Source organism: Giraffa tippelskirchi, chromosome 7, assembly GCF_054371585.1.
Source record: "Giraffa tippelskirchi isolate mGirTip1 chromosome 7, T2T-mGirTip1v1.2.pri, whole genome shotgun sequence".
NCBI lineage: Eukaryota > Metazoa > Chordata > Mammalia > Artiodactyla > Giraffidae > Giraffa > Giraffa tippelskirchi.
The window spans coordinates 126,883,972-126,956,060 of record NC_137281.1 but is presented as its reverse complement, the minus strand read 5'-3'; the positions used below and the strand labels follow the sequence as shown (position 1 = coordinate 126,956,060).

The 72,089-nt window shown below is 40.2% G+C and overlaps 1 long non-coding RNA gene across 1 annotated transcript; it reads right to left on the bottom strand.

The window, feature by feature from the left end:
• Positions 1-35,902: 35,902 nt before the first annotated feature.
• Positions 35,903-52,213, bottom strand: LOC145514255 (uncharacterized). The gene is made up of 5 exons (XR_014059991.1): positions 52,040-52,213; positions 44,425-44,596; positions 42,047-42,086; positions 40,352-40,488; positions 35,903-36,270 (listed from the first exon to the last, which is right to left on the bottom strand). It is a non-coding gene; the product is annotated as an uncharacterized LOC145514255 (long non-coding RNA).
• Between the last annotated feature and the right edge of the window lie 19,876 nt (positions 52,214-72,089).

Below are 72,089 nucleotides of genomic sequence, written 5' to 3'. Positions count from 1 at the left end.
TCAGATGCCTTTAAAATATCTCCAATTTCATACCCTCATAGCTGGACTCATTCCTTTCTCAACTTTCTCAGGTTTCCATGGTTTCACATTCTCTCCACTACCAGGATAGAAGCCTTGTCTATTCTATGCTCTCTGTCCTCACTCCCTCATCAATCCTGTTGCTTCCTTGCCACTTAAAATTTGCTGAATGTACCTCTTCCCCTCTAGTCTCTTTGTCCTCACATAACGCAGGCTAACACCAATCCTGAATGATAAAGGAACCCATGAGCTCTCCTATTTACACTCCATCTGGGAAGAGCCTGTGTCAGTCAGGGTCTGGTAAAGAGACAGAAGTAACATAAAAAATAAATAAATAAATAACTAGATAGTAAAGAAAAGGGCAACAACTTTATGGTATCACAGAGGTAACAATTACAAGCAGCAGTGACCACTCCTAAGGCTGTGAGAACAAACAGAAGAGGCTGTCATTATTAAAACTTTGCAAGAGGGTCTGCACAGATCTAAAGAACTCAGACCTCTGAGGAGGGGTGCTGTTCAGCTGGGGCTGGCATCTCTGAGCTGAAACGGGGCCCTGTGGGGTTGGAATACCAGACCTCTGATCAGAGGGTACTCTATAGCTGCAGCTCGTATTGTAGGCAGTGGGTGTGGAAAGCAGGTTCTGCAAATGTTGGAAAAACTTCTCTATGGATTCAATGGATGTTCCTGGAACCAACTACTACTACCAAGTTTTGTAAAGAAACAAGGCTGGAGTGATGCTCCCAGGGAAAGAAACCAAACAGGAAGCTAAGAGGAAGGAGCAAGTCTCTCATTCTCCATCAGCACCCGCAAATGCCAGAGCCTCACAGAGGCAGCTGGCAAAGCCGAGTCATGCATGAAGTCCCTGTCCTGAGATCACTGAAGGAAAATAAAAGGGTAGGCTTGAAACTGAAAGACAAGAAATGGCACATGATGATGTAACGAATGAAGGTCATTTCATTTCATCACGACTCTCATCATCTTAATTTCTTCTGTCTCAGGTCCAAGTGCCAAACCCTAGAACTAAATATATCTTCTGTTCCTTCTTCATATTTCCAACCTTGTACTCAACAGATATTCTGCTTGAATCATTCTGTCTCTTAACTCTATCTGATCCATCAACTCTCAACTTTTCACCAGTGCCATTTTCAACTGCTTAAATTATCTTGCCAACTAGTTTACAGTCAAGTTCCCCCAGCAGTCAAAACTCTGTAGCCATTTTCACATCCATTCATGAAGTTCAAGCCTGGGCTCACTGGGGGATTTCCTCTGCCATACTGAGGGAAATCCATCTCTTCCCTTAGAAAGAAGATCCTTTAAAGGAGGGCTTTCCAGGTTTGCACAGTGGCAAAGAATCAGCCTGCCAATGCAGGAGACAAAGATTCAATCCCTGGGTCGGAAAGATCCCCTGGAGTTGGAAATGGCAGCCCACTCCAGTATTCTTGCCTGAAAAATTCCATGGACACAGGAGCCTGGCAGGCTACAGTCCATGGGGCTGCAAAGCATACACTTACCTCGCCTATAGAGGAAGAGCGGTACACACTGGAGTGAGTTGTAGAAACACAGTGAATGAGGGATCCATCAATATATAGAACTGAATACAGTCCTACTGCGAGCCCCATGGAGAGATGTCCATCAAGTCAGAGGGATGGCCCGAGCTTTGCTCTATCACAGCCATGGATGGATTAGACCAAGAAAACAAACCAGGACTCCAATTTTGCTCAAATTCCAAAAACCCCCCTACTTGAAATTTCCATTTATTTTCCCCTTACTATCCAGGAAAGTAAGCCCTAAATTTCCTTAAAGGTTAGCTTTCAGACTTACTTCTTGCTTTACCAAGAAAGCAAGCCTCTCAATTTTTGGTAGTGTAAATAAGGAAGGATTAAAGTGTGGGATTAAATTTGAATAAAATAGTTTAAATGCACACTAGTCCTCACCTAGAGCAAATCTTATACCCAGAGATAGCAACAGTCTCTCCTTAGTCTGGCCACATTTTTTTAAATTGGTAAAACTTTACACTATTTTAAGGAAAAGATAGTGGCATAACAATGTTTATGTTATGATAGCATTTATATTTACATTGGAGAAGGAAATGTCAATCCACTCCAGTATTCTTGCCTGGGAAATCCCATGGACAGAGAAGCCTGGCAGGCCACAGTCCATGGGGTCGCAAAGAGTTGGACACCACTTAGCGACTGAACATGCACGCATATTTACACACACACACACACACAAAGTAATGCATTTTACAAAGGATCTGGAAGGATATACATCAAACTCTTGAAGGGGTTTTTCTAGGGAGGGGAGTTGGAAGGAAAGATAGTATAGGAGGACTTGCATTTTTCATTCTATATCTTTCTATACTGTATGCATTTTTTATAATGCCAAAGTACATATTTATAATTTTAAAACATTTTAACGACAGACCCCAAGTTACAAGTAATCCAATTGTGTAGGTCAGAATAGACATCGGAAACAGTCTAGTGGAAACACCGGAAGCTTGATAAGCTCTTTTCAGAAGTATGCTGCATTTAGCTGCCTGTTTACAAAAAAAAAAATGAAAAATTAAATTCAGTAGATCAGTTTGTACAAGCAGCCAACTGCTCTTTATCTACTGACATATATCAAAGTGTATTATTACTGAGTAGATTTCAAAAGAGACCTGACATCCCTAGAACGTTATTTTTGAGCTTTTCTGCGGCTAAAAATTGTGGGAGTCTATACAAGGCAATCTGCAGTGTACACTTTGGCACACGCCTGAACGTTTGAACAGAGCAAAGATCAATGCGAAGCCCGTTATCCGTGGGTTTGGCAAAGTGTTTAAACCTGTTTGGGTTTAAGTATTCAGAATGATGAAATGTTAGCCCGTCTGAGACTACTTCAGCCTTTTTTCAGGTGCGATCTCGACAGCTGTGTAAAGGATTTATGTAAGTTTGGATGAATTCAAACACAGGTGTAAAAGATAAAAGGCAAGTGGAACAAATGCTCTATCTATGATCATTTTTCCATGTTTGGCCGTCTTATTTGTGCCTGTTGATTCCAGTACCCTTTCATGCAACATCTATCTTATGAGTCATCAAAAAACACCACCTTATTTTAATTTATTGCTAATAAAGAATGAAATTTTGAACAAAATTATGCCCAGTTCTTCTCTCTAAACTCAACTCTCTTATTCCCTTGTGTTTCTTCCATCTTTGCTCCACAGCCTTCAAATAGATTACTTTGCCTCCCTCAATCTCTCTGACCTATAGATGGACTTAGCAGATCTTAAAGGGTGTCTCAAAATAATACTGCAAAATATTTCACTTAATCATTGAGCTATGTTATTGAAAGGCTTAATATTTTGTGTCCCCCGTAGAAGTTAAGGTCTGGGGAGTAGTACAAAGTCTTAAATTCTTTGTTCCTTGTCATATCAAACTTTAGCATTTACTGACTGATGTCAGGTCTGACATAATCCAATACTTAAAATCAGATTTTTAAAATTCTATACTCCATGGGAAAAAAAAAATTGTTTTAAAGAAATCTGTCTCAGTTTGCATCACCATGATATGCTAAAATGAATTCAGGGGACTTCCCTGGTGGTCCGACGGTTTAGAATCCACCTTCCAAGTCAGGGGACCCAAGTTGGATCCCTGGTTGGGGAACTAAGATCCCCACATGCCACAGGGCAACTAAGCCCATGCGCTACAACTACTGGGTCCCTGAGCCACAACTAGAGAGAAGCCCGTGCACCACAACAAGAGCCTGTGCTCTGCATGGAAAGATCTCACATACTGCACGAAGGTCCTGCATGCCACAACTAAGACCTGACACAGCCACATAAATCAATACATTTTTTTTAATGAATTCAGAATGAGTGTTCCATTCTTGCCCAGATTTTGTCTAAAATGAGGGGAATCTCGCCCAACACAACCAAGATCTCACCATAGCAGTAGATAAGAGTGGCCCAACAAAAGTGATAGCCATGCCTGATAGGGAAACGGGACAGGAAGGAGCAGGGTCAGAGCTGAAGAATAACACTGATAGATCTGCTGTTGCTGCCCTGATTTGTTTATAAGCTCATGTGCTAACAACAATTTTAAAGTCCTTTAGAAATTCTTGCAAGTACTCCAGGGTCCTGCATGAAGCAAACAAACACCAGCAAAACAGAGAAGAGAAACAGGTTATATATGTACCCATTTTTGGATGCTCAAAGCATTAGACAGGGTGCAGTCCAGAGCAATCCAGGATGCAGGATCCTGGATTCTGCTTCAATTACTAGCTATGTAATTCCAGAAAGAGCTCAACCCCTGCACCTTTTTTACCTCATGTGAAGTCAGAATAATAAATTCTATCCAATTTACTTCTGAAACAGTTATGAGGCTCAAATGGAACAAGAAACATAAAACCGTTTTTGCAAAATGTTGAGCACCAGAGAAGGTCATACTTTTAGTATCATTTTATTAGTTATAGACAAAAAATAAAGCATAATTTTATTTGCTCATAAAACTGTATTTAGTTTTATTATTGAGGAAAATTCTTAATACTTTAATAATTAAGGAAGTGTTTGGGCTATTACAGCATAAATCATTCTTCTAAATTTGTTTACTGCATTTAACAGTCTAATTTTTGTTGCAAGTGCAATTCTTAGCTGCAAAACTTGGACATTTCACATCTACTCATTTCTGGCAATAAGTGAAAGCAGGGAAAATTCAAATGTAATGAAAACACAAACATTATAGTAGTAATTTTTATTTACTTTTCTAATATTTTGAAAACTCTACTGCAGATTTTTTTTAAATCGTATTTTCTAAAAGAAAAGCTAAAAGTACTCATTGTATCTAACTTTTGCACCCAGATATCTGCCTAGTTATCTCAAAGTTTTGAGCTACTAATGTGCAAGCTTTTCAGATTTGTTGTTATCTTTTTTATCATCTTTGTGGATTTCCAGCAATTTACAATTATTGATACCTGGGTCTATATTATTCCTAAACATAAAACTGAAAAGGACCTTACCAACACCTTTCTTTTAAAACTTCTTTATTTCATATTGGTATATAGATTAACAAACAATGTGATAGTTTCACAACTATCACACACATACATGTATCCATTCTCCCCTAAACTCCTCTACCATCGAGGCTGCCACATAACATTAAGCAGAGTTCCATGTCCTTGTTGGTTATCCAGTTTAAATATAGCAGTGCCAACACCTTTTGTTTTTTTTTTAAGGGAAGGAAATGGGTAAAAAAAGTGAGGGTATAACTAACTCAACAAAGTACTGAAAAAAACCAGGATCAACCAGGTCTCCTTACTTGGTCCTTGTACTTTCCAGAACACCAACAAGCTATTCTAATTTGATTGTTCCAAACAAAATCCGCTCTCCTTTATGTGCAGTAAATGACAGAGACCACAGATTAGAGAAGACACAATGGGTACCACACTGAAAGGAGATGCTGGGTTGCCAACTGCATCCTATGCCTCTTGAAGTCTCCTTCATTACATCAGTCATTTTCTAACCCCAAGTCTTTTACTTAGCTCCCACTACGGGCCTGACCAGCTTAAAGCCACCTCCTGGAGAGGGCTGGCTAGCCATCCAAATCACCACCAATGCTCAGTCGCCATCACCTCATCTTCATTTCCTGTGTTGACAATTGTTTTTCTATATATGCCTGTCTTCCACCAAAACACAAGTTCCATAGAAGCAGGGTTCCTGTCTACGTTGCTCGTCAACCATTTTCCAACACATAAAATACACTTGACAGGGACTTCTCTGGTGGTCCCATGGCTAAGACTTCACACTCCCAATGCAGGGGAACCTCATGCCACAGGTAAGACTCAGTGCAGCCAAATAAATTAATTAATTAAAATGATTTTTTAAATACACTTGATAAATACTTGTTGAATGAATGAATGAATGAATATGCTTCTTACTTTGTAACTGTATCATAACTTGCATTTCTGCCTTATGATTTTTGTTCCAGCAGATTTTCAGCAGCATGAATTCACCTAAAATAAGATTCTTCCTATTTGCTTTCCTATTGCCTGGGTTGGGAATATTAATAAAATATTTCATTTGGCTTTCTTATGTATTTATAAGAGAAAATACACTTCTGCTCATGGGGAAAGAAATATTATCTTTGCCCTCTAATTGGACAAGTGTGCTAATTGAACCAATATTTCCAATTTTAGGAAAACAAAAATTTGTCTAGTACTCAAGGAGGGATTTTTTTTTCCCTTCCTTCCCAGCCTTAATGTATCCAGACCCTCTGTTGTCCTTTGCTCAGAAGTCCTTTCTCAAAATGTTCCTCTTTAAAAGCTTTCAAGGACATACCAGTGCTCTTTAGTGTAAAGGCTATTTTTAAAAGAGTGGGGGGTGGGGAGGAGGGAATTAAACAAAACAAAATGAAAAGATGGAAACTTCTTGCCTGTTTGACTTGTCCACTTGGTGCTGTTAAAACACAATGGCTTTGTCTAACCCACTTATCTCTGGACAGACACTCTAAATGGCCCCCACTCTTCACAAGGAATCAAGGGTTTCCTGCAACAATACCCTCACCTACTTAACCAGCATCTTTGAAAACCTGTACAGAGCAGAGACCACTGAAACAAATCAGCTAAATGTTGCTCGTTGAATAAATTAACATATAGTGCTAGGATGCTGATTCCTGCCTTTGCCTGATAGTAAAACCTGAGCCAACTAAGGCAAGACAGAGAGCATGAAGTTACACCCGCACCTTTTCTTTTGAAGCGACCCCAAGCCTTCAAGCCTGCATTTCATTTGGGAAAATCTTTTGCTAAAACCGCTTCCCATATGCAACCCATCTGGAAGGCTATAATCTAGTCTTGCCTGCAGCAAACCGACAATAATGATGCTTGCCTTTCATCACAGATCCCCAAGCACTAGACAAACATTAATTAATGCCCCCAACACACCTGTGAGGTAGGAAAGTATTATTATCCCTGGCTCACAGATGAGGAAATCCAGACACCAAGAGGTTAAATGGCTTGCCTGAGGCCACAGAGCGAGCTAAGAACAGCGGCAAAACTTTCCACTAACCCTCCTCCCTCCTGACAAAACTTTGAGATCAGCCCCCTCCGCAGAACTACTTCTAGCAGAGGTAGGCTATAGCCAACCATATTTATCTTATTCAAAGTAAGTTTAGACCCCATTCCAGATCATAAATGTATTCTGTGCCCAAGAATCTGAAAGTGCCCTTTCTAAAGTATCCTCTAATCATTGCATCTGACAGGAAACAATCGACTTGCTGGCCAAAGTGCAGATAACATCTATTGAGCGCCTACTGCGTGCCAGGCAGGCTTCCCAGGTGGCTCAGTGGTAGAGAATCTGCCTGCCAATGCAGGAGACATGAATTCGATCCCTTGGTGGGGACAATCCCCTAGAGAAGGGAATGGCACCCCACTCCAATATTCTTGCCTGGAAAATCTCATGGACAGAAGAGCCAGGTGGGCTACAGTCCACGGGGTCGCAAAGAGTCAGACACAACTGAATGACTGAGCACACACAACACAACACACGGGCCGGGCACTGTGATTTCAGTGTTGGCTCCCCTCTCCTTTCTAGAGAACTCAAATGTGGCTCCAAGCAAATAATAATTGCAACTTTGGGGTCAAGTGGAAATTAGAAACTAAGGTTGACTTCTCTCACATCGAGAGTTTGGCAAGAGGGATATGAAAATCACCAAGAGAAGCCCCAAAGTGAATGACATGATTATTATACACCAGGACAGCCCTCTTGCAGCCCATCCTATCTTTTCAATTAGCCTAGAGAATGTCTACCATGTACAATCCTAGTTCTATAAATAACAAAAAATGACTATTTGTCACTAATTACCTTTTTTTTCTATGTTCCAGGCTTTATATATCACTTTTAGCTTTTGCCATCACTTTCAAAGAATTTGTTAGTATTCGTCTCTCATTTTACGAGTAAGGAAATAAGGCTCAGCGTGTTAGATAACTTACTAGCAAGTGCTAGAAGAAGCATTCAAAACCAGGTCTGGCCACCAAGTCCATTCTCTCAACTGTAATGTTTTACTACTTCTTTGTGTGCATGCGTACTAAGTCGCTTCAGTAGTATTCAACTCTTTGTGACTCAAAGGACTGTAGCCCACCAGGCTTCTCTGTCCATGGGATTCTCCAGGCAAGACTACTGGAGTGGGTAGCCATTTCCTCCTCAGGGGATCTCCTTGACCAAGGGATCAAACCCACCTCTCACATCTCCTGTATTAGCAGGCGGTTCTTTACCACTAGCGCCACCTGGTAAAGCCCTTACTACTTCTTTACTGAGGATTTAGGAGGATTCTCTTCATTGATCATCTCTTCTTTTACTCTTTCTTTATTCACTTACATCTTGTATGAAGGCTTTCAAGTAGCAGCCAGTCAAGTATCCACAGCATGAGAATGAACCTAAATGCCAGACTTTCCTGTCAAAAATCTCTGCTTCCCACTGACCCAGGGGTAGATGGCTAATACCACACGTTCAGCTTTCAGACTTTTGCTAACGAAACCCTGGGAAGTCTATCTTTTGATTCTGCTACACAAAAGATTTCTGTTTGAAGCAGAGCTTCTCGTTCAAAGAGCACTGAAACCATTTTCATACTCTGGACCTCCTATCTGGTTTAAGTCCCTGATAGCAACCTTAAGCTTCTGTGTAATAACTGCTTCATTTCTCCACCCATTCATGTTATCAGTTTAGGCTACAAGTATCCAATTAACCAACTAAAACTTTCAAACAATAAAAAGAAGTTACTGGTTAATTAAGTGAAAGGCCAGCTGTAATGTGGGCTTCAGATATGGTGTGATCAGGACTCTGCTCACAGACTTATTCTCCTCTTGTTAGATTGTAGATTCCTCACTCTTCAGATTCTTTCATTCATTCTACATTAGACTGACCTTCAACCATCTCTGACACTTTATGCTGATTCTTTTCCATAGTTCTCTGAGTCTCAGTTAAGAGTCCTGCCTCAACTGTCCCCCACTTTCCAGGGCCCAGTGTGATAGGAACTCCTTTTTGGGGCAGCTTTTACTCTCATCCAACCTATCTAGCCAACTTAGCTGGATAGGATTAGATTCTTGCATGTCCTTATTCAGTTAAGCTTGATTTTCTTTACCAATCCAGGGGACAGTGAATTATTGTGTATTGTGTAACAACACATTTGACCTGGTTTTGTCTCCTTCAAAACAGCAAGCTCCCCTTTGCCATGTCAGCCTTGACTTTATTCTGTGAAATGATTTTCTAACTGAGCATTTCCAATATTTTCTACTTAATTCAAAACTTGATTTAAATTATAACACCACATAGTTCATTTTTTTTATATCTTTTGGGGTCTATGTCAGTAAATACATAGGCTTGGAACAAAAATGTGCATAAGTGGGCACTTCAATGCTTTTTAAACAAAAGCATGGTAATGTATTTATTCGCTAATTTGAAACAGTACAATAAGGATACCCATGCCATTTATTGAACACTTACTATGTTGCAGGAACCATATTAACCACATTAAATTATATCATCACACTTAAATCACGTAATGACCCTATGAAGCAAGAGCTATTATTATCCACATTTTATAGATGAATAAACCAAGAACTTAAGCGATTGTCAAAGATCACACAGCTAGTAAGTGGTGCAGTCAAGATTTGAGCCTAAGTCTGCATGGTATCAAAACTCTGAAAACACATAACAGAAATTTTCTAGGCAAGTGGTACCTTGCCAGGAGTCACAAAGGTAAGCTTCCCAGAGCTATACAGTCAATCTCGGATTGGATGGGAAAGGATATACATTAAAAGGAAAAAAAGTCAATGCAGAACTTCATTTTTTTCACCTTTAGGAAATAATCAGAGCTGCTCAAACACTTCCCTATTACCCATCAAGTATTAATCTCTAGAAGCCAAGCAGAGAATCAGGAAGACCCTTCATAAACCAGAAATTCCACTTGCTTAGAAAATTACAGCATCCAGTGTAACACACACACATATAATAGATGTATCTCAACAAGAATCTTGGGCATTTTTTGAATTCTAGCATTTTTTTCTAAATCTGAAAGCAGCCTTTAAAGGCAGGTTCCTTGATACACATATAAAAAGCCAAGATACCTGGCCTCTCCTCACCAGCGGTTGACAATCCCCTGCTTGTTGTGCGGAGTTAGAAAAAAGCAGAGTCCGCCTTGCTAATAACAGCCCCAGCACTGAGGGCTGTCTATAGAACACATGACACCGAAGCCACCAGCAAAGGGTGTTTGTTTTTGCCATTTACAGTTGTACAATCGAATGCAAGGCGAGCAAAGGACTCCAAAATCCACAGCCATGCTCACACTGCGCCACCTGTAGGCAGAACCCGGTAATCTCCGCGAACACCTGAGATACAGGAAAAAGACCTCTTACTCACCAGAAAGGAGGGGAATAAGCCTGGAATTGAGTGGGGCCACTGAGACAAGAGCACAAGGTCAAGGGTCACCCTTGTAGGGGGTGGAGGAGGAGCGAATCTACCGCACACCACCCATGGCGTTTGAGCGCTGCTTCCAAAAGAAACATATCTGTATTTCAAACTTCCATTATCTTAAAAGCCTAAAATTCTAATGTGGTACATATATTTGGGCATATTCTTATCATGGGGGAGGGGTGTTTTAACCCTCCTTCAATTCTCACTCTATCTGAGAAGTAGCTTTAATTATCTATAACTGGCTTCACCGACCCATTGACCACTTTCAGCATTAGGTTTCTTGACTTTAAATGTAGCTCAAATCCAGAAACTGTGTGAATTCATTATTTGAATATGTGTCAAACTCTGAGTCAGAGCTGCCCTATTCAACTCAGTAGCCACAAGCCACGTGTAGCTGCTTAAGTATAATTAAAAACAAAATTGAAAATTCAACTTTTCAGTCACAAAAGCCCAATTTCAAGTGCTCAATAGCCATCTGTGACTAGTGGCTTCCACAGAGGTAATCCAGATACAGAATATTCCATCATCACAGAAAGTGATGTTGAGCAGTGCTGGTCTCTAGTCTAGATCACCAGGCTAAGAGATTCCCCAGCTAAGAGATTAAGGTTGTGTATTACAGATATTAACTGCAAAATATGCTTCCTACTTGTCTGAGTTACTTTGAATTCTACTTTCATTGTATTCACAATTATCCATGAGCTGGTCCTTTAGTTCAAGTATAACTCTCTACAAGCTGCATGTTCCAGAATTAAGTTCAGCTGTGTGTGACAAAAGCATAAATTAACAGTAACTTAAACACACAAGGGCTTCCCAGACGGTAAAGAATCTGCCTGCAATGCGGGAGACCTGGATTCGATCAGTGGTTGGGAAGATCCTCTGGAGAAGGGAACAGCTACCAACTCCAGTATTCTAGCCTGGAAAATTCCATGGACAGAGGAGCCTGATGGGCTACAGTCCGTGGGGTCGCAAAGAGTCAGACACGACTGAACAACTTTCACTTTCACTTCAGTAAACATATGAAGTTCTCTTATGTCCAAGTCCAGAGATCAGCAGTCCAAAGCTGGTACAGCAATTCAGTTAATTCAGTAGGGACCCCAGTTCCTTTCTACTTCACGTTGTTTGTGCCTCCACAAGAAATGGACTCAGTGGCCTGGTCTCAGTGGTGTCTAGAGCTTTATATCTGTCTTCCTGCCAACTCGAAGGAGAAAAGGGAAGAAGATGGATATTCATTGAAAAGATATTTCATTAAGTCAAAAACATTTTTGCTTGCATCCTATTGTCTAAAATGTAAATACATGGCCATGTCTGGCTATGAGTGAAGCTGAGGAATGTGGTCTTTATTTTTGTGGCCATAAAATTAAGGATATTATTACTATGGGAGGAAAAGAGAATGACTATTGGAAAGTAATCAGGAACCCTTTGCCATGCTAATAAGTGTTGAAAAATGGTAAAATGGAGACATAAAAGGAGATTCAAGAGAATCAGTTTCCCTAAGTGCAAACAATATTGGTAAAAGTTGAAAAAAAATGTAAGTATGGAATAAATAAAAATCTCTATGCTTTTGGTGATTTTCAATGATCTGTGTTTTCTTGGTGGCCACCAAGTACTATGATTTAAGGAAGATCTCTCCTCTCCTCAACTCTCTTTCACAGTGCTCATAATTCTTCATTTAACTTTCTCACATGGCTCAAAATGCCATCAACAAGAGACTAGTTACTGTTAACAAGATCTTTACAAAATGCAAACATTCTTGTGAATGCAGAATATCTACTCATTCTCAATTTATTATTAATTAGTCAAATCCAACTTCTGATTTCCAAAGAAAGAGGAATTTTAAATTGAAATTTGGTGGGAAATAAGGAGAACAAGGAAGAAGAAATTTTGCAACTTTTCAATTGGGAAGACATGAGAAGAAAATCCTTCTGAATATTTCGTAGAGTGCTGGAGAGTAGCTGAGGAGCAGAATTAGATCATTGGAAACTTAGGGGTGGGAGGTGGTCAGAATGAAAGAACTGTGGCGAAAACAGAATGAAGGGCACCAATATGGAGTGAGAGCTGGGAGGCATCAAAGATGAATTTCATTATCTTAAAATTTTGCCTCAAGTGGAGCATGAATATTACAATATTTACATGGCTTCTTAGCAAGATACACAAGGAATGATCTTTTTTCTATTTAGAAATTAAAAGGTACATAGGAGGTTATGCTGCAAAGTTCATTTAAGCTTATGTTTTATTTACATTAAACAGAAGGAAAAGAAAGTCTATTATCTATTGTCCTTTTTATCTATTATTAAACACCTCTTTCTTACTGTTTTGGAGTTGTGTTACCTCATTCGCTTTTGATTTTAATGTAGTTGTCTTACTTTTAGAAAGTCTACCTAAAAGCAATTAATAACAACAACAATAGCTTTTAATAAGAACTTAAAGGAAAGCACTATTCAAATAACTTCACCTCTATTATCTCATTTAATCTTCACAACATGTCTTAGAGATAGATATTAGTATACTCATTTGACAGAGAAGGAAACTTTCAGAACATCAGAAAAGTTAAGTGACTTGTCTGATAAAACACAGCTAATGGAGGCCGAGTGGGGGTCCAGACCTATAAAGCCAAGGTCCAGATTCTGTGCTCTTAATCCCAGCACTTAAACACTATCTCTCTACTTGGTGTTTGTCAAAAAATATCAATGATTCTCATTTAGACCAAAAGTGACACCTGAACAGGCCACATGCTATACTCCTTCCTCAAAAAGGCATGTAATTGACATGACTTCTGACTGCTTCACACGTTCATTTTAAAGATGAGCTGCCACTTCCTCCTACAACCTCCTACAACAGCGTCTTTCTCCCCCCACTCCCCTACCTCCCCACCACAACCACCATCACCACCACACCATCTCCTGACAGCAACCTAGGTGTTTTCTGTCAATGGTGTCACCTAGTGGTCATAGAAAGGAACTCGTTTATTTAAGGTCCCTTTTCTGTGCCCTTTTCTATTTTCCTCTTCCAGGACTTTTTGGCAGAACATAATCACCTCTTTTAAGTCGTCATTCACAGGCCATCCAATTCTACCTTAAATAATCATTTTCATTCCTATACATTCACCCGCTTTAACTTCCCTTCTTCTCTTCCTTTCTGTCTCTGAAGGAAGATCTCTCCCAACTCATCATTCATTTTACCAGCTGAAAAGTCAACCTAATCACCAGTGAATAGTGGGCTTTGGAGTGAAATAGAACTGGGCTTGAATTTCACATCCATCACTTATTAATGCTGAGATCTTGAGCAAATTACATAACCTCTCTGTATCTCAGATTTCAAACCTATAAAATGGAGAGGAATTACCTACTTTGAAGAGATGTTCTAGGAATAAGAGTAATTAAAAGAAACTTCAGAAAAGCACTAATACCTCTCTGCCCACGGTGGGTATTTAATGAATATCACTCATTCCTATGCCATCATCAGTAATGCATAAAATAATCATGCTATCGTATGATAAAAAAAAAAGGAAAGTTGTACTATTTGAGCTAAAGAACGAGTGTTTGTAATACCTAAATTCTTCTAGGTGACGCTCTGCACAAACTGTCTTTATAACAAAATAAGAGCTTGTAAAGCTTCTCATCTTGTACTGTTCTGACATTTCTTGCAATATTATTAGAATATAATAAGCTCAAACTAAAAATACCACTTTTTTGAGATATAATTGGCATGTAACATACCAAAATCCTGTAAATAAGTTTCCACCAAAATTTACACAAGCCTCCACCTACTTGCTGTTTTTTTTCTTTGTTAGTAATGGATTTCTTCAGTGTGATGGATAAATCAAATATTTGTGGGTCGCCTGAGTATGTAACCTTCCTTTACAAACACTATTTCTATTCAAAAATGCATGCTAAATGTTAAAGAACTATAAATCAGAAATTTCTTCAAGTTTTGGTTTTAAAATTATGAAAAAGCTTTACAGTAAATGAAAAGAGTTTATTTCATTTTTTGTTCAAATGGAGGCCAGGACTTAGTGGCTCTTCTCACAAAATAGAATGGAATCTATTTGCTGGTACACTGCAGAAAAATTTTAAAATTCTACCTGCTCTAAGAAGCACTGTCTTTAAGCATAAATTTGTCATATCAGTCACACATGTGACACCTAAAACAGATTTAGCCACAGGAACCTGTGAACTACCAGTTGGCAATATATGTAAATTACTGGCTTGTATTATTTACCAAAATGTAATGTTGCAAAGGAAATTCAATGGAGAAAGAATAAATATTTTCCACTACTGGATTAACTGGACATCTAAATGCAAGAGAGTAAAACTTGATCCCATACTTCATGCCAAACATAAAAATTAATCTAAAATGAACTATGACATAAATGTAAAAACTAAAACTATAATTCTCTGGAAGAAAATATATGAGAAAATCTTGTGACCTTGGGTTAGGTAATGATTTCTTAAACATGACAGAAAGAGCATTATACACAGAAAAAAAGCTGATAAATTGAACTTTATCAAAATTGAAAACTACTGCTCATCAAAAGAAAATGAAAAAATCATATCATTTAATTGGTAAATTTTTTTAAATTTATTTTATTCAAGTATAGTTGATTCATGATGTGTTAATTTCTTCTGTATAGCAAACTGATTCAGTTACACGTATGTGCACACTTTTTACATATTCTTTTCCATTATGATTTATCACAAGATATTGAATATAGTTGGACTTCCCTGGTGGCTGAGGGGTAAAGAACCCACCTGCCAATGCAGAAGACGAGGGTCCGACCCCTGGATGAGGAAGATCCCCTGGAGAAGGAAATAGCAACCCACTCCAGTATTCTTGCCTGGAAAATCCCTTGGACAGAAGGAATCTGACAGGCTACTGTCTATGGGGTTGCAAAAGAGCTGGGCATTACTTGGCAACTAAAAATCAACAACAACAAATTGAATACAATTCTCTGTAGTATAAGGAAGGACCTTGTTATTTATTCATCCTATACATAAATAGTTTGCATCTGCTAATCTCAGACACCCAATACTTCCCTCCCCCTACCCCTGGCAACCACAAGTCTGTTCTCTATGTCTGTAAGTCTGTTTCTGTTTCATAGATAAATTCATTTTTTAATTTTTAGATCCCACACATAAGTGATATCCTGTGGTATCTGTCTTTTTCTTACTTACTTCATTCAGTATAATCATCTCGAGGTCCATCCATATTACTGCAAACAGCATTATTTCATTCTTTCTTGTGGCTGAGTAGTATTCCATTGTATATATGTACCACATCTTCTTTATTTACTCATCTTTGATGAGCATTTAGGTTTGCCAACAAAGGTCCGTATAGTCAAAGCTATGGTTTTCCCAGTAGTCATAGATAGATGCAAGAGTTGAACCATAAAGAAGGCTGAGCACCAAAGAAATGACGCTTTTGAACTGTGATGTTGGAGAAGACTCTTGAGAGTCCCTTGGACTGCAACGAGATCAAACCAATCAATCCTAAAGGAAATGAACCCTGAATATTCATTGGAAGGACTGATGCTGAAGCTGAAACTCCAATACTTTGGCCACCTGATGCAAAGAGCCGACTCATTAGAAAAGACCCTGATGCTGGGAAAGATTGAAGACAGCAGGAGAAGGAGATGACCGAGGGTGAGATAGTTGGATGAAATTACTGACTTAATGGACATGAGTTTGAGCAAGATCCGGGAGATGGTGAAGGACAGGGAAGCTTGGCATGCTGCCGTCCATGGGCTCGCAAAGAGTGGAACACGACTGAGTGACTGAACAACAACAACTGGTAAACTGATGACCAAATTGCATTGCATCCAAAAATCGAACATCACTCAGCAATAAAAATGGCAAATCACTGGTACCCACAGCAACATACATGAGTCCTGAATGCATTGTGCTGAATGAAAGAAGCCAGACTACATGTTCCATGACATTCTGCAAAAGGGAAACTGTAGGACAGAAAAAAAGACCAGAGGTTGCCAGGATCTGAAGGTCAGGAATGAACTGATGAAAACAGAGCATGGCAGAAGTTTTAGAATTGATAGAAATGTCCCATGTCTTGATTTCTGTGGCTATTATAGGACTGTATGCTTTTTTCAAAACTCATAGCACTGTGCACTAAAAGAGGTGAACTTTACTGTCTATAAGTTATAACTCAATAAAAAATGTAATAAAATGAGAGTGTTCAGTTTCATGTTTCCTTTCAGGAGACAGATAAAATAAAAATTAAAAACCTCTCTATTTTTCAATTTATATGTACAAAATAATGTGAGTTGTCATCACCATAGGGGCTTCCCCAATGGCTCAGTGGTGAAGAATCGCCTGCGATGCAGGAGACGCAGGAGACTCAAGTTCAGTCCCTGGATCAGGAAGATCCCCTGGAGGAGGGCATGGCAACCCACATCAGTATTCTTGCTTGGAGAAATCCATGGACAGAGGAGCCTGGAAGGCTACAGTCCATGCTATTGCAAAGAGTCAGACATGACTGAGCACATACACAGTAAGCACATCATCACTATAGCTATTTTTGGTATGTTATTAAATAAGAAGCAGATCATAAAACAGTGTGGATAGTATGCTACAGGTTGTGTTGGGGGGAAATGTACAGAAAAAATTATACCAGAAATGTCATTATCATTGAGTTATGATTGAGTGGTAAGATTATGTTTACTTTTTTCTTTTTTTCTAATTCCTTTGCACACAGATGAAGTAAGAATATAAAAATCAAACATATATAACTGTCTGGTTGACAGGATTTACATTAACAAATAAAGGAAATTCATTGACTCAGAGTGTTAAATCTGTTAGGAAATCTTAAAAAATTCACTCATCAACCACATATATTGGAGAAGGAAATGGCAACCCACTCCAATGTTCTTGCCTGGAGAATCCCAGGAACGGGGGAGCCTGGTGGGCTGCCGTCTCTGGGGTCGCACAGAGTCGGACACAACTGAAGCGATTTAGCAGCAACCACACATACATTGCTTCATCTATAAATAAACAAATAAAGAACAGTAGCCCAGAGAAATTAAGAGCTCTGTCCCAGGTCTCAGACCATGTTAGGACCTCTAGACTGAAGAACTCCTGACTTCTACCTAGGGCTGCTAGCACACCAGGAAAGAGGGAAGCAGACCCAAAGTAGAATGGAAAACAACTCTAACCTTAATAGTACTCTGTACTTTTCTATGTGCCAGTTGAAAGACAAGGTTATTTTTATTAATATTGGCTTTAACTGACTTGTGTTTTTCCAACTAGAAAGAGAAAAATCTTGACGTGTCAAAAGTCACATGGTGTTTCTTTTTTGTGGGGTAGTTTTGGTAGATTTTTTATTATTATTATTATCATCTAGTAGATCACCAGGAGAAGGGAATGGCAACTCACTCAGTGTTCTTGCCTGGAGAATTCCATGGACAGAGGAGCCTGGTGGGCTACAGTCTGTGGCATCGCAAAGAATCGAACAAGACTGAGCAACTAACACTAACGCTGAAGTATCATGTTACTGCTGGTGCATTCCAGAAGTACTAGCACTAATAAATGATATTGCTGTGCTTGTAGCCACTCTCTAGCAATATTTACAGTCGACAAGTTGGCTCACATAATAAGAGAAATGCGAGTGGGGAAGAAGAGGCATTATACTACTAATCCTAAACCCTAAATGTGTCAAGAATCTTCTGGGATTTATTAAGGTCAAGAGTAGCCTTAAGGATCCATTTAAGATAATTTCAAAGATAAATGGAGCATAGATAGCCACACCTAAGAGATTTTTCTTAAGTTGGATCAGCATAATTTGGTGCTGGTCTGAAGACATTCAATGTAATTTTTAATGAAAATAATATTTTTAGGTGCAGAAGTAATATATGCCAAATGTTTTTTAAATAAGAAACTGATTCAGAAAAGTATTTAAGAGAGCAGAAAATAAAAATAACTCATAGTCCCATCACACCAAGATAACTAGTTTAATTTTGGTATACTTGCTTCCAGACTTCTTTCTGTTCACAGTAGCATTTTCTCAAATGACAAAATATCCAGCAATGGAATAGATACCTTGTTGTATATTAAGACAATGGACTACTATACAGGAGTGGAAAATGAAGGAACTACAGCTACTGACATCAGCGTAGGTGAATCTCAAATCAATGTTGAGCAAAATAAGAAAGTCTCAAAAGAACATATTCTGTATTACTTCGACTTAGTTAAAGCTCATAAATGGCAAGATTGAATAGTATATTGGTTAGGGATGTATCCATAGGTGATACAACAGGGAAGAAAAGCAAAGTAGAGGGCAGCACTTACCTCTCAGTGGAGAAAGTGGGGAATATTCTTGGCAAGAGACATATAATATGCTTCTTAAGTTATTCAGTAACATTCTATGTCTTTATCTAGAGGTTAGGTATTCTACAGTTTTTTCAAACTGTACCATACACACTTTAAACACTGTGTATATGATATCTGCTGAAATTAAAAATCAAAAGGAAAATACTATAACATAATCTTCATTTGGGGTTTATGTTTCCTGGAATGTTAGCCAGATGAAATTTTTAACATTTTCAACTTGCATCTCTTGAAAATCAAAACCCAAATAGGCAGGCTGTAAGCCTCACATTTCTGACCAACTGCATGAGTGTTTTTGCAAGTGCTAACTGCTTTGGTTATTTAAGTGACAGATTTTCTTTATCTGCCATGAGAAACTCAATTTATGAGACCAAAAGGCACAAAGCTGTATTTGACTAATAAGGTGCTCTGACTGTCTTATCTTCTCCTTTCTTAGTTTTTCGCTACAGTTGCACAATTCCCAGGAGGACAGCTTTCTGCTAGCATCTGTATACACCAGCATAAGTATCTATTGCATTTTAGTGGGAATTAACTTATTTCAGACTGTAAACCAGCTGGACCAGCTGTGCAATTCACGTATCTGTGAGCAGGCTCCTGAGTAATTCCACCAAGAAGAGACAGAAAGAGGAAAAGGGAGGAAGGGAGAGAGAGAGTATTCACACATGATAGACAAAGTGTCGGTAGATAGTAGAGAAATAGGAAGATATATACATAAACAAATGGGAGAAAAAGGGAATATTCTAACGGGATTTCTAACATATGTTCTCACTAAGACTATAACAGACTAACTAACTCAAATCAATGTAATCTTAGTTCCTGGATCCAGCCATACCTGAAGCAGACTCTATCCCAGGACCATTCAGTTACATAATTCAAAACAAAAGAGCTCCTTATTTTTCTAAGGTATTTAAGTTGAGGGATTTTTTTTTTATTTAAAAAATCCTTACTACAGCACAGTGTCACCAAAGACCACTAGATGCAGTGTGACATGATGGAAGTTTTGTGGACTACAACATACTAGCCTCAGAGGTTCGTGAGGGTCACAGAAACAGCTGCATTTTGTTGCAGATAAAACTGAAACTTCACTGGTCTTGGTCCTGAGCAATTGGTGAGAGTGTGCACCAGAAACATATTCAATGAGCAAAAGATAGCCAGTTTTAAATCATACCTCTCAGCCCCTCAATGAGAGACTTCTTTCAATATTTGCACACATAACATCTTCATGGCCAAATCAATAAAATGTGATTTTGATATGGACTTGTGTGGAGAATTTTCTGTTTCTCATGTATCCCCCTTTGAACCAGCCAGTGGCTCCACCCTGGAAATGAGAAACCCAAATAGAAAATGTAGGTCCCCCTCCTTCCCTCCATGTTTTCTGAAGAGAATGGAAAACAGCTCCACCTAAGGAATGAAAACTTAAAAGACTTTGGAAACAAGAGCTTGCTGAGATTGAGGAAGAGACAGGAGGAAGAGGGATCAAGTTTGGCCAAGGCGCTCAATTAACGTAATCCAGACGTCAATCTATAGTCTAGATAAGATTGTCTAGAAACCCCCATTCCATCATTTGTGGAAGGTTCGATGTTGTCCCCTAAACGTCTGTTAGTTCCTGAGTTCCTTACATTCTAATGGCACCAGCAGACTTCCTTCTGGTTTTGTATAGTTTCCTCATCTTCCAATTCAGATACGCAGGGATGTCGGGCACTTTTCATGACTTTCACATAAGAGCAAACAAACACGTAAGAGCAACACATAAGGGCAAAAACAGTCGCAAAAGCCATTGTGAACATGGCGATCTGTAAACACAACCCGCACATAGTTGTTCTTTCCCGTTCTTCGTGGAACTTCCCTGGTGGTCCGGTGGTAAAGACTCTGCACTTCCAGTGCAGGGGGCATAGGTTTGATTCCTGGTATGGAAACTAAAATCCCACAAGCTGTGCAGGACAGCCAAAAAATGAAAAATAAAGTACACACTCGTCTCATCACTTTAAAAAAATAAATAAAGTCCTTCCTCACTCCATTGCTGGCTCTCCCATGCCCTCACCCCTCACCCTACCTCCCCACTCAGTTCAGGTACAGACAGCCACCTAGCTCTTTTGTTGCCTTGTCTAACCCACATGTCTCAGTATTTACACTCAATGTTTTCCTACACAAAGCAACCAAGAGAAATTTTCAAGTGTTAAGATAATAAAGTTTGTCCCGATGATACACAAAGAACCAAAGAGAATGGAGTTATCCCCAATCAATGGCATGTTTGCAGGAGAGGCAGAGGCTCAAAGGATATGCAAGACCCTCTACTCCAGGGACTCAAGTCTGTGAGAGTGCAACAGGGGAGGGTTCCTTGGCAAGAAGGGCTGGAGCTGAGGACATGCTAGATACTCAGAATACCCAGCAGCAGAAAGAGCACTGGCCCCTGCTTGCTGCTGCTGCTAAGTCGCTTCAGTCGTGTCTGACTCTGTGTGACCCCATAGATGGCAGCCCACCAGGCTTCACCGTCCCTGGGATTCTCCAGGCAAGAACACTGGAGTGGGTTGCCATTTCCTTCTCCAATGCGTGAAAGTGAAAAGTGAAACGAAAGTTGCTCAGTCGTGTCCGGCTCTTAGTGATCCCATGGACTGCAGCCTACCAGACTCTTCCGTCCATGGGATTTTCCAGGCAAGAGTACTGGAGTGGGTTGCCATTGCCTTCTCCTAGAAAGAGCACTGGCCCCTGCTTAAAGACAAACAATGATTACCAAGTTTCCAAAACTTGTAGGAACTTTCTCCCTATGCAATCTGCAGTTCCAGGCTTATATTCATTAATACTAGTATTAATTAATATTATTCATTCATACTAGTATTAATTAATATTATTCATTCATATTAATTTGTATTCATTAAATCTTGTCTTAAAGCATCATATGGAGCTGATGGTGGTAGGGAAAGGGAAGACATAAGCCTAAGTTTAGGGCTTCTCAGGTGGCACTAGTGGTAAAGAACCCACCTGCAATGCAGGAGACATAAGGGATGTGAGTTCAATCCCTGGGTCAGGAAAATCCGCTGGAGGAGGGCATGGCAACCCACTCTAGTATTCTTGCCTGGAGAATCCCATGGAGAGAGGAGCCTGGCAGGCTACAGTCCATAGGGTCACAAAGAGTCAGACACAATTGATGCAACTTAACACACATGCCATCTTAAGTTTATGCTACTCTTACACATATTTTAAAAACACATTATCTCTATTATTTTTAATGGATCTCATCTTACCTTCAATTTCATGTGCTCAGGGATGGCAAAAGAAAAAGTTTTATATTTGGAAATTAAAGTTATCTCAGCCTCTTTTGGCCTCATTCAGTCTTTAATGGGTTAAATATTCATTTAATTCTAAGTTCAGTGTCTCTAGCAGGGCTGATTATTTCTTCTCAGAATGTCTTCCTTCATCCTCCTTCTCTCAAGGCTGTGTCTCTGCAGAAGTTACATAACTGTGGGGGAAGGGGAGCAGGCTTGGAGGAAGGACCTTGGGGTTGCACGTTCTCTCCATGAAGTGGAATAGATCATCCTGCACCTGGAGGTACAGTTGGCCCCACATGGTTCTCTGAGCACCAGTCTGGCACCCTTTGCTAACATCCTTAGTCCCTGTCTTAGACTCAAGTTGGAAGTCTCTGCTATTTGTGATCTCCTACTCTGCCAACAAAGGTCCGTCTAGTCAAGGCTATGGTTTTTCCAGTGGTCATGTATGGATGTGAGAGTTGGACGGTGAAGAAAGCTGAGCACCGAAGAATTGATGCTTTTGAACTATGGTGTTGGAGAAGACTCTTGAGAGTCCCTTGGACTGCAAGAAGATCCAACCAGTCCATCCTAAAGGAGATCAGTCCTGGGTGTTCATTGAAAGGACTGATGTTGAAGCTGAAACTCCAATACTATGGCCACCTGATGCGAAGAGCTGACTCATTGGAAAAGACTCTGATGCTGGGAAAGATTGAGGGCAGGAGGAGAAGGGGACGACAGAGGATGAGATGGTTGGATGGCATCACCGACTCAATGGACATGGGTTTGGGTGGACTTAGGGTGTTAGTGATGGACAGGAAGGCCTGGTGTGCTGCGGTTCATGGGGTCGCAAAGAGTCGGACATGACTGAGCGACTGAACTGAACTGAATCCTAGCTCCTCTGCTCCAAAGACATCTGTATCTCACCAAAGAGGGCGTAAAGAAGTCTGAGCACCAAAGAACTGAAGCTTTCTAACTATGGTGCTGGAGAAAATGCAAGGAGATCAAACCAGTCAATTCTAAAGGAAATCAACCCTGAATATTCACTGGAAGGACTGGTGCTGAAGCTGAAGCTCCAGTACTTTGGCCACCTGATGGGAAGAGCTGACTCACTGGAAAAGACCCTGATGCTGGGAAAGATTGAGGGCAGGAGGAGAAGGAGACGACAGGGGATGAGATGGTTGGATGGCATCATCAACTAAATGGACCTGAGTTTGAGCAAGCTCTGGGAGATGATGAAGGACAGGGAAGCCTGGTGTGCTGTAGTCCATGGGGTCGCCAAGAGTCAGACTTAGTGACTGAACAACGATCAACAGCAACAAAGTGAGAAAGAACATCAAGCTTCCTTTCACATGACCTTTCTGGCTACAGTGGCTCTGCCAACCTGAGAGTCTCAGCAAGACTGTCTTCTCACTGAATTCCAGACAGAAAGGAAGAAACCAGTTCCTTCTGATTCAGTTCAATCCTCAGCCTAGCTGGAGTTTTTCTCTTTTTGCCTCTCCTCCCTTCCCACCCTCTAACTCTGGGCTGAGGCACAGAGGAGCAAGGTGATGGTTGCAGGACAGCTTTGGGTAACTGAAGGTTTGTTCATCCATCATGTTTTTGTTGAAAACCTACCATATGCCAAATACTCTTCTAGGGTCTGTGGTATAGCAGCAAACAAAACAGGATGAATCTCTGTTCTCTTAGAACTGACATTCTAGTTGTAATGGGGAGTTAAGAAGTCTATGGTCAGTTTGGCATAAGAACCAAGAAGACAAAGTAAAGCAGAAAAGCAAATAGAGAGTAATAGAGGTATATTTTAGTCAGGGTAACTGCATAATTAAAGTGAAGACTTCCCTGCCGTTCTCCAGAGAAGAGCTAAAATGTAGAGAGAAGCACTGACTCCTCAGATGCCCCCTAGTAAGTGTGTGCACACTCACACATGAACATGTGCGTTGGCAGAGAAGTAGTACTGAGGGGCAAGAGAGTCTAGAGACTGGAGACTGAAGAAACACTTCCCAGGGACACAGTTTTGTGGAACACAAGCTTACCGTATCCCCCTTTGCCTGCCAAAGCAATAAAACTTTTCTTAAAAAAAGAAAACGCTTCCCTCTAGAGAAGAAAAGTGATGATGGGGTGGGTCCCCAATTTTGCAGCAGATATAGTTAGTACCTATTTCATGAAGAGGAAGGGGAAGAGGAAAGAGAAGAATGGCTCTGAAGTGACCAACCCACCTGTTTATAGAAAGGCACAGAAGGAGCACAGCTGGAGGAGACAGTGACAGGAGTCCTCCCACACCAGCTGCAGAGTCACTCAACAGGAGTGGTCTGGAATTGCAGGGCTCAGCATCTTTAAGCAACTCACCCCAGCAAGTGTGCCCTGGAAGAAAAATTCCTCCCAATCCTTATTGAAACCAATGCCAGGCTGGCCACCAACTGGAGCGCTTGGTCACCAGGATCAAGCAGTGCTAGGCCAACCAAGCAGAGACGTGAGTTGTTGCAAAGATTTCATCTCCCAAAAAACCACTATGGGTACCAGAGTCCAGTATCTTGAATTGCTTAAAAGTCAAAAGGCCTAGGAAATATTTAATACTAGAAGTGATCTCAGAAACCATTCAGACCAAATGTCTTATTTCAAATACAGTTTTCTGGGAATGCCAAGGAGAAAAGTAGTCTTGGGAAGATTCAGAGAAGAGAAGGCATTAGCACTCAGCCTTGAAGGATGAATAGGAGTTTGCCAGAGGAACAAAGAAGAGATAGGCAGGTGAAAATGTTATCACAATTACAGCATCAAAATGGTATCTCACTGGTTCTGCTACACCCCAGCCTACCAAACCCAGAGTCCATCAGCCTGTTCTAGAGATGTCAAGGGAAGTCTCATGTTATCCCTATTCCAATCTTTTGGTTCTGTGGTGGCCACCCTGCTGTGCTACATACACAGGACAACACACGTGAAAAAGGAAACGATGACCTTTATCAACATTGTCTGGTAACACAACAAGATTGGTCTTTTGAGACTAAACTCCAAGTGAGCAGTGAGAAGTTCAAATAAAGGAGATATCACCTGGCTTAGAGTTCAGTAAAGAGACCCCATTCCATGCCCACATATGTCAGCCCACCACAGAGGTCGTGAATACAAGTTTCTTCACTACCTCTTACCTCCTTCCAGGGAAGAGTACCATTAACACAGGTGCAATTTCCCAATGACTAAAGAAGTTTCAAGGTTGAAGTTTTTTAAAAAGAGAGAAAGCACCAAAAGTAAGTAAATACATAGACATAGAACTATAAGTCTTCAGATGTGAATTCTAGTAACAACTCCATCCTAACTAATGGTGTGACTTCAAACAACTCCCACACGGTTCCACTAGTTTGTTGCTGTTTAGTTCCTAAGTCTTTGCTCAGCCTTCTTTATGGTCCACTCTCACATTTGTACAGGACTACTGGAAAAATCATAGCTTTGACTATACGGACTTTGTTGGCAAATGATGTCTCTGTTTTTTAATATGCTGTGTAGGTTTGTCAAAGCTTTCCTTCTGAGGAGCAAGTGTGCTTTAATTTCATAGCTACAGTCACCATCCGCAGTGATTTTGGAGCCCAAGAAAATAAAATCTGTCACTACTTCCACTTTCTCCCCTTCTATTTGTCATGAAGTGATGGGACTGGATGCCATGATATTAGTTTTTTGAATGTTGAGTTTCAAGTCAGCTTTTTCACTCTCCTCTTTCACCTCCATTAAGAAGCTCTTCAGTTCCTCTTCACTTTCTGCCATTAGGGTGATATCATCTGCTTATCTGAGATTGTTGATATTTCTCCCGGCAATCTTGATTCCAGCTTGTGAGTCATCCAGCCTGGCATTTCACATGATATACTCTGCATAGAAGTTAAATAAGCAGGGTGACAATATACAGCTTTGTCATACTCCTTTCCTAATTTTGAATCAGTCCATTGTTCTGTGTTCGGTTCTAACTGTTGCTTTTTGACCTTCATACAGGATTCTCAGGAAACAGGTAAGATGGTCTGGTATTCCCACTCTTTAAGAATTTTCCACAGTTTGTTGTGATCAACATAGTCAAAGGCTTTAGTGTAGTCAGTGAAGCAGAAGTAGATGTTTTTCTGGAACTCCCTTGCTTTCTCTATGCTCCAACAAATGTTGGCAATTTGATCTGTGGCTCCTTTGCCTCTTCAAACCCCAGCTTGTACATCTGGAAATGCTCCATTCACCTACCGCTGAAGACTAGCAAGGATTTTGAGCATAACCTTGCTAGCATTCGAAATGAGCACAATTGTATGGTACTTTAAACATTCTTTGGCATTGCCCTTCTTTGGGATTAGAATGAAAACTGACCTTTTCCAATCCTGTGGCCACTGCTGAGTTTTCCAAATTTGCTAGTGTATTGAGTATAGCACTTCAACAGCATCATCTTTTAGAATTTTAAATAGCTCAGTTGGAATTCCAGCACCTCCACTAGCTTCCTAGGGTCCACTTGACTTCACATTCCAGGATGGCTCTAGGTGAGTGACCACACCATTGTGGTTATCCAGGTCATTAAGACCTTATTTGTATAGTTCTTCTGTGCATTCTTGCCACCTGTTCTTAATCTCTTCTGCTTCTGTTAGTTCCTTGACATATCTATACTTTATCCATACCCATCCTTGCATGTAAACCTCTGCTGTTTGGTGTATACAATTAGGAAATTGATCAGTCATCTCTGAGGCCTCTGCACATCTAAAACTGGGTGGTTTCACTTTTCTGCATCAAAAATGCTAAAGGTACTAAAATCTTTGTCACCATCTAATGAACTTTGTATTTAATGATCATTTAATTATTACTACTTTGTATAATTCCAAGCCTCCAGAATGTCATAAGAACATATAAGCAACTGAAATGATTGGCCCCTGTTATTTCTTTTGACCAGCTCTTAGGGCAAAAAAATATGTAACAACATGGATATTCAAAATAGTTTGGGCCTTTTGTCGGAAGATATTCTAATTGTAACCACACAGTGGAAGTATCATGCTTTTTCCATATTGTTCTTACTTGGAGCACCTCCAGTAATTCAAGCTAGCAAAATACTTTGAAAATACACATATGTTGGAATTTGACTCAAAATAACTATCACGGTTTCCATTGTCTACAAAGGGAGTTAACTATTAAGATGTACGTGTTTTAGGGTGCCCTCTATGTGCTTTTACAAGTATTTTTTCTCTGTGATGATTTAAACCATATGTTGAGGTATTTTGAAGATTATTTTATCAGAAATCATCCAGTTTGAAAGAAATACCAAGGCACAGCCCACAAGTTTATGCAAGATGTATATGCACACATGCATGTATACACGTACCTATACACACACATGCAAATGGGTGTAAATCATCCTTTGTCCCCCAGCAGTTGGACTGCCATATTGATAAATAGGGCCTGTCACATTAATTTAATCCTGAAATGCTCTGAAACAGTTTTGGTGCAAAAATAAATTCCATAGGCTAATGGAATGTGCTAAGCCTTTAACAAATGAATGTTTAATGACTATGAAAAAGACATAAACAATGAGAAACAAAAATTACAGATTTGGTAAACATATCCTCTAAGTTTGCAAAGCTTGTAAAATATTTAGAGGAGGCAATGTCATATCATACTTCACATAATGCCCTTGAAAAGCATTTCTTCCAAGGTCGTGTTAGAGATCTTGCTACTGAATAATGTCAAAAATATTCCGTGACTCTAAGACCCACAAAACATACTGACCCAATGATGCCTTATTAACAACCATTATGTACTTTAACATAAGCCTCTGAGGTGCCAAGGGTTTTCATCTCTTCTGTCAATTCTAATCAACAAATGGTAAGTTTAAGAGTGCTGCTTTGAGAAGCATCTGAGGCTGCCTCTGGGATCAGAATCTTGATTGACTGTTGATGTCGTCAGTGGGAGAGGGATGCAGGAGTGGCTACATAGATGCTGCACATCTTCACATGGCTCCATAAACACCCACTGGACCACTCTGCATGACGCTGGCAGCACAATCTTCCTCTCACCCAGTTTCCATCACGTCCCCAACCCCTTCCAGAATCTGAAGCAGCTCCAGATTGCACTTCAGATAAACTATAAGCATTATCTGTATTTTTATAGCGATTGATTATCTTTCCTAGCTGCCCCAACCCTCCCTTTTTCACTTTCCCAATCAAGTTTTCAATTCTCTCCTGTTTCTCCCTACAACATGGCCCCCCTTGTGAGTCACTAGATCTTCTCCTTATTTCCCCATCATCCTTAACCACTTCCATCTCCTGGCCTTTACTCAGCGCATCCCTTTTCCTTGGCCAGTCTCACTACCAGTCTGGGCCACTCTCATCCTCAAAAACTTGGATTTAACACCCAAAATTCTTTGTAACAAGTAAATTTCTGGTGCCTAGTTTTAGCCCCATTCCCTCAGTTTTATACTATGAGGCTTACACTGAATTATCCTACTCTTATTCTTCTGTTGATTTATTGCCATTTTCTGATTAAGAGGATTGTTTTCTCTTTTCAGTTAAAGTAGATGTACCATAAAAGATAGGTACCACATCTTTTAATTTTCTACCCCCCCAGCCAGAGCTTCTTACCTCAGGAAATGCTGTACTATTCTACTGCTATTATGATACACCAATAAGAATCACACATTATTTTTAAAATATTCTATTTTTAACCCTGCATTATATGCATAAAAATAGAAGAATAAAGGATAGTAAGATGTTGCCTGTGCTTTCCATGTCCAGACACATGGTCTCACTTGCATTATCTCATACAAAGCTATAATCAACCCTATGAGGAAGATATCATTATTAAGCTACCTGTTCTAGGCGAGAAAATTAAGGCTCAAAGAGAATAAGAGACATGCTCAAGGTTACACTGTTAATGAAACTGTCTTTCTATTGTACTTCACTGTCTCACCTTTGACAAGGTTCAAAGAAAGTAAATGCCTACAAAGCAAAGAAATTAGCCCAACTACAGAGGTCCAGGATGTTGAAAGATCCATATTTTGGAATCCTCAGTTTCCTGAGAACCCTCTTTTTTGTGTAAACAAGAAAAGAATATATGTCATCACATTACTTTTTTGTAAGCTCAACAGAGAAAAAAACACGATAGGGTGGACATTGCAGAAACTGGGTATCTACTTTTTCCCATGGGTAAAAGCAGACAGGATGGATTTATTCTGTCCATTCACTTCTCATATTGATGTCACTCTTCTCAAGTTCCATATAATCAATCCTTTTTGTTTGTAATCTTATTTTAATTGACTTTTAGTGCTCTTCTGGCATCCCAAACAAAAACAGTGAAGAAATGAATATGACCATAACACAGGCAGAAGAAGAAACAAGGACTTACATGTTTATATTTTATCTTTATTAAAAACTTACATTTTCATTTTCACTGATAAAAATGAAACATCCTCCCATGCTGCATGATTTTATTTACATAAGATTTATTTTATGAAAGGAAAATCTGTAGGAAGAGAGACCAAATCTGTTGTGGCCAGGGGCCAGGAGTAAGAGGAAGAGACTGACTATGAAAGAGTGTAGAGGGAACTTCATGGGGTGATAAAACATGTTCTATATCTTTATTGGGGTCATGGTTAACGATTGCATTCATTTGCCAAAATTCATTGACTGTATACCTAAAAAGGATGAGTTTTACTCTACATAAATTTCACTCACTAAAGTTGGTTTAAAAATAAAATAAAAAGCCCTGACTAATTTGAAACATAAAATCTGACAGTAGTAAGAGAATACAGACCTTGCCTGCCTGTGGATATACATAGCTTATTTGTTACAATATGTATTTAATTTCAGGTGGCAATCTAATATATGATTTTTTTCTCAAAGAATTTGAGAGTGGCAAGAGCATTTACATTAGACTGATGCAAGGTTTTGTGGAATTGAGAGCTCCCCTCAAAGAAGTCAAGAGCATACAGCCTGGACATTTTCTTTCCCATGCAGTAAAAGCACTAGTTTGAATGTCAGTAAAGCATTGGTATATTGATCCTTCTTCAGGGAGCTGGGTTCTACCAACATAGCTTCCCCATGGCTGCAGTCCATGGGGTCACAGAGAGTCAGACACGACTGAGCAACTGACCTACAACAACATCACTTCCACTTCAGGACATTTGTTATTAATAAGACAGATGCGTTCTCTTCACCTAGACTTCCAATTCCCAGAGAATAATGTATCCAGAAGTTCTCTAACCCCTGCCCTACCTCCAAAAAAATTGCAAATGAAATAAGTCATGTACAATCACTAAATTTCTGATATATCAAAACAAGGAAATAAAGGGTCAAATATTGCAAACTATCATTAGTACACTACTTATCAGAAACAAATTATTTTGTTAGCTCAGGTTATTATTAATGACATTATAATATTACAATATTACAGTTTCTGATGATTATGTTACCCAGAGTGCTCAGGAAGAGAAAAGTTAGATCAAACCTTTCAATTTCTTCATTTCCAGTGAGATTAAAATTTGTTTATGTGTTAAAAATGTCCTTTATTAACAACAATAAAAACCCTATACCCACTAATGACTTTTATGAAAGTGTATCTAACTTTTCAGTATATTTTAAAACAAATCCTCACTTGGATTTTTATTATTTCTTTTTATAATCTCAATCATAATTACTTGTGTGATTAGTCAGTATAAAATGGTGAAAATTGTATTAACCTATTTAAATTTTATGGTAAGAATTTTTAAACATATCAGGCTATAAGCTGATTCTGAAGAACAGAGAGAAACTAGGATCATTACCTAATTAAAATAGCTCCTGCCAAAGACAGAATGGTCTGATGTTGTAAATGTGTTTTTAATTCTGCTATTTCAACAAAAAATAAAATATAAACAAAAACACAACTACTTACTAACCTCATTATTTCACTACTAAACTAGGCTATTTGTTTGTTTGCTTGTTTTTTAAGTACCAAAGGAAGCAGATAAGAGCACTGACTTGTAGGTTTAAATTTCATGTGTGTATAATAATGAGCATAAAAGTCTAAAGTCATTTTCAAAGTGTAGTATCAGTCAATTATCACCTTATTTGCCTTGTGTCAAAATTCTAACAAATTCTTTAATGTCAACTAGCTTCAGATAGTGTTAGCTTTTACAAAGACAAATAGTGTACTTCCTAGATAGAGACAGTTCACCAAAGGAATATAGCAACTGAGGTCAAAACATGTCCACAGATGTTAAGATATTACCCTTCCTAAAGGGCATATACTGAAAATTCATGCACTGAGCAAAGGGAAAGAACTGACAATACTCTCTAATTTCCAAATCTTGTTAACAAGCACCATTATCTAAACTGCAGACAGTATGTTATAGTGGTTTTGATACTATACTATACTTTGATACTATATTTCAATATATTGAAGTATTCTTAGCTATTAGGCAAGTAACTATGGGGAAACATAGTTTAAACTCTTTGTGCTTTACTATAAAATAGAGTCAATAAAGTTGTTGTGAGGATTAAATAACACATATAAATTCCTAGAATAGTACATAGACTACACCCTTGTTCTAGTTTAGTTGCTAAGTTGTGTCCAACTCTGTGACCCCCATGGACTATAGCCTGCCAGGCTCCTCTGGCCATGGAATTTCCAAGGCAAGAATACTGGAATGGGTTACCATTTCCTCCTCCACGGGATCGTCCTGACCCAGGAATCAAGCCTGCATCTCCTGCATTGGCAGGCGGATTCTTTACTGCTGAGCCACCAGGGAAGCTCAGAATATAGGGATCCCTCCTTAAGTGTTAGCTAGTATTGTTGTTATTGCTGCTTTTGTTAAAATAGTAGTAGCTATAGTTCCTGGAGCATCTACTTTTTTCGAAACACTGATATGCTTTAATTTTCTTTATCTCTACAAAATAGTATGTTGTCTCCATTTTACAGATGGAAAACTGAGTTCAGAGAGTTTAAGTAACTTGTCCACGGACATGTCAACTGAGATGAGCCTGAATTCATATCAAGATCTGTCTCCATCTACTTTGCCACTCCAGCAGATTGACTCTTCATTTTCCCATATTTGAGAGATTTGAGATGTTTTTTACTCAAAATAGTACAGTGAAGTCTTTGGGAAAAGGCAATAAAGCCTCAGTACATAGTTCTTAATTCTCACAAAGAATATTTGTGTTTATTCTCTCATGAGTCAGATAATTAATCTTGACACAACCCAAATAAAAGCGTATGCTAGCCTCAGTGGATTCTTAAGTGACTTTTTAAGGTTTTTTTCAATTAAATAAATGTTAAAAACCTACTTTAAAGTGTGCTCTAGTTATGTAGCAGAATAACTAACAAGAGGCATAGTACCTTAGTAGCTTGATAGCATCTTGTCAGAGACAAAGTGTTTTATTCTGAAGAGGAGACTAGGATTCCCCTAATTCTTTCCCCAACTGTGCAGTATGCATTCTGTAAGGCCCTCAGGAAGAATACAAGCCTACTGCTTAAAACCTACTGTTGCTGTTCTCAGAGCACTTATTTACTATACCACACATCGAGTATGGTTTAAATTTCTCTTGAGTTACCTTTCTTGTTTATATCTTACGTTTTCAATGAGTGAGGCAAGAGGCAGACTATCACATACCTTTTTTTTTTCTTTTAATTTTCTCTAAATTAGATCTCAGAGCACATTTTTCAAGTGCAATTGAAATTAACCAAATTCTAAGTAGAAGATGATGGTTATCACCTCATCACTGTGTTCGTGACTGTTAATCCACATAGACAGTCCTATTAAAGGAACAGAAAGTACACCAATGGGAATTGACCAATAAAGCACAAAATAGGACAGAGAGTCAGATGTTTAATGTGCTGTGATGGATTCATTGGATAATTTTAAAAAGACACAAAGACATGGAATCAAATCTTTCAGTACTGACCAAAAGGATTGGAATTTTTTCTTGCTGGCCAACATACCCAACAACATTTTTGGAAAAAAAAAAAAGAAGAAAACATCACAGTGTCTAGTAAAAACAGTTTGTCTCCAGGATATTTCTCATTCTCAATTGTCTGAGTTTTCCAAGTCAAACCAGCTGAAATAGAAAGTCCTTAAATGGCTATAATTCATGAGCCATAACCTGGGTAATTTATGGTTTGTAGTCCAAGAGTTCAAAATGGGAAGGATAAGCAACTATACTTCCCATCTAAAATGTGTGTGGGAGTGAGGGAGTGGATGGAGCTGACATCCTCACCACCAGGGCTTTGGAGCATCATCATGGTTTGAAATGTGCACATCGCCCATTAGTGTACAATATTACAAGGTGCAAATTCCTGAATGTAGTCAATGTGGAAATCTGGACTTGAATTTGACATGTTAGTGTGCTGTTGGTACATCTCCAATATCCATAATTTCTTACCCTGACATCTTTCATCACACTCATTAAGAAAGAAGGGGAGAGTACATGTGGCCACCAGATTCATTTTTTATTTCTAAAAGAAAGCCGCATCCTTTAATTACCTCTTACCATCTTATTGCTCTAATTATTACTGCAACTTTGAAATAATTCTTATTTGACATAGGCTTTTTAATCAAGAATAAACAAGACCACACAACCTCCTGATGAATACATTAAAAACATATGTCTACTATGATAAATACTCTCATGGGTAAAAGAAATTTTTGGTTAAAAAAGAAGAGCCAAACTTAGCGATAGAACCAGACTCAGTTGTAGTCCATTTATTACCTTTTCTAAGGTTGCCCCTTCTTCAGGAAATTGAACCCTGGTGTGCTGAATAAGACATGTGTGAATGCTTTCTGTCAGAATATCACAGTTTGGCCTAGAAGGTTCTGAGTTTGATTCCGCTCTCAACTTTACCAAAGTCTAAGAGTGAGAACCGTAGCAGGACAGAAGAGAAGAGAAGCTGAGTTATGACATAAAACTCAAAAACTTTAGGACATGACGAGCAAGTCTGAAGCTAGGTCTCACTGACCATTAACCATTCATCTGAAATTTTCTAAACTTAATCAGATAGTATGAAGAGCAGTTGGACAAAAAATAATTCTAAATACTGAGGGGAGAATATCAATGCCTGACATTAAATTACCAACATGTGAAATATAGCTAAAATAATGGGAAGATTGGTATCTATTGGGCATAGTCCACACATGCATGCATGCAGGCTAAGTCATTTCAGTCATGTTCGACCCTGTGATCCTATGGGCCATAGCCTACCAAGCTCCTCTGTCCATGGGATTCTCCAAAGAATCCTGGAGTGAGTTGCCATGCCCTACTCCAGGGTATCTTCCAGACCCAGGGATTAAACCTGCGTCTCTCACATCTCCTGCATTAGCAGGTGGTTTCTTTACCACTAGTGCCACCTGGGAAGCCCTAATCCACACTTAGGTTTGTACAGAAGCATGTAAGGGAGAGCAATGTGAGATCTGACAGCACAGATTAATAACACAGAAGAACCTAAAATACAAGACATAAAAAGGATAAAAGGAGGGGGGGACAAGAAGAAAGAAAAATAACAGGACAGAAAACAGCAGGACTAAAAGGGAAATCAATGAAGTTACAAGAGAGAAAACACATCAATCAACAAGCTTGAAAACAATAATTGGTTTTGTGAATCTAACAAGGTTGCGTAATTTTCATTGAGGTTCTGGTCGAGAATTTGTGTTCTGTTTTGTTTGTCACTTCAGATGTTATCAAAGCTTAGAGAGATCCCAGACATCCAGGCCAAGTAACAGAAAATTAATGAGGCCATGGATTGGCATGGAGAACTCAAATTGTAAAAGGGCCAGTTAGAAGGGGGAAACGAGCATGACATCTCAAAGTGACATGGTTGGCAGCTGTGGGAATTGTGTAATTGTACCGTGTCAGAGCTGGAAGAGTAGTTTGAAGGCATAAATCTTCACAAAGAGAAGATTTTTGCAGTTACGAGAATTAATAAGTGCACCAAACAGACTCTGCACTCAATAAATACTTGTTAGGATAAACTGAATGAAAAGGAGTGGGTGAAAAATAAACAAGGGTAGGGAACTAAGAACAGAGCCTTTTAAGATGCCCTCAGCTGTGAAATGAGTCAACCGAAGAGACCTAGAAACAATCACAAAAGAGGAAAGAGGCAAAAAGGGAAGGCACAGTGTCAGGAAAGCCAAAATTTAGAAATATTTGATAAAAGATATGGCCCCTAGTGTCAAATGGAAAGAAGCAATGTAAGGAAAGTGGGTTGGATCTATTGAGGGGAAATATGCTTCAAAATGCCTCCAGAAGGGATATGATCCTTAAAATTTTCTGAAAATTTTAAGGGCTGAGGCTTGTAAGTCAAGGCATTTTATGATAACAAAAATCAACAACTATGCAAATTAAGCCAAAGCCAATTTCAGCTAAGAAAAAAAGTTTTCAAGCTATTGAGAAAGGGATGACAAAAAAAAGGAAAGAAAAAAATATCCTTCTGATGGAAAAAAAAATCATCTGAGCTTTGATAAAGTTAATGACATCATGCTACTGCATAACATTCATTCTTGTTCAGCTTTCTCAGAAGAAAATAAAGCAGCATTTCCCCCAAGGGGCAGGGAGATTAAGACCTTCTCTGTGACTATTTAGAATTAGTTTATTATTTAAAAGAAGTTTTACAAAATACCGGGAGTTTTACCCTGGGATTCTTGGGATGATGGACTTGACACCCCTCCACCCCCATACGGCATTCCATCCTTACTAAGTCGCTTCAATCGTGTCCAACTCTGTGCAAACCCACAGACGGCAGCCCACCAGGCTCCCCCGTCCCTGGGATTCTCCAGGCAAGAACACTGGAGTGGGTTGCCATTGCCTTCTCCAATGCATGAAAGTGAAAAGTGCAAGTGAAGTCACTCAGTTGTGTCTGGCTCCATCCTTACTAGTCGTATGGAAAAGGATCTCACACTTCCTTCAGATTCTCAAAGAACTTGTTACACTATAAACAGTTAAGAATCACTGTTCTAGAGAAAGTAATACTTTGGGCCACTCGGGGAAAAGGTTTAAAGGAGTTTTGATGGCAAGTTGGGCTGACATCTGCACATTCTTCTTCATCCTCACCACCTTCCCCTCCGTCTCTATGGAAGTGTTGCTCTCCTCTTGGGCTTTCTCTTTGTTTTAAATCTCATCTTCTTTCTGTTTCTTCTCAGTCTCTTTTGTCTCATAAATAGTGTAGTTCCCAGGACTCCATGTCCAGTCTTTTTCTCTTCTTGCTTTATATATTCTATTGGGTTGATCTGTGTTCTATCTGGCTCTAACAAATTTCTATGGGATGGTCCTAAAATCTGGAAACATAGGTGGATACAGAACAAGTGATTTATTGATATTATATTATAAAACATGACAAAATATTATTATCTCTGTATTCAGAATTTATGGTCACCCTGTATATATTTATGGTTTCTAAATCATTCTCAAGCCAAGAAGTCTTTCTTGAGCTGGATATGATTTTCAGACTGTGGACTGTCCATGGAGCATCTCCACTTGGCATCCTCCAGAGCCTTCGCACATAACGGGTTCAACATCACCTCCCCTTGAGTTCCCCAGTTTAGAGGTGGCATCCCCACCCATACACAACTCCCAAAGCAGAAACCTGGGAGTTACCCTCTGTTGCTCCCAGCTTTCTGAGAGTTGTACTCAGCAGCTCCCTCTTCACTACTTCTCTTTCCAGCTGACCACCAATTCTGTTTATTCTATTCACAAACACTTTTCAAAGCTGCCCCCGCCCTAGTCTATCTCCACCGATATCATCTTGATTGAAGCACTTATCATTTCTTTTTTCGTGATTTTTTAAAACTTTTTATTTTGTATTGGGGTATAGCTGATTAACAATGTTTTGATAGTTTCAGGGGAACAGTGAAGGGACTCAACCATACATATACATGTATCCATTCTCCCCCAAACTCTCCTCCCATCATTTATCATTTCTTGCCTCAACTATTATATTAGAGCCTCTTCATAATCTTCTTAATCCTAATCTCACCTCCTTCCAACCAATCCCTCCTCCAAAGAATCTTCCTAAAATGCAAATCTGATTGTGACAATCCCCCACTTCAAACTCTCCCATAGCACCAATTGCTGAACAGTATGTCCCAAACTCCCTGGCCTGGCATATACAGCATTCAGCTTCTACTTTCCCCCCCTCATCTCTTTGATATTACAGCCACACCCACTAACTTGACCTTACCCAAATATGTGATGATCCTTCTCCCTGATTCTCATCAGTGATGAGCTTCTATATCTCCTTCAAGGCTCAGCTCAAGATTCCCTGAAACTACCCATTTCCCCACCACTACCAACACCTCTTGAAATTTAGACTTTTTTTTGGTGCTCTGTGAGCAACGTACATCATTATCATATTACAATTGTTTGTTTAAAATCTCTTCTTCACCAAACTGGGAGCCCCCAAGGACCATTTATTCATTAATTGCTGTATCTTTAGCACCCAGGGATCATTATGTGTTCAATGGAAGAATAATAAATGGGAAAAGGAAATAGATTGCTTTAGAACTGGAAAAGAATTTGTATTTTGTGATGAGCAAAGTGCTTCATGTAACAAATACTAGCTCCTGACCTAGATTAGGCATGTAAGGTTTTGCTTTTGTTTTTTAAGATTTTTTTTAATGTGGATCATTTTTAAAGTCTTTATTAAATTTGTTACAATATTGCTTCATTTTTAAAAAGATATTTTGGTTTTTTGGCTGTGAGACATGTGGGATCTTAACTCCCCAACCTGGGGTCAGACCCATGCCCCTGCACTGGAAGGGGAAGTCTTAACCACTGAACCGCCAGGGAAGTTCCTAGGCATGCAAGGTTTAAATGGTCTAGAACCATAGAGACCATAATGGGACAGGACTTAAGAGCCAAGCACAGGTAATAACGAAAAAGGCCACCAGTGGGGAGTAAGCGGAAGTCCAGGGTGGCAGACAATTTAGGGAACCCCAAAGGATAAGACACACCTGATTTCTTAAAGAAAATCCATGGAGGTTGGAGAGAAGGGGTTGTCGATGAGACCTAATGGAGTGCCCTGGCAGTTGAAGAGCTCACAACGATGTCAAGAGTCAGGCCATATTTTGAGAGTCTGATTGAGGATAACCAGTAGTAAAGATGTCATTGAGCAGGAATTAGTGCCCACTCCCAGGGAGGAATTGGCAAGGCAGGTCCTGGCCAGGCTGGGACTCTCAGCAGGTCATCAGGACTGGGAATCAGGCACACAGAAACAAGGTAGATTTTGCTTCAATATCAAGGTTCAGTTCAGTTCAGTCACTCATTTATGTCTGACTCTTTGCGACCCCGTGGACCACAGCACACCAGGCCTCCCCGTCCATCACCAACTCCCGGAGTTTACTCAAACTCATTCGCATTGAGTCGGTGATGCCATCCAACAATCTCATCCTCTGTTGTCCCCTTCTCCTCCCACTTTCAATCTTTCCTAGCATCAGGGTCTTTTCAAATGAGTCAGCTCTTCACATCAGGTGGCCAAAGTATTGGAGTTTCAGCTTCAGCATCAGTCCTTCCAACGAATATTCAGAACTGATTTCCTTTAGGATGGAATTGTTGGATCTCCTTGCAGTCCAAGGGACCCCCAAGAGTCTTCTCCAATACTACAGTTTAAAAACATCAATTCTTCAGTGCTCAGCTTTCTTTATAGTCCATATTTCACATCCATACATGACTACTGGAAAAACCATAGCCTTGACTAGATGGACCTTTGTTGGCACAGTAATGTCCCTGCTTTTTAATATGCTGTCTAGATTGGTCTTAACTTTTCTTCTAAGGTTAAGGGAAGCTTAGTGTCAGGGACACCCTTAAACTGGGAGCAAAGCCAAATACAGAGTTCCAGCAACAGTACTGAGGCTGTCATGGGAGGATTGAGTTAGAGTCCCTCAAAGTCTCACTGAAGAGGCATTGATCGAGGGTTGGAGAGAGAGCAGAGTGGGGCTAGGATGCTGTCTCAGCTTGAGGGGGAGCACAGTGGCTGGGGAATCAGGCAGGCCCTGACGACCTCTGAGGGACATGATGCTCAGAAAACTTGAATGTCCTCTTAGCATTCCCAGTTTTATTTCTTCTAATAAGATATGATATTTTTCTGTTGGCACTTTTTCCAATAAAACCCTCACTATTCCAAGGACACATGGGTTTTTCTCCTTCAGAGGAAGATACATAAAGATAAGTCAAATCAGGCTAAAAAACATTTGCTTTTTCTTACATCTTAGTTTCAAAACTGAGAAATAAAAGTCTGACAAAACAGAATCATCGGATTCCTTCAAAAGTATAAAATCAAAAGCTGTTAGAGAAGAACTGAGCACTCTTTAGTCAGTCATTTTACACCCCAGGGTTTGGCAGTCATGATTCAGGCCACTATTTTTGCCTGGAGAATTCCATGGACAGAGGAATCTGGCAGGCTACAGTCCATGGGGTCACAAAGAGTCGGACACCCCCGAGTGACTAACATAGACAACAAGGGAGGGTCATCTGGAGGTCAAGGAGGTGAGCTTAGGGTCTCCCACTTTCTATGTTGATGTTCAGACCATACTTGAAAAACCAAAGAGTTCTGAGGATAAATTAAAGTTTGTAAATGACCCATCAAACATAACTTTCTTCTTTTATAGATGAAGAAATAGAGGCTGAGAGAAGTTCAGCGAAATTCTAAAATCACACTCCGGCTGTGGCAGAAATCTGACAACACAGTGGAGACTAAGTAAAAAGCTCTTCACAAATTTTCTGAAAGCTTCCAGTCTACAGCAGGGAGTTGGTGTCCCACTGCACATGTTCAGGAAACCCGCAGAGTGGTATAAATTTTAAACAAAGGCAAGACTGGAAAGGAGTATACATTTATACTGATCAAAGTCAATACTTTCAGCTTTATACAATTAAAAAAAAAATCTAGAAGACAAAATGACAAGTGATCCTATCTTTACAAAAGTTAAAGAATGGTTTGGGCTAAGCAGACCAGTGAGGTTGCAGTCAAGAAAACATAAGTCATTCTGTATCTTTCAAACAAAAGGAAATTGGTAGAGATGAGTTACATAGATGATAGAAAAGCTGAGAATCCAAACCAAGAATGGAGAAACTTCACCATGACAAGCTAACCAGGAAGACGCCACCACTCCTTGGGCTGCAGAATCAGCAGTGGGAGGGGGTGTTCTCCAAGTCCATCCAATGGGAGCTGAGCCCCGAAGGGAGTTTCCAGAAGGGGACGGGCCCACAGAGGGAGAAGCTCCCCAGAGGGGGCCCAAAATCCTGGAGAAGATATGGTTGCTACTCTTTCCAAAAAATCACAAAGGACTTGTTTTCAGGATAAGGGAATGTCAAGTTCAGCGAGGAAGTGACTCTTCCCAACTCCCTCCGACCCCCATCTCTTACTTTCTGGTTTTTGCTTGCCGTCTGATTCATCTTCCTCACCCCAAAGACACCTCCAAGAGGAGAGTTTTCCAGTTCATTCTCCAAAGGCATGAGGAGTGAGCCATCACAAGACAAAGGGACCCAGAGAGGCATGCTTCCTGAGCATAATGAAAACACAGAGGTTAAAGTTGATGACTTACTGCATTTGAATCACCTTCCAAGTTCTACTTTGCTTAATTAATCCTTTTCTTCACTCTCTGACATAGAGTGGACCCTTAAAGGAACATTTTAAAGCTACACGGTCAATTGCTTTCTTCAAGTCAGCAAAAGCATAATCCAGAAAGACAGGAAACAGAGGTGTCAACTCAGCTTTACCAGTGAGGTGTCTCTGGAACCCACCATTTTTCATATCTCTTCCTTGAGAGCTGAGGAAAACACCAGGGAACGCCTCTGGCCTGAGTTAATTATTTGGGGGAATATGCAACAAAGAATCATAGATTCCCATTGTCAAAGTCATGGTGACCTATGGAGGTTTTCCAGCATTCCAGAACCTGATTCATTCCAGTGCATTGCTTTGTTATGGTGTCAGCTGTCAGTGGGCCAGGTGACAGGAGTCAAGCCACCTCTGAGATAGCCAAGCCTGAAGTCACAGAAACAGATGTTGGATTCTAAATTTTCCCCTTCTCCCTTCATGTTTGCACCCCCACCTGGATGCCCAGCCCACCCCTAACCCATCCCACTTCCCTTTTTCATTTATCAACTCATTTACTAAACTTTCATTGATCATCTATGATGTGCCAGACACTGGGAGCAGAAAAAAGAAAAAAACAGGCAAAAATCCCCATCATCATGAAGTTATAATCTAATCTGGGATGGTAAACAAATAAGTAAAATATATAGTTCATCCAATGATGATATGGTATTTTGAAAAAATAATAATAGAGTAGGGAAAGGTCATGTGTCTTCCAGGATAGGAGCATCAACATAATAAGAGGTCCAAGAAAGATCTTTTTGTCAGAATGACCTTCAAGCAAAAATCAGAAAGTATGCGAGTATATTCCTACAAATATCATAGGAAAGAGCATTTCAGTCAGAGGAAATAGCAAACATAAAGGTCCTAGAGGCGGACCGTGACTGATGGCGTGCAGGAAGCCCACTGGGTTAGTGTAGAATGGATAGAGAGAAGAAATAGGAGTAGGAGACAAGCTTAGAGATGAGAGAGAGGGGACATTTTACAGTTCTTTGTGGCTTTTTGAAGAACTCTGACATTTACTCTAATTTCGATGGAGAGCCGGCAGAGCAGCAGAGTGACATGCTCCAGCTTGCTTTTTCATAAGGATCTCCCTACCTGGAAAACAGAGGATAGAGTGTAGGGGACACAATGGCAAAAGCAAGGAAATCAAATTGCATTTAATCCAGGGACAAAGGTGGAGGCAATAATTATTGGATTCTGAATATAGTTAGACATATTTTTTTAAGTTCCTACAAAGAATGAATTTGTGGCCATTCACCCTCCTGAGTCTTTGAGTTAAATCTAAGATTTCCATTAATCTAGGATGCTAGAACGGCAAAGCTTGGGTTAGTACCTCGAACTGAAATTAAAGAACAAATATATGTGCACCAAGGGGGTAAGGGGATGGGATGAACTGGGAGACTGGGACTGACATACATACACTATCGATGCTATATGTAAATAGATAACTAGTGAGAACTTACTATATAGCTCAGGGAACTCTCCTCAATGCTCTGTGGTGACCTAAATGGGAAGGAAATGCAAAAAAGAGGGGTGTATATGTATACGTATTGCTGATTCATTTTGCTATACAGTAGAAACTAACACAGGGCTTCCCAGGTGGCTCAGTAGTAAAACATCCACCTGCCAATGCAGGAGACACTAGAGATGGGAGTTTGATCCCTGGATCAGGAATATCCCCCAGAAGAGGAAATGGCAACCCACTCCAGTATTCTTGCCTGGAGAATCCCATGGACAGAGGAGCCTGGCAGGCTATCGTCCATAGGGTTGCAAAGAGTTGTATGCGACTGAGCACAAACGCAGAAACTAATGCAACATTGTAAAGCAACTACAGTCCAATAAGAATTAATTTTTTAAAATAAAACACACAAAAAGAATTTGCCAAGTGGGAAATGCAATGAAGAGAAGAGGCAATAGGAGGTTAATATTGGTTAGGATGACAACAACAACAATACACTGAGTTCCTAATATTGTTAAGTTTCTATATTAAGAGGTTTATGTATGCTATTTCATTTAATCCTTAAAGCAACCATATGAAAATATCCTCTTAAGAGGAAGCGATAGCCCAGGAAGTCTTAATAACATTGCCTAGATCACACAACTAATACAAGGCCAAGCTAGAAATAGAAACCAGCTCACTTCTCCAAAGTCTGTGGTATTCCCTCTACCCTCTACACTTGTAATCATTCATTCAGCCAACAAATATGTCCAGGGTCCAACTGCATAAGACACAGAGATGAGCAAGACAAGGTACCTAGCCTCAAGTTCATTTGTACCGTAAAAAAGTCATTCTCTTTTGAAGCTTACATGTTGATGGGAGGATCCAGGCAACAAATGAAAATGTAAATCCCCTCAGGTGGGGATGCATACTACGGAGAGAAAGTCAGGCTGCACAGCGGTCACTATCCTATGTGCGTTGCTCGGGGATGTTCTCTCTGCTAGATCACATTTAAGCAAAGACCTGGCTGGATTTGTCTGTGCCATCACACAAGTTAATTAAAAAATCTTAGCTTGCTTCTGTGGGGCTATTAAACAATGGAGCAGATGACAAAAAAGAAGATTTAGAGCTACTTTTATGCAGGTGAGAGTTATCCAGGAAAGTGCCAATAACAGACACCCCCAAAGGGGACTCTGATAGGTGGTGCATATCACTGAGTTTGACAAAGCCATGAATCTGATGGAGAGATCAACAAAAGGGAACTCAGAATCTAAAGGCCATTGAAAGCAAAGTGGCCCCAAGAGAGTCACAGCAGTTGACTATACATTTCTATATGTGTATATACTGCTTGTCACAGCAACAGCTACGTATATTAGGACTGAAATTCTAAGTGGATGATAAATATCAACATAAGATAAACTAATCAAGGGAAATAGAGCTAAGTTAAGGCTTCATAAATCTACAGTGTTTAGGACTGCTGAAAGATAAAATGATCAGAAATGTCCACCTGGGGATTCAAAGAGAAAAAAATAGCTTGATTTGCTGAAAGGCCCAGTAAATGTTTGGAGAACTGAATCCCTACAGAACTTCGTGTATAATTTCTTGATTCACATACCAGCAGCAAGGGAACTGCCTGAAAGCTTGTGAGAAATGCAGAAGAGCAGGCTGACTCCAGACCCCCTGAATCGAAATCAGCAGTTTAATACAGAGCCCCCAGTGGTGTGTCTGTATGTTAAAGTTTGAGAAGCTCCAGTGTGAGCTTCTGCTGCCTTTAAAGGCATCACTGGTGAAGCAGGTTAAAGAAAGAAAATGGTGGCTGGCTCATCTTCAGATGAGAATGCAGAGACACCTAAACTCTCTTCTTAGATTTCAACCAAAAAACCCAGGAAGCCCCTCTGTTTGTTAGGCAAATGAGGATTGGTGAGGAAGGACTTTGGAAGAAAGGTATGAGCCCTTAATTAAGAGCAGTCCCAGACTAGCTACCAACTAAAGCAATGGAAATTATAGCCAAGGAGCGACAATTCAATTTCAGTAACTGGAATTTCCAGATGCACGGAAAATATGAACTTTTAGAGGACTTCACAAACATTAACCTTTCTGCAAAGCCTTCAGTGGCCACGAATCACACTTGCTTGCAGAGCACTGAATTCTAACCATTTCCTATAGTGAACCTCAACCCAACAGGCCTGACCAAGTCCACCAGGAGCCAAATCCAGGAACTCTGTGTTCTAAGACAAACCCACACATGTGCTGCTCTTGCTGTTCGGAAAGTGCTTTCTGGGGAGGCCTCTTCCTTCTCCACCACAGTGTTGAGCAAGGGATGGGGAAAAGTCATATCATTATCCCATATATTCTTTTCATCCAACCACAATTATAGGCAGGCTTGCGGCATGTTACACAAACCTGTTATTGAGGTTGAAGCTGAAAAATTCAAGCCACACAATAGTAAGAATGGGCCTGTGCAGTTACTTAAGCAAGGGAGCTCAACCTCAAACCAACTTGCTTAAGGCTCTTCCACCAGCCATGCTAACTGCAGTGACACAGCAGAAAGTGGATTCGTGTCCATGCTGATGACCTGCAAAGAGACAGAAAAAAAAAAAATTCTGAAAGCATTGAGTAGTATTAACTTCATGCCAAGTGCTGTGTTAAGGACATTTCATGCATTTTAACATTTGTAGTACTCTCAAAGCCTATGATTATCTGTATTATTTTTATATTATTCTATTAGTGTCTATATTATTACTGTACACTATTATAATTATCTCTATTATTATTATATTATTAATATTTCTAGTAAGTATAGAAATAGGATTCAAACTCTGACCACTTGGCTCTAAAGCCTTATATTTTTCTGCTAAAGGGCTGGACTTCCTATGATTTTCTGCCCAGACACCCTACATAAAGTATGGTGGTGGTTTAGTCACTAAATTGTGTCCGACTCTTGCAATCCCATGGACTGTAGCCTGCTAGGCTCCTCTGTCCATGGGATTTTCCAGGCAACAATACTGGAGTGGTTTGCCATTTCCTTTTCCAGGGGATATTCCCAACTCAGGGATTGAACCTGGGTCTCCTGCACTGCAGGCAAATTCTTTATTGACTGAGCTACCAGGGAAAGCCTACATAAAGTATAATGGTGGTAAAAGTTATGAGACAGTTTTATTTACCATCTACTTAAAGGGGACCTTCTTGCCTAAGCGCCTATTTGCAAAGAACTTGATAAGAATATCTCTTCTGGGAACTTCCCTGGTTGTCAGGTGATGAAGACTCCACACTCCCAATACATGGGGAGCAATTTCAATCCCTGGTCGGGGAACTAGATCCTGCATGGCCCAACTAAGACCTGGCACAGCCAAAAAAAAAAAAAATCTCTCCTGGGTGAATACTAAGCATGGGAAGTTGTTGTCAATGAAGTGGAAAATTCAGACTATTCATGCTGATTTGGATTTCACAGGGGCTGGAATAGACCATTTTAGCACATGCTAAGTCACTTCAGTCATGTCCAATTCTTTGCGACCCTATGGACCATAGCCTGCAAGGCTCCTCTGTCCATGGGATCCTCCAGGCAAGAATACTGGAGTGGGTTGCCATTTCCTCCTCCAGGGGATCTTCCCGACCCAGGGATCTAATCTATGCTAAAAGTGAAGTAAAACCACCTCCCTCCCACCTGCAGCCACCTGGCTGTTGGACTTGAGCCCCAACTGTTCCCATCTCCAGGCAGAGTCAGGGGAGCATTGGCTCTGATTTAGAGGACATTTCTGTGTCAGAGGATGGGAAAACACTAAGAGGAGAATCAAGGTGATCCCTGTCTATGAAAGGGCAGACATTCAACCTCAGAAAGTCTCTCCAAACCTAAAAAATCCTACCACACAGTTACTACAGCCCAGGAAAGGGTGGGGGTGGTCCACTCACTTCTCCAGAGGTTAGCAGCCAGTCCTGGTCTAGGCTTCCAGGAACACTCCAAAGGGCTGTGGCAGATTTATATGTCAGCAGGAAGTCAGCTCGCCATACAGACCCTGCTGCTGGAACAGGAGTGAACTTGGCATCTGGCTGGTTGAGTCACTAAGCACACCTTGCCAGTGACTGCAGGTGCTGGCTGCAGTGGGGGAGTAGAAGAGTACAATAAAATACTACCTGGATGTATTTTCAGCTTAGGACAGCAGGTACACGCTGTACCCATGTGTTTTGTCATTGTGTTACTATACGGAAGAGCAAGGATATAATATCATGAGCTCATTTTTTTTTTTTTAATTTGGCTATACTCGGTCTTAGTTGCAGCATGTGGGATCTAGTTCCCTGACCAGAGATTGAACCTGTGCCCCCTGCATTGGGAGCATGGAATCTTGGCCACTGGACCATCAGGGAAGTCTCTCGTGAGCCCATTTTAAGCACTGATGCATCATCAGGGTTGAGGGAGGCCTTTTCCATGATGGTTCTCAGTCAAGAGAACTTCATCACTGAGCACACACATGCACAGCCTCTCCCAAAGAAATATATTTTAGAATCAGCAGAAAACTTACTCTATGACTTGAAGGAGGTAATACATACAGAGTTGGGGGGGGAGGAGAAAGCATTAGGCCATTATGAAAAGAAAAGATGGTATTTTTGATCACCCAGCTGAAATAGCACTTCCCTCCAGGCCTAGAATTTGCAGTTTTACACTGAGCAACAGCATGTGATGGGGGAGGACCTAGCAGGGAGATACAGGAGTCTAAATAAAGAATAGTGTGGGTTTTTGGATTCCCCAGGTTCAAGAAACCTTACTAGAAAACTATCATTAAAAAGAACAGGGAGTTCATAAGCAGAGGTTCATTCCCAAATAAAGCCAGTGAAAGGAAAGAAGATGAGGGGAAAAAAATCTTTCAATTCAGTTAACTGAAAAAGAAAATTAAGGCCGAGTTTCCTGTAAGAAAATTTCTGCTCATTCAAAAACTGGCTGTTTGTAATTGCTTCCACAAGGTCATCTATTTGTCCAGAAAGGTTTCTAGCCTCCACTCTGCCACCAGTGTGCCATGGAACCTCAGGTGTAGTCAGCCTCACAGCCTCTTGAACCAGAGATTCTCCGCCAACTCCAAGAAGCTAATCCTGCTTCCAGCATCATCCATGCCTGAAGATGGTATGACTGCCAGGAGAGGGTGCCTAAGCCTCCCCAGGCCATGATTAGCTGCCCTTCCCCAGAACAACAAATACTCCAAAGATGTTAGGAGATAATATCATCACATTTAATTCACCAGTATTCACTGAGCTGTGTACATGCTTGGCACTGCAGACTAACCAGTTAACCAGCATCAGAAAGGTGAACAGTTTGATTCATTCACTCCACAGATAATTATTAAGCACTTAGTGTGAAATCTTGTATCACGTACAAATTATGAAGTATAAAATAAGCTACAAAGATATCTTGTACAATGCAGGGAATGCAGCCACTATTTTACAAAAACTCTAAATGGAGTATCACCTTTTAAAATTGTGAATCACTAAATTGTAGACTAGTGATTTAATATTGTATAGCAACTATACTTCAATTTTTTTAAATGTCCTAAATAAATAAAAAGTAAAGCATTGTATTGGGTGCTGAGAAGGATATTTGTCCCATATCCTCAAGATGTTAACTTTCCAGTAGGAAATCTTTTTTTTTTCTCCTTTTTTAAAATTATTTTTTATTGGATTATAGTTGCTTTACAATGTTGTGTTAGTTTCTACAGTACAGAAAAATTAATCAGCCATATATATACATATTTCTCCTCCCTTTTGGACTTCCTGTCCATTCAGGTCACCACAGTGTAATAGAGTTCCCTGTGCTATGCAGTATGTTCACATTAGTTATCTATTGTATGGATAGAGGGCTTCCCAGGTGCCTCAGTGGTAAAGAACCTGCCTGCCAATGCAGGAGATGCAGGAAACAGGGATTCAATCCCTGGGTAAAGAAGGTGCCCTGGACTAGAAAATGACAACCTACTCCAGTACTCTTGCCTGGAAAATTCCATGGACAGAGGAGCCTGCTGAGCTACAGTCCATGGGGTCACAAAGAGTCGGATGCGACTTGGATGCGACTGAGTGAGCAGCCACACATGTATACATAGTATCATTAGTTTATATATATCAATCCCAATCTCCTAACTCCTCCCACCCCTTTTCTCCCCTTGGCCCAGTAGGGAATCTTAAGAAATATACACAAATCGCTGCGACTCACAGTAGACAGTGAGACAGACTAAATGGCATTAGCTGGATTTTTGACCTCTTGCCTTATAAAGACATTATTCTTCTTAAGGTTGATTTTGCCAGTTAAAAAGCTAAAGAGTTTTTAAGAGTGGTTGGCTGGGCAGGTTTGGTAGTTAGATCTGTGGGAATCCTACCATTTAGAAACCAAGGACAAGGATTGGATGTAGGAAATGGGTAAAGAGAGCTCAAGCTCTAAAAAGAGCATTTGGACTCACTTAGCTGGAAATTATCTTCTCTATTCTTGGGCTAGAAGAGTCACCATGAGTTTTGAAGAGTTTTCAAATCAATTGCATGACAATGCTCAGTTCCATAAACACTAGGAAGCTTCATTATTTTTCCTAGTTCTTCATCTTCCGTGTGTATACTGACAAAACTGTATTTTAGTTGTATTCACACACACACACAAAAATTGAGGTAAGGTAATATTACCAAAGATTTCCAGCTCCTTGTGCAAATGAGACCAAGTTTTTCCTACAGCAATATATCATTAACTTGCCAACATCTGGGTTGAGAGGTGTGTGATGTTTTGAATCAAACTTCAAAGGTCAAGGGTAAGCAGGGACCTAGAATTAGTATTGCATCTAAAATTATTTTACAACCTTCAAAAGAACATGGAAAAAATGATTGCAATTCTCAAAATTATATGCTGCCTTTGGGAAAAACATACATCTGTGTCTTGGGGAGTGCATAGGTAATGTAAGAGGGTTGGGCCATTTTCCACAACGTAGTCAGTGCCAGACAGGAGGCACTGAGGGTTGGGCACCGCCTCAGAGTCTCCACCTGTTGTCTGAAATTAGTGTGTGAGTGTTCATCATTTTCTCCCACAAATAGACACCCCTTCCCATTTTTTTCCATTACCTCCTGTTCCCTAAGTTTGCAATCCCGAGTCATTTTTCACTCTTACTGTTGTCACATCATTTATCCCCTTATTTGACAATTCCCTAATGACTATCTGTACCATATCAGACCCTACGCTGGATGTCCAGGACTGTAGTGGTCTCTGCTGTCATAGAGCCAGGGACCACTCAACCTAATGACACACAGTCCAGGATTGCTAACACATAAACAAGCAATTATGCTGGGAAAGATTGAAGGCAAAAGGACAACAGGATGGCAGAGGATGAGACTGTTATGTAACATCATCAATTCAATGGCGTTGAGTTTCAGCAAACTCTGGGAGTTGGTAAAGGACAGGGAAGCCTGGCATGCTGCAGAACATGGGGTCACAAAGAGTCGGTTCGGACATGACTTAGAGACTGAACAACAACAACCAACAAGCAATTACAATAGTGCAGTGTTTCTAAAAGTGTGGGTACATCCAGGCTCTACTAAATCAGAGCCTTTGGTCTGAGACCTAGAAGTCTGCAGTTAGTAAACACTGGAGGTGACTTCTGTGCCCACCAAAATTTGGAGAGTCATTCAGTCCAGCATAGTTTGTGCTCACATAGGAAGCCATTGTGCTAAGCACAGGGGTAAAGAGACACAGCGCGGGAGATGGAAGAGAGGGTTATCAGGAGAGATTTTCTGCAGAGAGCGGTGTTTACACTGAGATCTCAAGTATGCAAAAGAATTACTCCCGTTAGGGGGGAAGAAGTAGAGGGTAGGTACAAAAAGGAGGAATGCCCTAGGGAAAGACATTCCTTACAGACCCCAGAATTGGAAAGAGCTGCTCAGGATGACTGGAATTGTGAGTTCAAGGGCAGCAAGAGGGAGAGATGGATTCAAGAGGTAAGCAGGAAGCAGATTGTAAGGAGCCATATAACACGATTGTGTGATTTGCACTTTACGTTGAAAGCATTGAGAAACGACAGAAGGATTTGGGGAGGAGGGCAGTCGAGAGAAGAGAATTAAATGAGCAGAGTGATTGATTCCTTTTCCTCATTACCATGGATTCATGCTACTCTGGGCTTCCCTGATAGTTCAATTGGTCAAGAATCTGCCTACAATGCAGGAGATCCCGGTTCAATTCTTGGGTCGGGAAGATCCGCTGGAGAAGGGATAGGCTACCCACTCCAGTATTCTTGAGCTTTCCTTGTGGCTCAGCTGGTAAAGAATACGCCTGCAATCCGGGAGACCTGGGTTCGATCCCTGGGTTGGGAATATCCCCTGGAGAAGGGAAAGGCTACCCACTCCAGTATTCTGGCCTGGAGAATTCCATGGACTTTATAGTCCATGGGGTTGCAAAGAGTTGGACACGACTGAGTGACTTTCACTTTCACGCTACTCTTCCCTGTGGAAAAGGGAATGGCAACCCAGTCCAGTATTCTTTCCTGGAGAATCCCATGGACAGAGGAACCTGGCGGGCTACAGTCACAGAGAAAGACATGACTGAGAGACTAACACATGCTACTCTTAGAATCACCTTCAAGGCTCCTTTTACCCACTTTCTACATTCAGTCCTTGTCCTTGGTTTCTAAATGATAGGATTCCCGCAGAACTAATTACCAAACCTACCCTGCCAACCACTCTTTCTCCACCATCTTTCCTAAATGTGTCCCTCTCTTTTCACTTCCAAAGACACAGCCCTATTCTTATATTTTGAACCCCCTCATGTCTGAATTAGGGCAGCATCTCTCAAAGTGTTTGCCTTGTCACTGCGCCCACTTTCACCTGTTGAATATGACCTCAAAATGATCTCAGGCATTGATTTCATCATATGACTATCCTGCTCAAGAATCTTTTCTCTTTGGTAACTAACCTAATCATCCTGACTCTTAAGCCTGTCACCATCTATTCTTTCCAGTTTTCCCCCTCAGCACCTGGGATCTTCCTGCTTCCCCAACACTTCAGGCACAGAGGAAGGAATAGCGGTACCACCTGGTACCCATTGTTGAAAATATTTACTCTTGAGAATTAACTCCCAATTTTATCATATATTCAAGTCTATTAGCTTTAATCATGGAATGAAAGACTATTTCTTATCAAAGGATTGTCAGGTGTCAGCAAAGCAGGTAGGAAAGATTTTTGTGAAAGCAAAGCTTCTCTCTGACTTCCTGGCCTCATACATGATATAAATAATTGCCTAGTGAAGCAAAATCTGAGCAGTAGTGGTAGGAGATGACACTTAGTATTTAATGCCAGTTCTGCACCATGCTCCCCATGTCATTTTTCATTCCATAATTTACAGAGGGTTTTTTTCTTTTTTTTCCAGAAGCTATCAGGTTTTATGTTCTGGTGTATTTTCAGTAGTTACTAAAAGGCCTTTTCCCATTTCTGAAATACCAGGGCATCATTTGGAATGTTTCATTGCAGTACTGGGTATTTGGGTGCCACAATAATAAATTCCTTCTCCCCAGTAGAAAGGAATTCCGAATCTATTCTTCATAGGGATGCCACGGCTGGGGGAAGAAGAAGTGGGTGGGAGGTATGGAGAGAGTAACACGGAAACATACATTACAATATGTGAAATAGATAGCCAATGGGAATTTGCTGTATGACTCAGGGAACTCAAACCAGGGCTCAGTAACAACCTAGAGAGGTGGGATAGGGAGAGAAATGGGAGAGAGGTGGGAGGGATGTTCAAGTGGGAGGGGATATGGTAAAACTATGGCTGCTTCATGTTGATGTTCGGTAGAAATCAATGTTATGCTACAAAGCAATTATCCTTCAATTAAAAATAAATAAATTTTAAATAAATAAATTCCTCCTCCCCCACCCCCAGTAGAAAGGAACTTAGAATTTATTCTTGATAGGGATGCCAATGTCTCTCTCCCAATCTCTGGACCAGTGCCCCAGTGAGCCTCCCATCCACTTAATGATGATGAATCGAGTTATCATCCCTCCTCCCCATCCTACCCACTGGAATAGGTGAATTGGTCATCCAGTCCAGCTCCAAATGAATTCAGGTATCAAGACTCATGCCATTTCACTTGGCATATTTATGGAAGTTGTGTAAGAAATATTTTTTCTGACTTCTAGGTTGAGTTTTCCTTTTCTCAGTTTCATCAAGTTAGTCATCTAAAAGTCAGAGTCATTTGTGAGTCATAAATTAAGTCTTTTGTTCAGTTCAGTTCAGTCATTCAGTCGTGTCCCACTCTTTGTGACCCCATGGATTGCATCATGTCAGGTCTCCCTGTCCGTCATCAACACCCAGAGTTTACTCAAGGTCCATTGAGTTGGAGATGCCATCCAACCATCTCACCCTCGGTCGTCCCCTTCTCCTCCTGCCTTCAATCTTTCCCAGCATCAGGGTCTTTTCAAATGAGTCAGTTCTTTCATCAGGTCACCAAAGTATTGGAGTTTCAGCTTCAGCATCAGTCCCTCCAATGAATATTCAGAACTGATTTCCTTTAGGATGGACTGGTTGGATCTCCTTGCAGTACAAGGAGTCTTCTTAAGAGTCTTCTCCAACACTACAGTTCAAAAGCATCAATTCTTCAGTGCTCAGCTTTCTTTATAATCCAACTCTCACATCCATACATGACTACTGGAAAAACCATAGCTTTGACTAGATGGACCTTTGTTGGCAAAGTAATATCTCTGCTTTTTAATATGCTGTTTAAGTTGGTTATAACTTTTCTTCCAAGGAGCAAGCGTCTTTTAATTTCATGGCTGCAATCACCATCAGCAGTGATTTTGGAGCCCCAAAAAATAAAGTCAGCCACTGTTTCCACTGTTTCCCCATCTATTTCCCATGAAGTGATGGAACCAGATGCCATGACCTTAGTTTTCTGAATGTTTAGTTTTAAGCCAACTTTTTCACTCTCCTCTTTCACTTTCATCAAGAGGATCTTTAGTTCTTCTTTGCTTTCTGCCATAAGGGTGGTGTCATCTGCATATCTGAGGTTATTGATATTTCTCCCAGCAACCTTGATTCCAGCTTGTGCTTCATCCAGCCCAGCGTTTCTCATGATATACTCTGCATATAAGTTAAATAAGCAGGGTGACAACATACAGCCTTGACGTACTCCTTACCCTGTTTGGAACCAGTCTGTTGTTACATGTCCAGTTCTAACTGTTGCTTCCTAACCTGCATACACATTTCTCAAGAGGCAGGTCAGGTGGTCTGGTATCCCCATCTCTTTAAGAATTTTCTGCAGTTTATCATGATCCACACAGCCAAAGGCTTTGGCAGAGTCAATAAAGAAGAAATAGATGTTTTTCTGGAACTCTCTTGCTTTTTTGATGACCCAACAGATGTTGGCAATTTGATCTCTGGTTCCTCTGCCTTTTCTAAATCCCGCTTGAACATCTGGAAGTTCATGGTTCACATACTGTTGAAGCCTGGCTTGGAGAATTTTGAGAATTACTTTACTAGCATGTGAGATGAGTGAAATTGTGCTGCAGTTTGAGCAGTCTTTGGCATTGCCTTTCTTAGAGATTGGAATGAAAACTGACCTTTTCCAGTCCTGTGGTCACTGCTGAGCTTTCCTAATTTGCTGGCATATTGAGTGCAGCACTTTCACAGCATCATCTTTTGGGATTTGAGATAGCTCAGCTGGAATTCCATTGACTCCACTAGCTTTATTTGTAGTGATGCTTCCTAAGACCCACTTGACTTTGCATTCCAGGATGTCTGGCTGTAGGTGAGTGATCATACCACTGTGATTGTTTGGGTCATGAAGATCTTTTTTGTATAGTTCTGTATATTCTTGCCACCTCTTCTTAATATCTTCTGCTTCTGTTAGGTCCATACCATTTCTGTCTTTTGTTGAGCCCATTTTTGCATGAAATGTTCCCTTGGTATCTCTAATTTTCTTAAAGAGATCTCTAGTCTTTCCCATTCTATTGTTTTCCTCTATTTCTTTGCACTGATCACTGAGGAAGGCTTTCTTATCTCCCCTTGCTTTTCTTTGGAACTCTGCATTCAAATGGATATATCTTTCCTTTTCTCCTTTGCTTTTCTCTTCTCTTCTTTTCACAGCTATTTGTAAGGCCTCCTCAGACAATCATTTTGCTTTTTGGTGTCTCTTTTTCTTGGGGATGGTCTTGATCACTGCATCCTGTACAGTGTCATGAACCTCTGTCCATAGTTCTCAGGCACTCTGTCTATCAGATCTAATCCCTTGAATCTATTTGTCATTTCTACTGTATAATTTAAGGGATTTGAATTAGGACATACCAAGTGGTTTTCCCTACTTTCTTCAATTTAAGTCTGAATTTGGCAATAAGGAGTTCATGATCTGAGCCACAGTCTGCTCCTGGTCTTGTTTTTGCTGACTGTATAGACCTTCTCCATCTTTGGCTGCAAAGAATATAATCAATCTGATTTCAGTGTTGACCATCTGGTGATGTCCATGTATAGAGTCTTCTCTTGTGTTGTTGGAAGAGGGTGTTTGCTATGACCAATGTGTTCTCTTGGCAAAACTCTATTAGCCTTTGCCCTGCTTTATTCTGTACTCCAAGGCCAAATTTGCCTGTTATTCCAGGTATTTCTTGACTGCCTACTTTTCATTCCAGTCCCCTATAATGAAAAGGACATATTTTTGGGTGTTAGTTCTAGAAAGTCTTGTAGGTCTTCATAGAACGTTCAACTTCAGCTTCTTCAGAATTACTCGTTGGGGCATAGACTTGGATTACTGTGATATTGAATGGTTTGCCTTAGAAATGAACAGAGATCATTCTGTCATTTTTTAGATTGCATCCAAGTACTGCATTTCAGACTCTTTTGTTGACTATGATGGCTACTCCATTTCTTCAAAGGGATTCTTGCCCACAATATTAGCTATAATGGTTGTCTGAGTTAAATTCACCCATTCCAGTTCATTTTAGTTCGCTGATTCCTAGAATGTCAACATTCACTCTTGCCATCTCTTGTTTGACCACTTCCAGTTTGCCTTGATTCATGGACCTAACATTCCAGGTTCCTATGTAATATTGCTCTTTACAGAATTGGACTTTGCTTCTATCACCAGTCACATCCACTACTGGGTATTGTTTTGCTTTGACTCCATCTCTTCATTCTTTCTGGAGTTATTTCTCCACTGATCTCCAACAGCATATTGGACACCTACCGATCTGGGGAGTTCATCTTTCAGTGTCCTATTTTTTTGCCTTTTCATATGTTCATGGGGTTCTCAAGGCAAGGATACTGAAGTGGTTCGCCATTCCCTTCTCCAGTGGATCACAGTTTGTCAGAACTCTCCACCATAACCTGTCCATCGTGGGTGGCTCTACACGGCGTGGCTCCTAGTTTCATTGAGTTAGACAAGGCTGTGGTCCATGTGATTAGATTGGTTAGTTTTCTGTGATTGTTGTTTTCAGTCTGTCTATCCTCTGATGGAGAAGGATAAGAGGCTTATGGAAGCTTTCCGATGGAAGGGACTGATGAGGGGGAAACTGGGTCTTGTTCTGATGGGTGGGGCCATGCTCAGTAAATCTTTAATCCAATTTTCTGTTGATGAGAAAATTCTGTTCCCTCCCTGTTATTTATCTGGGGCCAAACTATGGTGGAGGTAATGAAGACAATGGTGACCTCCTTCAAAAGGTCCCATGCATGCACTGCTACACTCAGTGCCCCCAACCCTGCAGCAGACCATCACCAATCCATGTCTCTGCTGGAAACTCCTGGACACTCCCAGGCAAGCCTCGGTCAGTCTCTTGTGGGGTCATTGCTCCTTTCTCCTGGGTCCTGGTGCACACAAGGTTGTTTGTGCCCTCCAAGAGTCTATTTCCCAGTCCTTTGTAAGTTCTGGCAGCTCTCTGGTGGGGTTAATGGTAACCTCCTCCAAGAGGGTTTATGCCATACCCAAGTCTGCTGAACCCAGAGCCCCTGCCCCTGCAGCAGTCCACTGCTGGCCTGTACTTCCACAAGAGATGCTCAAACACAGTTCTGTCTCAGTCTCTGTGGGATCTCTGGGTCCTGGTGCACACAAGGATTGTTTGAGCCCTCTGAGCATCTCTGGCGGGAATGGAGTTTGATTCTAAACGCGAATTCGCCCCGTCTACTGTCTTGCTGGGGCTTCTCCTTTGCCCTTGGACATGGGATATCTCCTCGCAGCCACTCCAGAACTGCACAGCCACCGTTCCAGCACCTATCATCTTGCTGGGGCTTCTCAGCTGGACATCTTTTGTAGAATAAGTCAAAGGACAGAAAAAGAGAGAGAAAGAGATTAGAGAGATAGGAGAAAGGATGGGAGAAAAGGAGTGAAAAGTTTTTTCATTTTAAGGTCAAGAGAACATTTTCATAATTGGCTTTAGTGATGCCCAGAGTCATGGAGTCTTTTATTCTTTTTTTTTTTAAACAGCTTTCAGTTCAGTTCAGTCACTCAGTCATGTCTGACTCTTTGCGACCCCATAAACCGCAGCACGCCAGGCCTCCCTGTCCATCACCAACTCCCAGAGTCCATCCAAACCCATGTCCATTGAGTCGGTAATGCCATTCAACCATCTTATCCTCTGTCATCCCTTTCTCCTCCTGCCCTCAATCTTTCCCAGCATCAGGGGCTTTTCAAATGAGTCAGCTCTTTGCATCAGGTGGCCAAAGTATTGGAGTTTCAGCTTCAACATTTAGTGAGATATAATTCATATTCCATGCAATTCACCATGTAAAGTGTACAACTCAGTAGTATATTCATAGGGTTGTGCAACCACAGTCTAATTTTAGAACATTCTCATACCTCTAATCCCCCATCCACTTGCCACTACTAATCTACTTTTATCTCTGTAGTTTCATTGATGTGGTCTATTTTATATATATGGAATTATATAATAGGTGATATTTCATGAGTGGTTTCTTTCACGTAGCATAATGTTTTCAAGTTTTATCCATATTGTAGTCTGCATCACTATCTCAATTATTTTTATTGCCAAATAAAATTTCACTATCTATATATCACATTTTATTATGGTAATCAATCAGTGAACATTTGGGTTTTTTTTCTCTTTGAGATATTGTAAAATATGCTGCTACAAATATTTGTGTGCAACTTTTTGTGTGGATGTATGTTTTTAATTCTCTAGAAATCCACCTAGAAGTGGAACAGCTGAGTCATATGCTGCTGCTAAGTTGCTTCAGTCGTGTCCGACTCTGTGCGACCCCATGGACGGCAGCTCACCAGGCTCTGCCGTCCCTAGGATTCTCCAGGCAAGAATACTGGAGTGGGTTGCCATTTCCTTCTCCAGTGCATGAAAGGGAAAAGTGAAAGTGAAGTTGCTTAGTCGTGTCCGACTCTTAGCGACCCCATGGACTGTAGCCTCCCAGGCTCCTCCGTCCATGGGATTTTCCAGGCAAGAGGACTGCAGTGGGGTGCCATTGCCTTCTCCGCTGAGTCATATAGAGTCATATAAACAACTCTATATTTAACATTTAAGGAACTGCCAAACTGTTTCCACAGCAACTGCACCATTTTACCTTCCTACTAACAATATGTGAGAATTCCAGTTTCTCCAAAGCCTCACCAACGGGCATTATCTTTTTTATTATAGTCATCTGAGTGAGTTGAAGAGGTATCTCTTTATGATTTTGATTTTCATTTCCTTGATAACTAAAGATGTTGAGCATTCTTTCATGTGCCCACTGGCAATTTGTATATCTTCTCTGGAGAAATATCTATCAGATCCTTTGCTCATTTTTAATAGTTATTTGCTTTTTATAATTGAATTTTAAGAATGCTTTGTATGTCCTGAATGCAAGTCTATCATCAGACATATGATTTGCAAATATTTTCTCCCATTATGTGGATTGTTTTTTCATTTTCTTGATGGTATTGTTTGAAACACAGAAGTTTTTCATCTTAATGTAGTTCAGTTTATTTGTTTTTTGTTGTTGCTGCTCTTTGTGTCATATCTTAAAAACCATTGCCTAACTCAAGGTCATAAAGATTTACTTCTATGTTTTCTTCTACTACTTTTATAGTTTTAGCACTTAAATGTCTGTCATTTCAAGCTAATTTTTGTATATGCTGTGAGGTAGACACCTAGACTCATTCTTTTGCATGTGGATATCCAGATGTATCATTGCTATTTGTTGAAATAACTATTCTTTACTCATCAAACTGTCTTGGCACCTTGTCAAAGGTCATTTGACCATAAATGTAAGGATATATCTCTGGACTCCTAATTCTATTCCATTGATCTATATGTATATCCAGTACCATACTGTCTAAGGTATTATACTTTACAGTAAGTTTTGAAATTGGAAAGTGTAAGTTCTCCAGTTTTGCTCTCTTTTTTCCCCCAAGATTGTTTTGGTTGTTCTGAGTCTATTGTATTTCCATATGAACTTTAGAATCAACTTATGGATTTCTGCCAAAAAAAAGCGAGCTGCCATGTTGATAGAAATTGCATCCAATCTGTAGACCAAATGATAAACTGATTTCTTTTCTTCTGTTTTTTAGAAGTGTTTGTGAAGAATTTGTGTAAATATTTGCATACTAAGTCGCTTCAGTCTTATCCGACTCCTTGCGAAACCATTGTCTGTAGCCTGCAAGGCTCCTCTGTTCATGGGGTTTTCCAGGCAAGAATACTGGAGTGGGTTGCCGTACCCTCCTCCAGGGGATCTTCCCGACCCAGGGATCGAACCTGCGTCTCTTATGTCTCTGCCTGTCTTATTGGCAGGCGGTTTCTTTAGCACTAGTATCACCTGAGAAGCCCATAAATATTTATGCAATGTCAATTATTCTGCAAATACTTGCTAGAATTCACCAGTGAAGCCATCTGGTTCTGAGTTTTTCTTCGTGGAAAGCTTTTTGGATTTTGTTGTTGTTGTTGCTGTTGTTACTAATTCAATCTCCTTATTATTGCAGGTTTAATCAACTTTCTATTTCTTCTCGAGGCAGCTTCAGCAACTTGTGTCTTTCAGAAAATCTGTCCATTTCATCTAAATGATCTACTTTGTTTGCATTCAGTTGTTCATAGCATTCTTTTTTATCCTCTTCATTTCTGTAAAGTCAGTGATTTTCCTCTTTTATTCCTAATTTCACTAACTTGAGCATTCTTTCCTTTTTTATTAGATAACCTATCTAAATGTATATTACTTTTGTGGTTTTTTTTTTTTTTGAGCATCTAACTTCTGCTTTCATTGATTTTTCCATTTTTTTTTCTAGCTTATTTCCACGTAGTCTTTGTTATTTCCTTTTCTACTTACTTTAGATTCAGTTTGCTTTTCTTTTTCAGGTTTCTTAAGGGAGAAATTAAATTATTGACATGAGATTTTTCTTTTACTTAAATATAGAATGTATAGGTATAAATCTTCCCTGAGCACTATGTTAGCTACATACTAAATGTTTTGCTTCCATTCTGTTGTTTTCACTTTTATTTGTGTCAAGGTATTTTCTAATTTCTCTTGAGATTTCTTTTTTGGCCCATTGATTATTTAGCAATAAGTTGTTTAATTTCCACATATTGGTGAATTTTCCAAGTTCCCTTCTGTTATTGACTCCCGATTTAATTCCATGAGAGCCCTTCCAGCTTTAAGTACTTCAAGGTATCCAGTCAAAATGACTTTGTTGCAATGCAATTCCATTCTAAATGCAAAAATAAACTAAAATCTGTACGCAAATGAGCTTCAATTACACAATTTAAGAAATGAACTCTGGAAGGAGAAAAAATGTAATAAGCATTCTGGTGACTTTTTTCCAGTGAACCTCTTATTTTTTATTTTAAAATTAAAAAGAGATACAAAATACCTTCAAGAATTCCACAGGGGACATAAAATTTAGAAAACCTGCAAATATCAGTGAGAACAAAGAAATCATAGATTTTTAGATAGAGAAAATGTGGGGTGGGGGAGGACTAAAAAATATGAGTGGTTTCTCCAATCTAGTTTTAAGTGATTTCAAATAACAAGACTTCTACCACTTCCTTTGGCAAATTTGTAGAACTTGTATAAGAAATATTTTCTTGACATTCAGGCTGAGTTTTCCTTTTCTCAATTTCATCATGTCAGGCATAGCTGTGCCTCTGTACACCACCCCAAACAATCCCTCTCCTTATTTAGTTCAAGTTTCAGCTCCTCAAGAACCTGCAAAAGGCTATTATATCCCCTCTTTTCATTCTTATTCCAACTCAAACATATTTAGGCCTCTTAATCTGTCTTCTTAAGCCAACTATTCTACTTTTGAATTTATGTTCTTTGAATTTAGTCCAATACATTTACTATTTCTAATTCATGGGACCCTGAACCATGTATGAGTCATAAGAACTCACTGTTGATGTCACATAAGCAACTGTCCACCTCTGTGCCCCTGGCATTTTATTTGAGGGTATGAAGCCCAAAATAATACTTAAAAATAAAAACTAAGACGTTTGCTTTCCATTACCAACCACAGGTGGTTTTCACTCTCACTGCTTTCCAAGTACTGAACCACCATCCAGTTGGACGTCTGTCATTTGGATTATTTTTTCCCTCTTTCAGGCAGCAGAAATAAGCAAGTTCTTTCCCTGGCTCTCTCAACATTCTCAACAGTTCATCTGGTCTGGTTCAACCATTCACAGCTAAGGCCTGCCAAGTTTACAAGTGCACAAATTCTTTCAGAATCCTGCTAGTGTACTCTGGCTATTAAGAAACCCTGGAGCTAATCTATAACTTTATCTGGTTCTCAATGTCTTGGTAGATTCCCAAGCACAAATCTAAGTCTGTTTATTTTGTTTGCTTCCTAAAATCCAGCTGAAAGTATAAGATTTTCTCTATCTAATTTTTAATTTTTAGAGTTGCATTCTCTAAAAGGTTCAATGGCTCCTAGATTCCAATGGTTTGTTAAGTTTTAGTGCAAGAAACTACTAGTACACAGTGCTTGCACAGGATATAAGATGCACACAAAAACACTCTCAGAATTACTGATCTCTGAGCATTTTACTCTGGTTTCTACCTACTGACTTTTATGAGCAAAATGCACTGACTACTCTCTCATTTGAGTTCCACTAATTGAGAATGTAATATTGCCAGGCTGAAATTTATCTTTGCCCTATGGAAGACAATTCCCTGAGCAAATACACACTATATGGGCAGGGTTGGTACATTTGGCACATCTAAAGAAATAATAGTGGCTTAGAACTGTCCCAGGTAATACTAGTAGTAAAGAACCCACCTGCCAATTCAGAAGACATAAGAGATGCAGGTTCACTCCCTGCATCAAGAAGATCCCCTGGAGGAGGGCATGGCAACCCGCTCCAGTATTCTTGCCTAGACGATTCCATGGACAGAGGAGCCTGGCAGGCTATGGTTCATGGGGTTGCAAAGAGTCAGACATAACAGAGGAGACTTAACACACAACACAAGAATTTCAATACACAAAGTATTTGGTATTTTCTCCATGAATGTGTCTTAAGGTTTGGTAGCATCCTTCCTTGAAAGAATATGTTAAAAAATTAATTCAAGCTACATATGGAACAGAGAAGGTTGAATTTCTTTTCAAATGAGAATTTAGATCATTTGTACTTCCCACCACACTGGAAAAATTACATATGTATCATTCATTTGGGTCCAAACCACAGATGCCAAGCTAGAATCCCAGAGTGGAATCTATCTCCTAACATACTGGTTTACTTTCATTGGACATTGTGCCTTCAGTGGTCACTCCTTAGCTCAAAAATAACTTCAGAGGTGTTATCCTTGTGTGACTCCTTTCAGATATTGTATTTGTCCGACAGTAAGCCCCTAAGAGTAGCTCTTGGGTCTTGGCTTCCTCAAAGCATTTTATATAATATGCTTCCCAAAACGTAAATTAATGGACAGGCAATATTTGAATGCCTCAAGCCAAAGAAGTAAATAATAGAAATGTCACACAGTCTGGGTGACCTTTTGAAAGGAGTGGAATTAGTCATTTATTTTAAATTATACTACAAAGACTTTTTATTTGCCCTTTCAACAGGTAGGGATTCACAGTGCAGTGTCTAAGAAAATATGGAGCCAGACATTGGCCCAAGGAACTGGAACTAAAGAACAAACATTTCCTGACACAAAGAGAAAGTAGAACCAGCAGCAAGACTCTGCACTAAACCCAATGATTTCAAGTGAGATAAATGCCAAACCAAGACATACAATCAATATTCTAGAACAAAAACGGACCTCATAGACTACTTTGCTCAATCCCCTTTTTCCCTAAATCCAGCTGCTGAGACCAGGAAAGGCTGAGGGACTTGACCAAGAGCACAAAAGTAGTGCTAAAGCCAAAACTCTTTTCCTGTCCTCCAATCCTTTGCTTTTCCAGCTACATCCGAGGTTCATTATTTATACTGCCAGTTGAGTGGATGATCTTCCATATAAACCAAAAAGCTCGTCAGTGACTCAGATTTTTTGAAGTTCGAATAGGAAAACCATTTGTTCATATCTAACTCAAAGTTAAATTATCTTATGCTTTACATAATGTTATTTGTTTCTTCCTCATGCCAGGTATCAGAGTTAATTGCTCTTCAAGATATCCTTAAGGATTTTTTGCTTTAAAATGGAAATCCCATGGACTTAGGACCCTGGCAGGCTACAATCCACGGGGTCACAAAGAGTAGGACACAACTGAGCACATGTGCACTCATGGTCATTATACAACCACAGGGCAAAAAAATATGTAAAATAACTTAACTCTCCTGACTAGGATGGTGAGTAGGATAACAGACTGTCTATGAAGTAATACCACATGGTGAGCCAATTCAACTGTTTACATAAGTAAAGGAACACACAAGGCTTCCCAGGTATAGGGCTGTTCTGCTGTGTCTTGGGGAGCCCAGAGGACCTGCAAGAGAACAGCTACTATTGTTCCTGGCCACAATCTCATTTGGATGCTATGTCTGTACAGCAGGCAAAACAAAAGACCAAAAGTAGATCCCAGAGGAGAACAGCAGACCCTAACGATACAATTTCTCACATTGCTAATGAGCAATAGCAGTTTTTCCTCTCTTTTCTTAAACCCCGAGGTTTCTTACATTTCCTAGAACTTTGCCAAGGTGTGGGTATGCATGTTGGTGTCGAGTATCAGGAATGTACATTAGGAGCCAACATGGAAGGCCCTAGGAAAAATTGTAAGATGCTTTCCCACACCTTACCACTTCCTCAACACTTTCTTCTTTCTCTGAGGTTCTGTTCCCTCCAAAAGGATCTTGGGTCTTGAGGATCCTGATAAAGATTTGCAGCAGGAATGGTAAATACATGATATGTGTGCCCCCACTTCTTGCTTGCTATGCCTGTGGAAGACATTGCTAATTACGACTATTTCCCCAGTGGATATGACCTCCTAGTTTATCTCAATACAGAATTCCCAACAATCATTCCTAATCAAACGTAGCATGCAAGAGAAATATTCTTCAACCCCAAAAGTCCTGGACAATAATATGCAAAATAACAAGCTGCAAGGTTGACATTTCTCCCCCTAAATCATTCTAATGGAGAGGCAAACTTTGTTTGCCAGAATAAATAAGAAAGCCTTAGAAAATACTATACCTTAAATCTGGAGACACTTCCATGGTTAACTTAACACTTGGAGGTTCTAGGGCTCAATACTTTCACCGTGCATTCCCATAATGCAGTGGTTCTCAAACTTCAGCTGCTGTCAGAATCTCCTGGAGGGCTTGATAAAACATAGATTTCCAGGCCCCACTCTCAGAGTGCCTGATTCAGTTGTCCTAGGGAAAGGCCCAAGATTTCTCAGAAATAATTCCCAGGTGATACTGAAACTCCTGGTCAAGGAACCACACCTTAAGAACCACCACTATAATCCTTTGTACTGGGAATTTCATCCTTATCCTTATACCTGCTCATCTGAACCCACATTCCTACAGTTATAGAGGTCTAAAAAGGCAGTTCCTTTGGTCTTCTCTCCATCTCCATTCTCCCTGACCTCTCAGCAGTATTATGTTTTGACATCCATTCCTCTCTTCAATGCTGAACCACTCAGAGTGTCCTGCTAAATATATTATATAAATCTTCATTATCTCCTTACACTCAGAGAAATCTAGGCTTAGTCCTTAGTTCTTTCTCTTTCTGAATGTACTTTAGCTCACCTATTTCCATGAGTGACTTCTAACCACATTAACCTGATTTAATCTGCATCTCCCAAATACATGCATTCATTCCTGACTTCTGTCTTTGTAGTCCCAGCATTCAGTACAACACCAAGCCTCCCTTTCAACACGATCTACAAGATAGTGGAGTTCCCCAGTGGATTTTGTATTAATAGTGGTACTTACTACAAGTTTTGTTTCTTTGCTTCCATACCTGTGAGTTCCATTCATCCTGTGCTTCCACCTGAAAGGCCTTCATACCTGTAGCTCCTTGTTAAAAACCTATACAACCATCAAGCCCCAAATATGTGCTGCCACCTTTATGAAGTCTTCCCTTCATAGACAAGACCCCAACTAGACAAGCTCTCTTCCTTTCCTGAACTCCTCTCATAAGCACCTCTCACATGCAGCCTCTGTTACTTTCCTGAATGCAAACCCTCTCCCTCCTACTCTGAATTAAGTCCTTTAACTATAGGCAAATTGTGGTTACCACATGTTCTCCTATTTCTCAAAATAATCTTGATTGCAGGTATCTTAAGCAATTATCTTCTTCAGTATGCTCGTATTTGTCACACCATGTGTCCTAATTTTAGATTCAGAGTGTATGTTTCTCAAAATAAATAACCCATGATTTATTTGGGGACATCATTATACTTCTTCTGCTATAAGAGCCACCCAGAAATATCATAAATATTCCCTTAATAACAATCCAATTCTTTCCACATGAAGATTATTTATTCTGGGACTTCCCTGGTGGTCCAGTGGTTAAGAATCCACCTTGTAATGCAGGGAACATGGGTTCAATCCCTGGTCAGAGAACTAAGATCCCACATGCCTCAAGGCAACTAAGCCCTTGCTCTGCAACTACTGAGCTCACAGGCCACAATGGAAGATTCAACATGATGGAGCCAAATAAATAAATATTAAAAAAAGAAAAGATTACCTATTCTATGTCACAAAGACCTTTTATCACCTCCAAGGAGAGAGTGCCTGCCCCAACTCCATCCAACTAAAGACATTCAAGATTTAATCTGCACACTGAACCCCAGCTAGATTCTGAGCCAGTTCTGACTCCCATCATGGAGGTCTCTTAGCAGCCCCACTCCCACCAGCTTGAAGAGCCTAGGATTAGATATTGCTGCCGTTGCCAGCATGATAGCCTGTGTCCCTTTGGCCCACCAGTCTGCTGACTGCAGTTTCCTTACCAGGCACTGCTGAAACTACACAATCCAGGTGAGTTGCTTTCTCTCCTAGTTCCCAGTTTGCATTCTAGTTCTTCAGGCTTGAGCCATATGTTGACTGGGTGCCTACAATGACCTAGCCTTCCCTAGGCACCTCTGCACAGGGGCCTACACTCTGTCACTATTCTTCCAGGCCTCCAGACAAGCCTTCCTCAGAAGAGCACTAGCTTCCAACTAGGTGTATGCTCCTGCTCAAGGAGCTCTGCCATTGAACTTGGCTCACTAAATTAGCCTCTACCTAGTGTTTCTGGGCTTCCCTGGTGGCTCAGACAGTAAAATATCTACCTGCAGTGAAGGACACCCAGGTTTGATCCCTGGGTCGGGAAAATACTCTGGAGAAGGAAATGGCTACCCACTCCAGTATTCTTGCCTGGAGAATCACATGGACAGAGGAGCCTGGCAGGCTACAGTCCACAGGCTCTCAGAGATGGACACAACTGAAGTGACTTAGCTTGCACACCAGTGTTTCTGAAGAGTCCTTAGATGCAGTGATTTGGGCCTTGGGGCCACGTCACAGTGGCTGATGATAACAGTCCACATGACACCTTCCAGAGCCCTAAGGCCTGGATGGCTGCAGGATTCACTTCCCATGGCACCGCCTGGCCCTGGTCCACTGCTCCTCCTGGGGCTCCCCGTGTGTGGGGTTGAGAAAGGTCTCACTCATGTTACTCTAGCTGCCATGTGCTCTTCCCATGAACTCCATGAGTCTGGGCCTTAGCTATCCTTGGCCCAACCCTCCAGTTCTAGTTAGGATCATCTCATGAGGAATGAGACATACTACGAGTCACAGAAGGCAAGCTCTCCTTGAGAGTTTCCTCCTGCCAGACTAACCCTCTTGTCAAGGTGATCTAGGCCTCCCCATAAGCCTATTCTCTTCCCAATCAGTTTCAGAATATTGGAAGAATTGGGTGGACCAAGGGGAAAATCTTGGTCCCAGATACCTGAACAGTTGTAGGGAGGATGGTTTTGGTTTCAGTTCAGAATCCTTACATTTATACACTAGGTTTGCATGATTTTCAGATTCTCCCAAAGACAACTTCAACAGCTCCTCAAAATAATGAACGCCTAAGGCAAGTTTACCCCACATAGAAAACAAAGACATGCTCACTCGATAATCACCAGGAATGACGTTGAAATTCAACACCTAGCAACAATTCATTGATTTTGCTCGTCACCAACAACACCCTTAAGAGAGTAAAACCTCCGAAACAGTTGCTAGAATACACTGTCCTTATATCTAGCAAATCTTTTTCCATGCTGTTGCCAATGAAAATAAGCCATCTGCTGACCCAACACTGTGAATAAGAAACTTCTAGATGGAGAACACTAGTTGTCAATCTCCTCAACCTTCTACTGGTATTTTTGACTTGCTATTATCCAACTACTCTTTGATTTTATATAATATAACTAGGCAAGCACTGCTTTGAGGGCGATTACATTAGAGAGGCTGCTTGATATGCTATGTTAATTAATAACAGTAGAGGATTTGAGAATTTACAAAACACTTTTTCATTTAATTCTATATACCTAATCACCACGTAGATGAGATCAGTAAAAGCTAGAAGTCTTTCTTCTCACCTCCTTCCACCAAGTGAGCTATTTTAGTTCCCTCTCAAAGTCAGCTCTTCACTAAAAAGTGAAAATAAAACTCAGTGGCACAGGGAGTCCTGACAACTAGTTTATATATAATAACCAATTTATCCAACCACTTCACTTGTCCCAATATGGGCCCCCAAGGCCTCTACTTCCATCCTGCCAGCCACTGAAAAAAACAAATTAATTTGTTAAAATTTCCCTCAAACAAAAATGCCTTGAATCATGACTCTCACTAAATTTGAGGAGTAGCTTTAACATCACATTAAACTAAATAAATAAGGATTTCCCTGGTGGTCCAATGGTTAAGAATCTGTACTTCTACTGTAAGGAGCACAGGTTTGATCCCTGGTGAGGGAACTAAGATCCCACATGCCACGTAGTGAGATCAAAAAATACATTAAAAAATAAATAAAAATAAATAGAGTAGAATTTTGTTACTATAATCTTGCAGTTTGGACCACTAGTCATGAGCAACCCATATCAACAGTTTGAAACAATTTCAAATTGATCTTTCCTGCTCCTATGACTTCCATGTAAGTTACAGATGACTTCTGGTCATCTTACATACTTCATACTGTCAAACATTTGCTAATGGAGATAAGATGACTTGGGTAATTTTTCATTTAAGTAGTAATATTTTTGTTAAGTGCTGACTGTTTGAGTTAGCAACCAAAGTTAAATCCACAAGGTATAAAAAGTTTTGTTTATCAAAAAAGAAGAATCTTTGTCCACATCATTCTTCTACAGTGCATCTGAATAATAGCTGGGCTATAAATAGAAGATGCAAGAATGACTAATTCTGTTTTGATTCCATCTCTTCGATGACAAAGGAAATCCCTCTGTACAAACATTAAGCTAAATCAGAACAGCTGGACTTGTGGAATTTTATCTAGAACATCTACATCAAACAAATAAGAGTGCCAACCTTGAAGATGGACAAATAATTCCCCAAGGGACCCAGTTTTATGACTATCAACTTGGGGGAGCTGTGATTTAAAAGAAAGACAAATACAGCCCTGCTTTAAGAGAATACGTACTTAAAGTCATCACTGCTATTAAAAGGCAAGAGACATTTACCCCCAAATCCTTTATCCTGGAAAAACCTTCCTGTAATTTGTGACTGAGAGAGAGAAAATGCATCATTTATAGTTAGAATCTTTCTTTAGAAACTTAGTTATATCTTCAGAAATTTGTCAGCTAAATTAGGCCCCTTGCCATATAGAGAGAAGTATTCTGGCACTGCCCTGGGAAGGAAATGAATGAAAGACTGGATTGAATTTTCCATGGAAGCCGACAATTAAAATTGTTTTCTTTGGTATATCCCTTTCTGTCAGTTGTTTCTGAGCTCTCCAAGAGAAGAAAAAAGTTAAGAAGCCTGATTCAGTCATTTCCAAATCTCACTTCCAGTTTCCATCTTATTAAAGACATGACTTAACTTTAATGTGTGTAACATAAACAGAGTCATAAAAGGGAAAGAATTAGAACAGTCTGGAGGGGTCAGTGTCCAAGGCAGGAAAACGCCACAGCTTATTTGCTCCTTTTATTGTTGTTGTCCTTTTGCTTTGTTTACTGCGAGGAGAAATTCTCTATCCCCCGGCTGCTGATTCCTCACCCTCCATTACAATCGCTGGGAATTCCAATTTCACAAAGCTATTACAATACAGCCACAAATAATCCATCTTGTCAAGTCCATCTTCAGGACTGAAGATAAAGTTGGAGCTGAGTTGCTACACACATCTGGAGAAGGTTCGTTACTTGTAATCGTGAGCCGCTCTGTTAATGCACCCATGAGAAAGGGGTTGACAGGCTGCATATTTCTGCAAACTGTTCCCAGAAAGAACCAATTTCCTGACTTCCATGTGGTGTCAATAATGGAGGCATGAGATGGAGCAGTGCTTATGAAATACTGAATCTGCTTACAGGACCAGCTAGAAGCAAATTCAGACCACCTGGGAGAGGGAGCCTTGACGTGGGTACCCCTTCCTTGGCACACACATGGCCACCTGAATGATATGTTCTAATCTATGTATTTGGGTTTACTTGACACAAAACTTCCTGACAGTAGTACCACGGGGTGCGGGAGAGAAAGAGAGAGATTGTGAGAGTGAAAGGGAAAGAGAGAAAGGCAATAAAACACATTTCTGCACATTTAGAATTGAAACAGTTCAATTCACTGACATTATTAAATTTACTATCATAAGCAGCCAAAGTTCATCTTATTCATCAGGAAAAAAGTGACTGATGTTTCATGGCATTAGTATTAGATCATTTTGGTTCTTGCCAATAAAAACAAAGCATTAGTGTTTCAGTGTTTTAATATCATGATTTAATTCTCTCAATGATATTAGGACCAAGAAGCTCAACCAACGTGAAGACCCCATCAAAATTCTTGAGTCAAAACTATGGTTCCAAAATGAGTTCACCATTCTAACCTCGCATTTCACAGCATATATTTTATACTTGTGACTTTCCAAATACAGATTCTTAACATTGCAAATGTAAAGTTTTATATCACTTAACTTGTGTTGCAAGGGTTTGCCTAAGTAAATAGAAAAACATCTGGGCTCTTTTTACTGGCAAAAGCAAGAGATATTTGACCTCAGATCAGATTCTGAGACTTGAACGTTAACGTGGTCTTTCCACAGAACATCTCTAATTTTCCACAACTCTCTGCTGAGAGGGTTCAGCCCAGTACTTTGAAGGGAAGGACAGGACTAAGCATGTGTCCCAGGAAGACTTATGTCCCACTTGGCTTCCCTTACCCTCAAACTTTACCCTCAGATCTAACCAGTTCTTATCTAAACAAAGGGATAAAGAGCAAACCTTCAAGGTCTCATCCGCCCTCAGGGGTCTAGCTCTTGATCTCCCCACACAAGAGAATATGTAATACACTGCTTCAGCCATGAGTCTGTCAGAGCTTTCAGTCTGTCCCATCAGAAATTCCAGGGCACCATCTATGAGTCTAGCCTGAGATTTCCTTGACTTCAAACAAACTCCCACCTAGGACTCCCTGGAGTCGGGAGCTACCATTGTCTGCAAAATGGCATCTGGGCTTCAGCTCCATTTCTGGCTTGATACTGCCCTCCACAAACAGAACAGACCCTGTGAACAGGGTCTCTACCCACATGCAAGAGAATGAACAGTAGGGCCACCTGTCCTGGTACAGCTCTGGGTGGCACCACTCTCATTGTTTTCCAGGTGAATGGCACACCTGAATCCACAACAATAATGAAAGTATACTCCCTGCGGTTGTGCCCTGTGGCAGCCCATGGATTCTAGTCTAATTCCTCTTGCAATTTCAATTGAAATTCAGGAACAACAAACTTAATCTCTGATCAGCTTTTGACTAAATATTTTATTAAAATTAACCCTTTTCTTTTATCTTTTTTAACTGAAAGCTTGAATTTTTATGTTGAACATATATAATTGTGCTTCTTAAAAATAACCTGGCAAAAATATAGCTATTACCCAACTATAAGAACCAAGGCCTCTTTCAATAGTCATCCTCTTCACAAGTTCAAAGTTTCTTAGAATTTTAGACTTTTAGACCTGGAAGATTATATATTAATATGCCCACTCAAAGATGTATACAATAATGTTCATAGTTGCATTATTCACAATAGCCAAAAAAAGTGGAAACAATCCAGACATCCACAGACTGATGAGTGGATAGATAAAATGTGGTATGCCCATTCAACAGACAAAAAGAAACAAAGTAACAATCTACACTATAACACTGGATGAACCTCACAGACATTGTGCTTAATGAAGGAAGCCAGACATGAAAGACTGTATACTATATGTCTCTATTTATATAAAATGTTTAGAAAAGACAAGTCTATAGAAACAGAAAGTAGATAAATGGTTCTTGGGTTGAGTGGGAACAGAATCTAGCTGTAAATGGGCACATATTTTTGAGGTGAGGAAAATGTTCCAAATTTGGGTTGTGATGATTCTTGCCCAACACTGTAAGTTTACTTTAAAAATCACTCAACTGTACACTTTAAAGAAAAAGTTGAATAAAAACAATGATGGCTAACTTTTACCTGTATTCAAGAGTCTAAATGTGCTTACATATGTTATCTTATTACACCTTTACAACAAACCATGGTGAATAGGTACTAGTATTATTCCCATTTTACAGATGAGAACACTGAGGCTTAGAATCATTAAATCATTCTCTCAGAGTCACACAGCTAATAAATAGTGGAATGAAGACTCCAGTCCAGACTACGTTACTCAGGAGTTTAACTACTATGCCAAGACATCCCAAAAGTTGTTCTTTACCATATATATGCCCTGAATTTGTCAGAAGTGTGGAAAAATAGGTATTCTCATCACTCTCTGGTATAATCAGGCCGGACCTAGAGCAGGCAGAAGCCCCAGGCCAGTTTCTTCAGGATGTAAGTAGCCTCAGCAATTTATCCTAAGTGCCATGTAAATGTGTTTATTTTGTATATGTGTCATGGGCTTCCCTGGTGGCTCAGATGGTAAAGAATCTTCCTAGAATGCAGGAGACCTAGGTTCAATCCCTGAATTGGAAAGATTCCCTGGAGAAGGAAATGACTACCCACTCCAGTATTCTTGCCTGGAGAATTCCATGGATAGAGGAGCCTGGTAGGCTACAGTCCATGGGGTCGCAAAGAGTTGAACATGACTGAGTGACTAGCACACACACACACAACTCAAAATCCCACTGCACTTTAGAATCACATTCTCTTATACTGTAGCTGTTTACACTCCTTGCAAGAAGATAGAATGATTAGCCAGGGTCACACTTGGGGGCTGTGACCAGGCCTGTGTACTAGGCCTCCAAGCAAGCACCCTTTCCCCAGAGCATGGTGCCTTCTATGTCATGATAGGAAGTTTGACTAAATGACATGACAGCAATTGCTCTTAGAGGCAAAATAATTTTAGATAAAAAAGCTTCATTTTCAAGAACATGGAAATATAGACTAGAAGAACCCTGGGCTCATCATCTCTCACCTAGATTACCCAGTGGTGATATACTGGCCTCTATGCAACCAGTCTGGCCCTAAGCATTGATTCTCTAGGCTGTACCCTAAGTGGTTTTCCCGATGTATGGAGCATATCATGTCACTCCTCTCCTTAACAAGGACCACAGAGTGAAGTCCTAAC